Below are 72089 nucleotides of genomic sequence, written 5' to 3' on the forward strand. Positions count from 1 at the left end.
CAGTGCATTGTTTGAGCTTCATCTGTAATTTTAATAATCTTAAACTCTATGCCCTTGGGTTGAAAGTTGATGAATGTGAAAGAGTATCTGAAGAATTTCTCATTCACAAGTTACTAACATACTAGCATATCGCTTTCAGAAATTTACTTATCTTCCTATTGACCGTAGTTACATTTCTGAAAGTCTTATATAGCACTATGACTGTCTATTGCTCTGTGTGCTCAGAAGGACTTTCATATTTTACAAAGTAGTGCAGTATTGTTCACATGAAACAATATTAAGACAGTTTCTGATTTTAACTCTCTAAATTAATAGTTATATAGCATTGGACAAAATATTCTCATGTGTTTGTGCTTTGGTTTTCCTATTTATAAAACACTGTGCTTGACCTTATGAAATATACCCAAGAAAAGCTCTATTTATATTTTTATTGTTTATTTTGTTTTATGTAAATTATGTGGATAGCATTCTTTGTACTTTGGGAAGAGATTTAAACAATAAACTTGTCTAATTTAATTTATCTCATTCTATTAAGAAATAACATTAAGTTTAATTTGTAAGCTAATTTGTTTGTTGACTGCATAGCATGTTCTCTGATGAATGGTTGTGTTTATAGTATATATTGAAGTTTTTCAGTTTTAGTGTATTAAAAAAATCCAAATTTGAAAATTACTCCAGCCAATGCTGTACTTTTCTTGGTGTTGCCTTTGAAAATGTATATTGCTAATGTTGCTCTTTTTCTTCTTATATTTCCTCAGCAGGTAATTTTTAAATATAAATCATTTATTTCACAAATTTCATAAACAATCTATATTTCATGTATATGGACTCCTTTGATAAAGTCTATTCCTGGTACTATTCCTATCTTTCAGACAAGAAAACATAGAACGTGAAGCTTTTCTATTACCCCATGAATAAAATTACTTGGTGCCAAAGCCAATATTTAAATGTGGGGGGGTTCCTATTCCTAATGCACACCCTTAACCATCATGTTTAATCACCAAAGCATTTTGACAAAATTTGGGGAAATTTTATTTTTTAAACTTAAAAATTATATAAATTACTGATAGAATGACAGTTAGGTCTACTCATTTGCATTAGACACATCAAATTTATTAACTATTTGTTTTAATTCAGAGACATGTTAAGCAATTAAACATATTAAATTAAATTGTCTTAACAAAACATTAATGATTGCTTTTTTAAAAAAATGTGTGGGATAAGACTATTGATAATAATATTTTAATGACACAGTGCTTTTAAAATGTACCCCATGAGCCAGGCAGTGATGGTACATGCTTTTAATTTCAGCACTCAAAGGCAGATTTATGTGAGTTTGAGACCAGCCTAGTCTACAGAGTGAGTTCTAAGATAGAATGTTATATAAAGAAATTTGTCTCAGGAAAATAAGAAAAAATGTACCACAAGAAACACATAAGTTGTTACAAAGCATAGTTATTGGCCTGTGAATTAGGGGCCCACTTGTTCATTTCCTGGCTGCCCAGACTCTCAAAATAATCACACAGAAACTGAATTATTTAAACCACTCTTTGGCCTATTAGCTTCCAATTGGTTAACTCTTACTTCTTAATTTAACCCTTTTCCATTAATCTGTGTATTACCACAAGGCTATGACTTGCTGAGTAAAGTTCTGCCATCTGTTTCCAATGGGGCTACATGGTTTCTTTCTGAGTCTGTCTCCTTCCTCCCAGCATTCAGTTTAGTTTTTCCTAGCTACCTATATCCTGCTCTGTACCGGCTTAAGACAGTTTCTTTATTAACCAAAGGTATTCAGAGCATACAGTGGGGAATCCCACATCAGGTCTGAGATCAAACACCTGGTTACTTCTATCCTTTCATTTAATTCTGTAATGTAAAAGAACAAATTGTTCTTTAATTAAAATTTAAAGTCTTTCAACAGACAAATCTAATCCCATATGCTAAAATTTGATTCAGTAGAAAACTGTTGAGGACTGGACTAACAAAATCACTTCTTACTAGGGTAAGAGCATGGGAAAATACAAACACAAAGAACAAGACAGTGTCAGGAGGGAATTTCAGGGATTATTCAGGAATCTTGAAATCACCCACTTTTATTTTTTCACAGCTTTTATACCTAGTATAAACTGGGGAAGAAGGTAACAAAAGACTTGATTAACATTATACAAGAGGTGAACTCATTGTTGCCTAGGTAGGGAGATGACACAAGACACATATACTCATGAACTCTTAGTCACTAGGCAGAAAACAGCTCCTCCCCAGCTATCCTTATAGTTACAATGGAAGAAGCAGAAGTGCACTGGCATATCCTGACCACCTGTAAGGATAGCACAACCATTCTTCAAAAGGGGGCCAGGTAGCCATCACCTGAGATAAAATGTGTGATTAAGCTTTGTTATTTCCCAAATCTCTGACCCTCAGATAAGGTGGGAAATGGGCCTGCATTTCTTGGCCTCCACAGAAAACAGTATTAAACAGTATCCTGATTTTTCTCTTTCTGAACAATTTATCTGGGAAAATGGCAATCCACAACATTCTTCATCTCAATGGGGGAGACTTGGAATCTGTGAACTGTTTTGATATGTTGAATTCCCCAACTTAATTTCCGCTCTCTGACTCATAACTAACTAGTAGCTACAGTGTCAATCAGAAGGCTTGTGATACACATCCATAAAATGTAATTTGCTGATGACTGTGCTCTAGAAGGTGTACACACAGACACTGTTCAATAATAGTAAGCATAACATTGCTTTAAGACATCATATTGCACACTTGCAAATAGACAAAGGGATATTCATAGATAAAAGTGTTGATTCTGAAAGCATAGTGAGAATACATCTGATATTCAATATATTCAAATGCAGTCATGAGCAAAAACAAGTAAAAAGTTTCACACACATATTATTGTTCCAAACAAACAAAAATGTTACCACTCCTCAAAAGTATGACAATGTTTTCTGGAAAACAGTGATCAGGCAATGACTTGTGCAAGGAAGAAGTTCAACAAATATATGTTCAGTGAAAAAATAGAGAAAACAAATTGCTATGTACCTCACACACACTACTGCCAGATTAGTCATAAAGTCTAGAAATGACAGAGCTACCTTTATATTCACTCAGTGTGGGACAACCTATTAATGTTTCAGCACTACCTGTCTGTGTAGTTTCAATCATTGTCAGTAACAGCAACTTATTACTGGAAGTCCTTTATAAATAAAACCTGGTAGAAAAATTTAGAGTCATGGTTTTAGATATTTGTCCTTTGTGAAATATTTTGATAAAAACTCATACATCTGTCACATATAGTTTTTTCCCCACATTCAATAACATTGCCCTAATTGCTCATAGGACCAGAACTCTGTTTCTTTGAAACCAATCTCTGATTTAAAGGGAATTAGTTATTTTTATTTATTTAATTTCCTCCTTTCCCATGATACTATATTACTGGTAATAATATCCATGCTATTTCCTATTCCCATCTACTTTTGCTATAGCCTGTTTCTCTTTGTTATTCCTTTCTTTCTCACAATATTATTTTTCTTTTAACAAAAGTATTTGAAAATATTTATCATTAACACGACATTTGTAGAATGTTTATTTTGGCATGATTTGCTTCTGTCATTTCATCCTGCTTCAATATCTTTATGGTTGAGCTCATAAGCCTTTGTACCCTTCGGAAGCCTGGCTGAATTTTGAGACTCCTTGGTATCATATAGAAGTTGTTGTGCTTTTCTATGGTTGTTAACAAATCCAGTAACTGAATTTTTAGATACAGGGTTTCTCTGTAGCATTGGAGCCTGTCCTAGAACTAGTTCTTGTAGACCAGGCTGGCCTTGTACACACAGAGATCCACCTGCCTCTGCTTCTCAAGTCCTGGGATTACAGGTGTGCACCACCACCATCCAAAAAAATCTTGCATTGTATGTTTGTCCACCTGAACTAGTCATTGAAAGGCGTCACTTGGTTGTCCATCTCTTCAATTTAGGAGACAGAAACACTAACACCCACTTCCTGTAAACAGATTCAGTCAACCTAATGGTGTCCTGTATAATTTGTAAGCACAGTCTCTGGTTTATATTAGTGCTAGTACCACTACTATTTGTAAATATTAATATTTTTCTTGTACATAACTTAATCCTCTCTTAATTATTTCTCTTGCCTTTTCTCTATATCTTAAGTTAACATTTAACATTCCTCTAAAGCTCCTAGACTATGAGAATCATACTATATGAACAATACATATTACTTGAGCTTATGTTGCATACATATTTCAATCATGGATTTTCAGTGGGGTCAATAAGCTTTCTGGTGTACTTCAGGGTCACTCGGTTCTCTCTGTAAATTTTAAAAAAGAAGAGCACCAGGCTATATACTTACATATTTATCCTGTACCTACAGTATTAACCAACATTCGTTAGGTTACAAATGAATGGATAACATAGCTATCTTTATATTTCAAGCCCTACTGCCCTACTACTGTATTTGGTTAAAAAACAGACAAACAAAAAAAACAATGTTAATATAAATTACTTACTCCAAAGCTGAGTTTCTTCTTTCTTGATGCTGAAGTTAGGACCAGAAACAAGTGAATCCTTGAGGCAAATCTAGGAATCCAGACTATCGTAGAATCATAAGTAGAATGACATTTATTTGTTACTATTAAAAATAAATTAAAGACGAACAGTGGTTTTGTATGCCTTTAATACCAGCACTCCTGAGGCAGAGGCAGGCAGATCTCTGTGAATTTGAGGCCAGCCTAGTCTACAAGAGCTAGTTCCAGTTTCAAAAGCAACACAGAGAAACCCTGTCTCAAAATAATAATAATAGTAATTAAATAAATTAAAATAAGTAATATTTAACTTTTAATAAAATAACTCACATCTTCCCAATCACTAAAATTAAGGCATCTTGTTAGTATATTACATGTTAACATAATAGGGTACTAAGTATCGTTAATTTGGGACACATTATTATCACAGTACATAATAACTGACATATATTTTGTTCAAATATTGTTCCTATTTAGTTTTCACTTCATTCTTTTCTACCTCCAGAATTAATAAAACATCCTTTTAAACAGTTTCTAACTCTGGTCTTTTAATGTATAATAGTATACTCTCCTTTTAATTTCATTTCCATTTCTAGTCTTATGTATCTTCCTTTGAACTCAATTTTGAAAGTGCTTGAGGTAAGTAAAATTTATCACTTTAAAGCCCTTGTGATATGACATAGTCTCAGTGATAGTCTATTGTTCTTTTTTCTTTAAATGAATTTTGCAGGACAGTTGTAAAAATCTGTCTCCTCTATGATTAGTTGTGATATTACTGGCTTTACTGAAGACAGATTTATTCTCAGTCAGTATTGTAACACTACTATGGAAAGCATAAAAAAAAGTGAAATGTGGTTGAGGTCCTCATGCTTTTCTGGGAAGTCAAGTCCTCTTAATTCCAAATGTTCAGCTTCTAGAATCAAACAATAAAATCTAAATTATATTATCTTCAACATTTATGTCTCTTATTAATTTGTCAAATAACAACACAGAACACGTTTCTTTAATACCACTTGTTTTTCTCTTTCCTCTATTTACAAACTGATCCTCTGAGCTCCTTGGTCTCTTCCTTGTCTGATTATGTTGCTGTTTACTGTTTTTATTCGCTAGAATATTTATTACTTCTACCTCCCTCATTTAGTTTCTCAGGTTTTCTTGTTTATCAAAGTTCAGCTGCATTATTGGTTTCAAGCTTGTACATTGTTACAATTAATAGAGTTAGTTTTCTCTAAACTTCTTTAGTTCCGTGTTTTACAGCCTCAAGATTATTGTGGCATAAGCTATTGGTATCTTCATGCTTTGTTTCTTTTCTTGAAGAGACCTCATGATTTTTAAAGTCCTAGAGGATGTATGGGTTGTACTTACTATACTTCTCCTCACTTTGGGCTAAACAGGAGTTATATCAAGAAATGAAATCATGCACTTTAACACTCAGCATATATACAGAGGTCTGAAGCAGTGTCTTTACTGTCAAGGACTCTGACTTTGTTATTACTGTATGGGTGCTCCAGGCCCAGGCACAATGTGTTCCTACAAAAATGTCCCTGGGGGGCTGGAAAGATGCCTCAGAGGTTAAGAGCACTGGCTGCTCTTCCAAAGTTCCTGAGTTCAATTCCCAGAAACCATGTGGTGGTTCACAACCATCTGTAGTGAGATCTAGTGCCCTCTTCTGGCCTGCAGGTGTACATGCAGGCAGAACACTATATATAATAAATAAATCTTAAAAAAAAGAATGTCCTGAGAAACTCAAGTCTTGGGTGGAATACAAGGGCTGATTATTTCCCTAAAATTTCTAGAATAATTTGCATCAAAATCTTGTTCTTGTTACCACCAATGAATAAGACTGTGATCTACTAAACTTAACCAATTTCTTACACATAAAACCTCTTATTAAGCCCAAATTCACCTTATCAGCAAAAACTCTTCCCCACCTTCTTTGGATGCATTTCTAAAGTTTGCTTTAACAACAAACTAGAGGTAACCAGTAGTTTCAGATTGCTATGCCATTGATTATTTGAATTTTAATAAACTGATTAACACTTTTCTTGTATTAAAATGTTCATCAGGTAAGATTTCAACTTTTTCACACAGCACCATGGTAAAACCATAAAGGTGATGAAAATTTCTAGCATAAGGTAAACACATAATTTTTATGTTTTTAGGCAAGTCTTTGGTCTTATATACATCACCTCTATTTGTTACCCAGAACTTCAATAATGGCAAAGAACTGAAAGTAGAGACAAGAAATTATAATGTCCACTGTTTGTTGCCTGGCTTTGTTCTGAACACAAGTTATCTTATGTTGCTTGTTTCTTTAAAGCTTCAGCTTATTTAAAGCAATCTTGTAAATCACTTCATAGTCTATTCCAGTAGTACTTCCAATTGGGGTTAAATGGTTAATATGCATTTAAAATGTAATCAAGCCCAACACTGATTCATTATCTGGCTCAGTGGTTCTTCGGTTGCCTCAATCATTACCCAGCAGAAAGCATCATCTTATTTCCAGGCTTGTTTGTCATAGGAACAAACCACTAAACAAAGGGAAACCCACATGAACCACTTAGCTTTAAGCCAGGATTATTCAAGCACTCGTTATACACCTAGCTTTAGAAAGCAAGGAACAGAAATAATCATTGCTTACCGTGTGTATTTGCCTGTATTGCTTCATCCCTATATGTGTTAGACAGGATATATCTCTCAATTATGATTAGTATACGTAATACTAATTATTACATAGAATGCTGTTGCTTCTGAAGGAGATAGGAAAATCAATGGAAGTGATAGGCTTCAATCATTCTATGAATAAACATGAAAATATTTAATTTTCTCATGCAGTTTTATCTTGTATCTTCTTGCATATTTTATCTCGTTTCCTTTTTCCCCAACATGATATTTTTATTGTTTGAGATTTTCACATAGTGCACCCTGATCACATTCACTTCCTAGTCCTTCCATATATAAGCTCCCCACTTTTGCTCCCCACCCTTTTGGTCCACCCCACCAAATAAAAACAAGAAGAAAAGATAAAAATCACCAAGTCTAATTTGTTCCGCCCAAATATTCACTGGAGCATGAACAAACTCTCAGTGGACAATAAGAGAAAGAAAACTGAGTCCTTCTCCACCAGTATCCTCGAAAGAAGTCATTAATTATGAAGAGATACATTTCAACATCCCTATTATCATTTTTAAGAGTTCTCATCAATGTTTTTCTGTCTAGAGAGGTTTTGTTTTGGTGGGGGATGGGGTGGAGGTTGTCACATTTTTTTTCTATGTTTTTCTAATTAAGAGTCCACAGTCATCAATACCACTGTAGAGAAACTTCTTTGATCTTGATGGTCAGCAGGAACACGGATCATGGACTTCTCTTTCTACATGGTTTCTTGTGGTAGTTCTAACCACAGATATCCATATGGCCTCCAGTTGTATCTTCACTTCCAAATTTGAATCTGGAAGCACATACTTTATTTTTGTCCTGTATGATTTTTCCTAAAGACTAGAATTAATAGTGTGACCTAAATCTAGTGATTCAGTTCCACCTAGCTTTTGTGACCTGTTTAGGAACCCAGTTTAGCCATACAGTGTAGTAGAACATCATACTTATATATGTGATACGATTGAGACAGGAGATGTGGTCTTATGGTAGTACATTTTTTCTTAATTTTTATTCTTATCCTAATAAGTAGAACTCATTCAAGCCTTTTACACCTTTGTGTATAATATGATGTTTGTATTTATAAATAAAATACTTTAAATGACTGCCTAAGTTTTATCTCAAGTTCATTTGCCCCTGTCAAAATCTCTACCCAGTTACAAATGAAGAACCCAAAGAGCTTTGATGTTAGTAGATCTTCCAAAGATATGTATTATTCTAATGTGGTAACCCCAATCCCTGGTAGGAAATCAACTGTCACAAAATATTTATGTTCCTTTTTCCGCATCAAATGTAGATACTGTTTTTTTTTTTTTTTTTTGTTTGTTTGTTTGTTTTTTGAGACAAGGTTTCTCTTTAGCTTTGGAGCCTGTCCTGAAGCTTGCTCTTGTAGACCAGGCTGGCCTAAAACTCACAGAGATTCCCTTACATCTGCCTCCCTAGTCCTGAGATTAAAGGCGTGTGCCACCGACATGTAGGAGAAGGGCCCACTTGTTCATCCTGGCTGTCCGGCTATCTTAGACCCAAAATAACCACACAAATACTGTATTAATTAAATCACTGCTTGGCCCATTAGTTCTTGTATCTAATTAGCTAACTCTTACATCTTAATTTAACCCATTTCTATTAATCTGTATATCACCCCGAAGTTGTGGCCTACCAGCAAAGTTTCAGCACGTCCACCTCTGGCCGTGGATCCATGTCATCTCCCTGATTCTGCCTCCTTCCTCACAGCATGCCATTTAGTTTCCCCCACCTATGTCTGTTCCCCTATATCTCTGCTACAGGCCCAAACCAGTTCCTTTATTAACCACTTAAACCAACATATAGACAGAAGGACGTTATGTTTCTTTTTCTGCATCAAATGTAGATACTGATTTTTCATTTGCTTGATTGTTTTTTGTATTCAAAGACAGGGTTTCTCAGTAGCTTTGGAGCCTGTCCTGAAGCTTGCTCTTGTAGAGCAGGTTGGCCTCAAACTCAAAGAGATTCGCCTGCCTCTGACTCCCAAGTGCTGGGATTAAAGGCATGCGCCACCACCACCTGGTTGAGAATGAGTCTTATTGATTACTTTCCCCTACGATATTTACATTAAGAATATTTGCTATGTTCAGCAAGTCCGGTTTTATCCCAGGCTTTTCCAGACCCAGGCCAGCTGGTCTTGGTGAGTTCCCAGTAGAACATCCCCATTGTCTCAGTGTGTGGGTGCACCCCTCGCGGTCCTGAGTTCCTTGCTCGTGCTCTCTCTCCTTCTGCTCCTGATTTGGACCTTGAGATTTCTGTTCGGTGCTCCAATGTGGGTCTCTGTCTCTGTCTCCTTTCATTGCCTGATAAAGGTTAATATTCAAAACCGGACTTGCTGAACATAGCGGACGATGAGGACTACTGAGAACTCAAGAACAATGGCAATGGGTTTTTGATCCTACTGCACCTTCTGGCTTTGTGGGAGCCTAGGCAGTTTGGATGCTCACCTTATTAGACCTGGATGGAGGTGGGTGGCCCTTGGACTTCCCACAGGGCAGGGACCCTGATTGATATTTGGGTTGATGAGTGAGGGGACTTGATTGGGGGAGGGGGAGGTAAATTGGAGGCGGTGGAGGGGAAGAGACAGAAATCTTTAATAAATAAATAGATAGATAGATAAATAAATAAATAAATAAATAAATAAAAAGAATATTTGCATATACTCCATTGGCACACTTCTATGACCTAACTCTAGAGTTTGGGCAGAATTTTGCTACAGAGCCAAATATTAAACTCACTTAGAACTGAAAATATAATACAAAAAAATGTTAGCATAATGAACTGCATATTCGAATACTCTATAAAATTATCTGTAATTTGCATGTCAAAATACTGTATTTAAAATAGTCAAAATAATTTTTATTTTGCATTTATTTCTATTTATCAACCAAATTACTATATGTAGTTTACTCAGTCATATTTTGCAAATCAGGAATCAGAATTCCTAGATATTTTGTGACTTCTACAAGTTCAACCAGAAACCTTAACAGAAATTTAATTTGTGTTTATAGACCTCCAAGTATTACTGTAGCCTCGAAGGCATTGTTAAAATGTGGAATATTTGTGTTCAAGTTCAACATTGCATGCATGCCCAATTTTTTTTTTAGTGTTCTTAAAAATGTGATGCCCAAAGTTCTCAAATAAAACTACTTAATAAATTCATCTGAGATTGCTAAATATCCCACAAAACAAGATCAGAAAATCATTAATATGCTGAGTATATTCACTTTTGCCCTTAAGGAATTCAGTCTATATTTAAAGGCTGAATAATTTATTATAGCTTTGCTGTTTGGAATCAGAAAATTAAAAGAGAAATCATATCCATAGACTGCTTTTAGTTAGCTGTAACAACATTTGGGCATGGACCAAGCTTTTCACAATTAAGTATTCCCTGAGTCGCAGATCAGAGGACTTATCTAGTGTTGAGTAAACAAAATTTTCATTTAGGAAAACATCAAATATTGAGCAAACATTTTGGAAATGTATATGTGTTCTTTGAGTAGTTTTCTGTAAGTCAGATAAATGACAAGGCTTTCATCTGTAAGAACATATTATCCAATTTTCTCAATCAAATGATGTTTAGAAACCTGGGACCAAACAAAATCTCTATTGTTTTGCCTAAATCACCACCCCAAAGGAGCTCATTGGATATACATGCATAATCATGGTATAATTTAAGTGCTAACATTGAACTGGAAGGCAAACAAAGCATAGTAAAGCTTAAGAAATGCTTTTGCTTTCAATTAAAGAATGGCCTAGATTTCAGTCACATGGATGGAAACAAGGGTTTATATATTATTGACGCCAGATGAACAGTAGGCAGAGTTACTTCCTGGGGCTACTGTGTTCCTTATGGACTTGCACTATCTACCCTAGTGCTGGCTCTGTAGTCAGCTTGCCGTTCCCTGTATAAAGTGTTTTCTCATGTCATGCTAATAGAGAAATTTGAGGTTCTCTATAACTACATTTATAAATAGAGTAAAAAATAAACTTCTTAACTACCTCTTCTTAGAAGACAAAAATTATAATAGCATGAACATTAGGTCAAATAATATTCTCAAGTAAATCAAATAAGTATGCCACGTTCCATTTGATTAGTTTTTAAATAACTTTTAGATATTTTAGAGTCTGCTCATAGCATACTGTAATCCTTCCTACCAAAGGTGCTTGACTCTCTTGTCTATTAAAACAACATAGTTAATTTTTAGACATCTTTAGAGTAATGAACCAAGTCTTTCCTCAAGTAAGAGCAAGGATAAATCATCTACCAAATAAGCAAAATTATTAATAAAAATTAAAAAAAAAACCTGCAATCTGGAGCAAGGGAAATCCTCAAATTTATATCATACTTCTCCCCTGATAGTTACAACCATGATATATACATTTTTAAATTAATTTATCTATTTTTCCATTAAAAATTTACACTTCCTCCCCTCCTCCCATTTCCCTCCCACTCCCCTACTCACCCTCCTTCCTCCCTCTCCCTCCTTAAGAGAGGGCAGGGAACCCTGCCCTGTGGGAAATCCAAGACCCTACCTGCTACATCCAGGCCTAGGAAGTTTTGCATCCAAATAGACTAGGGTCCCAAAAAGCAAATACATGCAGTAGAAACAAGTTCCATTGCTTTTATCAATGGCTTCTCAGTCATGCCTCATTTTCAGCCACATTCAGAGAGTCCAGTTTGATCACATGCTCATTCAGTCCCGGTCCAGCTAGATTTTGTGAGCTCCCATTAGAATAGGCACACTATCTCAATGGGTGGACCAACAATTTAGCTGAAGCCACTTGAGATCATGACCAAAAATACACACTTTTATAAAGGATGATGCACTTCTTTTATTTTGTTTTCTGTGACAAAATACCATGACCAAAATCAAGACTAAAGAAAAGAAGGATAATCTGGTTTAGGAATCCACCAGCAAAGAATCCAGCATGATGAGAAAAAGAGAAAGACAAGGCAAAATACAGCGACAGCATGGTGGAAGAAGCAGGAAGGTGGAGAATCACATTTTCATTGCACAGAAAGCAAAAAGAAAGACAGAGAGACAGAGACAGATGTAGACACTGACACAGAGAATCATATAAAAACAGAGACAGGGAGAGAGTGAAGCAGGGAGAAAGATAGACAGAAACGAGAGAGAGAGAGACAGAGAGAGACAGAGAGAGACAGAGAGAGACAGAGAGAGAGAGACAACAGAAACTAGAACAAGGTTATAAAACTTCAAAGCCATGCTTCTTCCAACAAAAATTCCACCTCATAATACTTGGAATTGTTACTGTTCTGATGAAACACCATCCATGTCCAAAAGGAAATTAAGAAAGAAAGAATATATTTCACTTTTACTTTCATGTGATAGTCCATTGCTGATGTAAATGAGGGCAATAATTCAAACAGGAGAGGGACCTGGAGGCAGGAGCTAATGCAGAGGCTATGGAGGATTGTTACTTACTGGCTTGTTTCTCATGGATTGCTCAGCCTATTTTCAAAAACAAATCAAAACAAACAAACAAACAAAAAAATAACGCAGGAACACCAGTCTAGGCTTGGCACCACTCACATTACTCAATAATTAAGCTTCCATTCCAGTATTTGCAACTACAATTCCAAAAGTTTTAGATTGGTGTGTTCCTCTACGTTTGATACCTACAACAAACATCACTCTCCTGGTCTCGCCTAGTTCTAATCCCTATATCTTAACTTTGACAAAGGACCTGCAACTCTGTAATTCCCCAAACCTTGACTTCTCTGCTGCATCCCAGGCTTCACCTTCATAGCCTCACATAAAGTCCTCTTTGGTCTCCTAGCAGAGTCTGTCCCTGTGCCATTTCTCTTTGACTTCTTTCTTTTCTTGAAATTATCCAGGAAGTATTCAGTCTTGGCTCATCCATATTTCCAAAATGAGTACAATATGGATGATAGTGTCCCATCAGCTGCCTACATGGATAAACCCTGTATCTCCAATACCACAAGTGTAGCAGTAGCTGTGTCTGAAATTGGTGATAACCTTCCCTACGCAACTGCTTTTCTAGAACAGGAAACCTCTAGGATTTCTTGTTTCTCCAACTTGAGGTTTAAGTAGTGTTGCCTTTTTCTCAGGACATATTTCCTTTTTCTCCACTATTGACCCAGAGATTTCTTTTCATTGGCACTAATCTCTTTAACAATTACAGCCACATTTTCAATATATGACTGAAACCTTAAACTTCATAGTGTTCTCTTCCTCTCCAAACTTCCTATAAATTATTTACTTTAGATGCATTTTTTTTGTCTTTTTGTTTGTTTGTTTTGGCAGACTTATATAACAGTATGTTAAGTTAGGAGCATAGCTCCCAGCCCTGTTCTGGGAGTTGCATTGCTCTGAACTCCAAACCCCAGCTTGCCAGGGTCAGGACAACTCCCACAGGGTATTTAAGTGAGCTCCTAGAAGAAAAACATGTAGTTTTTGGGTTTGCGTAGGCTCTCTGCTGTCCTGTCTTCCCACCATTTGCTTGGCCACCCGAGAGTGTCTTACTTAATAAAACAATGGGCATTTAGATTTGGTTTGATTTGATAGAATTGGATTTCTTGCTCCAGCAGAGCTGATTTTTTTTTCTTATCATATGGAGTGTCCCACCAAGAGGCCTTAGTTTCTTGCTGTGGGGTCTGGGCCCCAGGGCCTGGGGTCTGAATCCATGCTGGAAAACGGGCCTTCCTGAACATGTGCTCCGCCAAGCAAGTTCGGCTTCACTTGGTGAGTTTTCCTTTTAAACTGCATTCAGGTAGGGTCTTGGGATGACCCGTTCGTTTTTTCAGGCTTTCCTTGAAGTCAGGGCCGTGCAGAAAGTCTGACCAACAGCGGCAGAGGCAGGGTCCTCTGCTGAGATGAGATATGGATGCTGGAGGACATTCCCTCCAAATTTCTCATATACCCCATATAGATTAACTGTATATTATGACTGACACGGTGCTGCCTCTCCAGTGGACACACTGCGATAGGCCCGTGTCACAGGCATGCTTTTAAAGTGGGTTTCTTACGTTTCCTAACAGATTTCAAATGCCTTTAAGTGGACACTAAAAACCTTTTTAAATTGTAACACTAACTTAAAGAAAATTACACTCCAAGCCTGCATTTTTCAAGTTTGTCCTTTCGTCCCTCTCCTTCCTCTTTTTTCCTCTCCTTTCATTGGTTTCACGCACTTTATTCTGCCTCCACAGTTCATTTGCCAACCTCCAGCTTTGTCCTGCACCTACTTCCTCCCCCCCCCCCCCGCATGTTTTCATTGGTGTTCCTACTCTTTGTCCCACCCCAACTTCTGTGCCACTATACAGCCATTTTAAAATTCTCACCCTCTTCCAAGTACTTTGCCGCTATGCACTCAAAAAGCGGCTGCCACTCCAAAGCCGTCCGCCTTTGCATGCTGCACACCACTCTGCTTCTGTCCTGGTTTGGGAGACAATGTTGGTGCGCTGGTTCCTAGAACACACTTGCTCAAATGTAATGGGCAGTTTGCAGAGCGACACTTGCCCCAACACAGGTTCCTATCTGCGCCTGGCACCTGCTGGGCACTCCACTTTTCCAGCTGTTCCCCTGGTCTCTGTGCTGTCCCTGCTCCAAATGCTGCTGCCCTTTGCGACATGTAATAGTAAGTTATAGATTTAGAAAAATTTTATATATTTCCAAAGGCTGATTTATAAAGTATTGGCATAGGGTAGGGAAATTGAGCATTCTCTGTGGAAGGATGGCATATTGGTATCTCCTAGTAGGTTGAGAATTAATGTAAGTAGCCACAAGTGATTGTAAATTTTTATTTGTCCTTTTCTTGTAAAGGTATAGTGAAAAAACAATTTTTAAATCTATAACTATAAGAGACTATCCTTTTGGTAATAGAGAAAGCAGACAAATTCCAGATTTAGATGGTCTATAGGCTGAAAATCTTTTTTTGGTAGCTCTTAGATCTGCCACCATTCTCCATTTACCAGATTTCATTTTAACAACAAATGGAGAAGAATTCCAAAGGCTGAATGATTCTTCAATATGGTGAGCATCTACTGGCTCCTGTACCGGCTGTTCTAAAGCCTACAGTTTGTCTTTTGTTAACGGCCACTGTGTAACCTTTATTGGTTTCTTGGTTAAAGATAGAGCTGTTGGTACCTCTAAAAGTTTGCTAGTTGCTTTGTGTTCTTGTACAGCCTTAATGGCTGGTGACCTTTGTATATAGTATCTTATAATATCCTTCCCAGAATTATGAGTTTTTGGGACTTCAGGAATGTTAATCTTGGTATTCCATTGTTGCAGCAGGTCACAAACCCATTCACTGTAATATTAGCCACATATAGCCTCAGCCTTTCTCTCTGTCCTTTTAGCCCTATACATTCAATCCATCTCATGCCTTGTTTCACTTGAGATAGGGTTCCAATTCCTAGGAATTGACCCTCTGGAAGAGGCCAATTTAGATGTTAAGATTCTGGAGTAATGATACTGACATCTGCACTTGTGTCTATCAAATTCACAATTACAATACCATGTATACGTACTCTTCAATTTGATCTTGGATCATTTATAGAAGTTTGCCAGTATACATTTCCTGTTTCCTATTGGAATTTTTGATTCATCCTTCATGTTTATTTTATCATCCAGAACAGTATGATTTTTTTAACAAAAGGCTCTGGATTTGTAAATTTTCCTGTAGGGACATGTCTTCCACAATGACTTGGAATCACTGGACCACTTTTGACTTGTGAGCCTGCAAGAGGCACCCCAAGGAGTTTCCCAATGGTTTTGGTTGCCTTGTCTGTCTTTTATTGATCTTTTTAATTGTTCCAATGTTGGTCTTTGCCATACCTTCTACATAATCCAGAAGATTGATACCTATTGTTTTTGCCATCCACAGAGAAGACATTAGTTTTAGGAATTCCTTGTCTACTATCCTTGTCTTAGATGTCCTATTCTACCACAATTAAAACATTTTACATTTTGATGTCTCCTCATACCTTCTTCTACCCAGGATTCAGCATTATAGTCAAATGTCTCAATGTTCATTGCATGCAGGATCCATTCATTCATTGGTGCTGATCTAAACTTTAAAGGCCCAAGTAACATTTTGCATCCTATGTTGGCATTTTCAAAAGCCAGAGATTCAATAAGTACTTGCTTAACATCTGGGTCTGTTACTCCTATTAGTTAATCTTTGTAAAAAGTCACTAAAGGTTTCTCTCTGGCCCTCTATAACCCTGGTATATGATTAAATTCATTTCTTGGTTCTGGAATCCTGTCCCAAGCATTTAAGGCTGCTTTGGGGCATAGGGACAAGATTTGTTCATTTAAAAGAGCTTAAGCCTGCGGGTCAGCATAAGTGCCCTCACAAAGAATTTGATCTTGGGAAGTCTCAAGCTCTTTTTCTTTTCCTTGTTCTAAATTTTTTGCTTCTTCTGTAAAATAACATTTCCACAGCAATTGTGGAGCATCATACAGAACTGCTGAAACTAACTGAAACCAGTCATGTGGCATGACCTTAATGCTAGAAGCCCATGTCTTTATCATCTCCATAACAAATGCAGAATGCAAGTCATAAGTTATGACAGCTTGCTTAATTTCTTTTAGATCATTTATTCTTGTAGGTATCCATTTACCTTCTTTGGATTCTTTTGGGCATTTATAACTTGATGCTTTGTCATAGTAGATTACAGGGTAGGAAGCTAAAACTCTGGTAAGTCATTTCTGACAGCTACTCTTGATGTTGAATCCTGTCCTTGTACCTTCTTTCCCTGCTCATCAGCTCCAATAATTTCCTCAATTGTTTCAAATCTTTTTACTACTATCTTTTATAAAGCATGAATATCTCTCTCTCTCTCTCTCTCTCTCTCTCTCTCTCTCTCTCTCTCTCTCTCTCTCAGTTTTTTGAGACAGGGTTTCTCTGTAGCTTTGGAGCTCATCCTGGAACTAGGTCTTGTAGACCAGGCTGGCCTCAAACTCACAGAGATTCACCTGCCTCTGCCTCCCGAGTGCTGGGATTAAAGACACGAGCCATCACTGCCCAGCAAAATCTCTTGCCCTGTATATATTTTTAGCAATTTCATTGAGGAACCTAACCTCTGGTCCTCATTTTTTACATGTGATTCCAAGGTCTGAAGTTTTTCCTTTAAAGATAACATCTCATTTTTGAAAGTTATTTGGGTGGCATGCAGATTGCCTTCCTGGAGATATACTCTACTAACCTATCAAAACTTTTTAACAGATTTTAATTGTCAATTCAACAGTGTGAATTATTTCAGATAATTTCTCAGTACCCTTTGACATGGATTGAATGTTTTCTGTTAAATTAATGTTATCCTTTTCAATAGTATAAATTCTTTCAGGTAACTTGATTTTTAATGGTATTAATCCTGTCAGCTAGCTGTTCATTATTATTTTGTAAAGACTGTGTCATTTCTAAAAGTGCCTCATTCTTGGCTCTGTTATCAAATCACTTTCTTAAGGATATAATATAAAGAAAAAGAACTGAGTCCCAATATACAATAAATGAATGTTTCATAATAACCATATAAACCTTGTAGAAAACAATTCATTTTATCAGCAGAAAGGTTACTAAAGTTTTGCATGTTAATGTTGTCTGCCATTATTTAACATCCAAGTTTATTGATATAGTAATTAATAAAGTATTTAACTTATTATGAGGTCCAGTAAATTGTTTTAGGTGTAATAATCTTTATCATCCTACAGATGTCATGGTTACAGAGTCATGACTGGGAGCAGCGCAATTGGTGGTGTCACAAACAGTTCCGCACAACTGGTTTTCTCCCTTGGTGCTGGTTAAATACTGACAAAAATGCTTTGCTTGAAAAATTAAAGGCAATTAAATCAATTTTGTACATAGAGCCAAGAGCCCAAAACTCCAGACCAGAGAACACAAACCAGAAGGTGTGCAAGTCACCACATGGCAGGGAACACAGCAGTAGTGGTGTGGAATATGTGCAAGTTTGAGAAATTTCCAAATTGCTGTGCACACGTAGCTCTGCTGTGATGGGGGTTTTACAAAATCCTGCTTAGTAAGTGAAAGTAAGCCAAGCTGGTAGGGGTAGGAGACCTTCTGGGCTATGGACCATTTGGGCCCTTTAGACCAATCTACCTGATAGGTATAGAATTCAGATCTACATGGGGCACCAGATAAAGGTGGATGCTAAAAAGAATTCCCACACTGACTCAGAATTGAGCATAATAAAGGGCTATACTTACAGCTCACAGTCCTCTGCATGAAAGGGGAATATGAACTGAATCCAGCAGCTGGAAGAGAGAGGGAACAATGCTTTATATTAGCATTTGTAATGTAACAGGCCATGCCAAGTGGATGGGTAACATAAAGGCTACTGGATGCAAAAAGAGTTTATTTTGGTCTAGATTACAGGAGGAGTAAAATCCATCAAAATCAGAAAGGCATGACCACAGAGCTGTTAAACCGAATGATCATATTTGCAAACACACACACACACATACACACACACACACACAGAGGGGAGAGAAAGAAGGAGAGAGAGAGAAAGAGAGAGAGAGAGAAACGGGGGGGTAAATAAATCTATAAATCCTCAAAATTTTCCACCTGTGACACACTTCCTTTACTTAGATTCCACCTTCGGAAAGTTATATAATACCTCAAAAGAAGGATAGCTACTGTAACCACTTACTTGTACAATATTTTGTTACATAATATAGAGCTCTGTGTGATTTTTTTGGGAGACTGAATGACTGCAGGATCGGGCAGGAGAGAAACCTTGGTCAACAATTGGTATCCAGTGTGGTAGACTAAATTTCTGTAAAACCTGAGAGGGCTTGAAAAGGAACTTTAGACACTAAAAAACAAAGTTCAGCCACATTTTTTCCCTGAATGGGCTTTGCTCGCTGACAGCACGCTGTGACTCTTTTAAGAGAGGTTTTCCTGATTCAGTGGTATCAGGGAAAAGGCCATGCTATTTTGAAATGCAAGCTTTCTGGGCTGTGCTGCCAGCACAGACTGGCTTTTTCATAAGACCGAATATTTGGATGGATTTGTGAGTAGCATTCTGCAACTTGATTGGTAGCAATGTGGACTGGCTGTGTGCCTGGAAGTGGGGCAGTGTGAGTAGCTCAGAGGCACAAGCAGCTCCACCATGCTGAGTTGGGCAGGGCTAGAAAGAAGTACCATATATACCATAGTGATGGCACAGCTTAAGTTTTAAGAAGCACTTAGCATTTTAAAAAGTGCTTCTGGACAGTAAAAAATTACAAATATGCAATAAAAACAAATCTAGATGGAAAAGACCTCTAAATGGGTCACAGTATTGGATAAATGTATGTAGGCTTGGGAAAGAGAAGAAAAAAAATACAGAGAGTTATAAAAAGAAGTAAAAGGTTTTTAAACTTTAAAACAAAGTCTTTAAAGAAACAGAGTATAGACAGTCATAGATTAAGGGAGTAAAGATAATAAAATAAATATTAAACTTGTAGAAAAGTAATACAGTAAAAACAAGCCATGCAAAGATGGAAAATTTATAGAGAGTCTGGATTATGCATATCATTGTGTTATCTCTAAATGTTTTAATTGTGAATGAGCTAAGTACAGATAGACATTTCATTATATGGGCAACTAAGCTAAGCCAGTATGTATATTATAAAGGTATCATGACTTTGAAATTGGGGTCTAAGGATAAGTTGCTTTGGAAAAGACATTCTTCTCTTGTTTCCACAGGGGACAAGAACCTGTGGATTGCTTCCAGACTGATGTGGTTTGATGGAACAAGATACGTATTCTTCAAATATTTCAGAGACCTTCAAAAAGGCATTTAAAAAGTTTTAAGGGCTTAAGACTTTCCATGACAATGAGACATATCTGTTCCTGGCAGCACAAGCTGCTTCAAGAGAAAGATGGGCATCGAAGAGGTTCATTACGGAGTTGTTACCCGTTTGGTCAAGAAACTGCTCTTGCCTGGATTGTTTGATAAACTGGACATGCAGGACCTGCCGAGAAATGACTGCTTAACTTTCCAAACATGGGACGGTCCTTTGGGTACCTGCTATACAAAAGAGTCTGCTAGATGTTCTGTAGGACACAGAAAATGTAAAAGGCAAGCCAATATAGGTGGAACTGTCTTTGAAATTTCCTGCATAAGAGAAAATTCTGCTGTACACTATTGGCCTGTGGGCTGAAGATTGGATGCCCCAATGGTACAGAAGAACTTTGGGTGACTGTCCAGGCAGCAAGATGTCTCTGTCAATTCTACAGATTTAGAAGTTGCTTATAATGTACTTCCTATTCACTTAGATAATATTATATTCTTCTGGATTCTTTGATGGAGTTGATGAATTTAGAGTTATAGTTATAGTTTTTCTTAGTTATGATAAAATATAAAGTAGTTATCAATATTGTAAGTGTAATTCTTACTTGATACCTGTTTTGTTATATGTAGTTTTACTATGTTCACAGTAAAGCCTTTCATTTTATTTAAGCAAAAAATGGGAAGTGATGTGGGATTTCCCTCTGTATGCTGTGATTATCATTAATGAATACAGAATTTGTTTTGTGCCTATAGCAGATTTATAGGGGAACAGAGCTAGGTGGGGAAAACTTAGATGAATGCTGGGAGAAAGAAGGATGGAGTAAGAGAGAAGCCATAGAACTGCCACCACAGACATGCCAAAACTTTGCTGGTACCACTGCCACATGGCAATATACAGATTTATGGAGTCAGTTAAATTATTATGTAAGGGTTAGCCATTAAGAAGCTAGAGCTAATGGTCCAAGCAGTGATTTAATTAACACAGTTTCTGTGTGATTATTCCAAGGCTGAGCAGCCGGTAACCAACCAGCATCTCACTACCTACAACAAATATCTTTCCTTTTTCCTAATTGTTTCTCTGTGTGAATGTAGTTTGTCATTTTTTCTCAGAAATTGACATGGAATCCACTGATTCTTTTATTTATTCTTCTTTCTGATGTGGTATATTGATTTAATGTTTCTACTCCCCAAACTTACACACATTTACTTCTGTATTTTTTTGACTGGGATACTTGTAACACATCAGATAGAATTTCAGAATTCAAGGCTTAAAAAATGCTAAAAGAATGCCACCCAAGTATTGAGCAGAATCAAAATTATTAAATTCTTTAGTTAGAGGGAAACCCAGGAAAATCCTCCCCCAACTCTTCTATAACTAGGGGATAGTCTGCAACTTGTTAGAAAGATGGGTATCCAATTACAAAATGTGAGCTTCATATAGTATCTCACAAGTTTGAAATGCATTAAACATTTTTTGAAATACTAATATCCAGCCTATGTTCATCTACAGCATAAATTTTTTTAAAGATGGCAATTTTCTTCCTGCTTTCTGACCTTAAGAATCCTAAAACAGTTTACTAATAATTAGATTCTACTTGGATTTTGCTTTCTCCATTATTTTCTTTCATATTTCATGACAATTTTAATGATACTTTTAATTAAAGCATTATATTCCATTTTCTAAAGAAAACAATATAAAATAGCTGAATGATTTTAAAGGATATTTAAAAGCTGGTTCCAGCAAATCATAGATTTTATTTCTGAATGATAAATATAAATATTTGGTTGTCATAAGTTTACAGATTTATTTGAAGCTTCTGATCATTATTTTTGGTCTAGATGAGTTCATGAGTGAAACATAAAAGTAATGACATTCACTTTTGGATTATTCTAACTTCCTAAATGCTGATAACCAGAAAAACTTTATTGTATTTTTCCTTTAACCACTTTTGTTTGTTCTTACATTTGATGCTTTCATATATTCTAGTAGCTCATTCGTGGTAGTGAAAGGCCCCCTAAAAGGTTTTCAGAAACCACGAATTTCACAAAAATCAAAATTGAAATGTCATAATTACAAGCTCCACCTCAGAGCTCTAACTGTGCTCATGGTTTTGCATAAGCTCTTTTATTAATCAGCTTCAGTTGTCCAGTTGACACAAGCTACTATTATTAGAGAATCCTCTTGAGGAAATGCATAGTTCAGGTTGACTAATACATGTATTGCTAGAGGAGTGTCTTGATTATTAATTGACACAAGAACACCCAGTCTACTGAGAGGGATGTTATTACAAGAGCAGGTGGGTTTTGGCTATATATGAAGGCAAGATAATCATCAATGAACATGACAATAAGTGAACTAGAGAGTCATTGTGTAAGATGTGATTTTCCATGTATCATGTATCTGATTTCTTTCTTTCAGTTTTTCCCTTGACTGCAATCAATAATTTTGGTGGGTAGGCCAAATAAAGTCTTTCTCTTCCAAGTTATTTTGTTCAGACTGCTTTTATCATATCAACAGATAAAACAATATCATAGAGTTTCCCTTTCAAAATAAAAAAAGGAGACAAAAGAGAATTTAGATAACCAGTTTATGTCAACAAGTTCAAAATTGCAGGAAGGAAATTTAAATTCTGTTGGATTTTAGGTTCCCTTAGAAGGTTATTTTTACTTATTAAAGTAATTTATAGGTAAATAAGCTTGCTGAAATCATTAAGACAAATGGTAGCTTTACAGATGATAGAAACATTCACTTATATTAGGTTTCTTTTCTTTCCCAAAGACTGGGGTGTTAATCTCTTTGATGATTACAAAAGAATAGATTCAGGTCTCACATAAAACATCCCTAGGTGGTACAACTTGCAAAATTCTTTTTAAATAGACTTGTATCGCAAAGAATAGAAAATGACCAAGGTTTATCACAATGAAAGTTTAGTAAAATAGGAGGATTAGGAAATCTCTATCTAAAGCTATTAAGATTTATCTAGATGAGGGAACATTCAGTAGTCAGAGGGTTACAAGTAAACTAGTTCATGGGTCATTGTTATAGAAAAAGCTTAAAGAAAAACTCTTAATTAGAATGGACATGGTACAAAGAAAAAAACTGAATGCCAGCACTGGAATTCTAAAGAAATGCTTTTTCATGTGTCTATACTGTCCATTTAGCAGAAATAATCATTTGGGCCATGAGGGGAACAACTGAAGTAATAACCTAGGTTGTTATTAAGGATCATTTTCCTTTGGCAGTTCTTAACAGAGCAAAACAACCATTTTTATCTGGTATGTCCATCCATAAGAAATAGAGGTCCAAAATTACCACCAAGTGGGAACCATGAAATAAAGATACAAAGTCAAACCAAGATAATCCCCATTTGTACTTCAACTCTCAAAATCATGGCTTTATTTTAAACACTCAGAATGTATGTGTCTAAACCTCAGGAAGAACATAGTTAAAATAAATCCCCTCTCTTTTATGTAGCTAATGTTGGAATAGGAAGGGTAGTCTCTATTAAGGGTGTAACCCAAAATTCCTACAAGCTATCTTTCTATTATATCAGGTTTAGAGACTTGGATATCTTAATGAGCAGTAAAGGAGTCCATCAACCTGGTGGAAAAAGCAGGTCTTTTTATATTCTGAACTTTTAAGGCAAATGTCATAGCATCTTTGCTTGTATAAACTGATTCATTCAAGGAAAATCTCATCAAAAATCAGGGAAAAGAAGTAAATCTCAATATAAGTGAGTATCTAAGAAATTGCAAACATGCTTAAACTTGATATTGTACTGAAAAGAAATAGATGCATATTGGATCACAAAACTTGTTTCAAAAGGTCAGAGACTGTGAAGAGAACACCGTAGATATTATTATTCATGCTCTTTTGATGACTGCACTGAAAACCATTTGTGATGGCTGCTCTGTGTTGCCATACCTCATACCACTCTTTCTTGTATGTTAAGAGTACAAGTTACTCTTTATAAGAGTTTTGTGGTATGACTGAGCATCCTTTGGGTATATGCCCAAGAATGGTAGTGTTTGGTCTTGAGGTACATTTATTCCCGTTTTTATGAGAAATTGCCATAATGGTTTCAAAAGTTGCCATACAAGTTTGCACTCCCATCAGCCATAGAGGAGTGTTCCTTTTACTCCACATCCTCTCCAATATAGGCTATCAACAGTGTTTGTGATCTTAGCCATTCAAACAGATGTAAGATGATATCTCAGAGTCATTTTGATTTTCATTTTCTTGATGACTAAGAACATTGAAGAATTCCTTAAATGTCTTTCAGCCATTTGAGATTCTTCATTGAGAATTTTCTATCATTTTTTAAATGAATTATTTGATTTTCTGATGTTTAGTTTGTTGGCAGCCACCATTTTGGGATAGCTCCTGCTGCAACTCCAGCTGCCACAGGTTCATATGTTCCAGGGTAGGGGCATGGGTTTTAGAAACATTAGGGAGGAGAATTAGCTATAAGAAAGGAAGGCAGAGACACAGGAAAGTAATGGGAGGACAACACAACAAATACTGAATTGCTGAATTTCTGATTTCTGAGTTTGCCTGTGTTTAATTTTCATATGTTTTATTCCACATTACAAAAGGGAGGAAGAAGACAAAAGACAGCTTTAACATGAGACAAAGGACAACCAGAACAGTAACTTGTTTCAGTACTTGAAACATTAAGCAACTATAAGCATTCTGTTGTTTAGGCAGTGAACATACAACTAGACCATGCAGGCATTCACTCTTTAAGTCAAATTTCCTATTTAAAGAAGGAGCAGAAGTTTGCTTGAATATTTTACCCTCAGTCAGGATGGACTGGATCTACCTCTATGGGTCATCTTAATGTCCAAAGTACCAAATAACTACACCAGAAGTCAAGATATCTTATTTTGTAGCCATGCCCATTGTCAACAACTTTGAAAGAGCAAAAATAAACTCAATCTCTCTGACCATTAGACAAGGTGAAATAGGCTCACATTTTTGGGTCTCCACACTAGTTTCTTGACTTCATTATATATTTTGAAGATTAGCCCTCTTTAAGATGTAGGGTTGGTAAAGTTCTTTTTGCATTTTGTTTTGAACAACCTTGTTCATAGCAGCATTATTCATAATATTCAGAACCTGGAAACAACCTAGAATCGCCTCAACAAAGAATGGATAAAGAAAAGGTGATACATTTACATAAAGGAATATTATTCAACTATAAAAAGCAATTGTATTATGAACATTTAAGACAAATTAATGGGATTATAAAAAAGTCATTCTGAGCAAGTAATACAGACCCAGAAAGATAAACATGGTGTGTACTCACAAATTAATGGTTAGTAGATGTAAAGCAAAGAATAACCAGACCAAAGTCCATACTTCTAGAGAAGCTATTTAAAGAGGACTCTAAGAGGGACATATCTATTGCCCTGGGAAGGGAAAATAGCAGAGATCTTATCAGTAAACAGGGATAGGAGCAGTAAAGGGGAGGGAATAGGGATGACAACATGGGGGAACACAATGATCAAGTAAGGGGAGGGATGGAATGGAAGAGATATCCTGATACAGGGAGTTATTACAGAGCTAGGAAGAAACCTGTTGCTAGGGAAATTCCCCAGAATCCACAAGGATGACTCAGTTAAGACTTCTAGCAATAGTGGAGAGGATGCCTGAACTGGCCTTCACCTGAAATCAGATTGGTGACTATCATAAAAGTCATCATAGAACCTTCATCCAGTCATTGATGGAAGCAGATGCAGAGATCCACGTCCAAGCACCAGACTAAACTACAAAAATCCAGTTGAATAGAGGGAGAAGGGTTTATATGAGCAATGGAGAGATATCAAAATTATGATGGTGAAACTCACAGAGACTCAAACTTGTAGAAGCTCTAGTCCTCTGAATGTAAGAAACAGTTCTATATCCTTGTCTGTCTGTGGGACCCCTGGAAGTGGAACCAGGATCTGTCCCTGCTGCCTGAGCTGCCTTTTTGAAGTCCATTTAATATGGTAGGATGCCTGGTTCAGTCTTGATATGGTGGTGGTTTAAGTCTGGTCCTGCCTCAACTGCATGAACCTGGCCATATGTTTTCTAAGGAATAGATGGGGATGTGTTGGGGGAAGAGCAGGAGGAGGGGAGGGAAGGAAGAACTGTGGTTGGTATGCAAAATGAATAAAAATAAAATAAAAGAATTTTAGACAAAAATATTTAATATTGCCCTTGGGCAATATGTTCAAACTTCCCTGAGATTTTATCTTCTCATCTTTAAAAAAGGGCAAAATAAAATCTCTCTAAATGTGTTGAATTGTCAAAAATAGTTTAAGCATATAAGATATATCATTGTACTATATGCATAATACACCTAAAATCAAAGCGAATTTCCTTGCTGAATGCATTCAGGTTTGTCTTCTTAGTGGCAGTCCACCAAATGAACATAGACTTGAAAATATTATAAGATAATGATTTTCAGAGGACAGACATGGTACATCTTTCCTTGAGGAAAGAATAAGGAATATTTTTAAAGGTTTCCATTTCCTGTGGTGAATTAAAATCTCCTGCAAAAGCTGTAAAAAATACATATTCATAAACTACAATCTAGATTTACTACTTTTGCTTCTTTTAATGAGATATCCACAATTCTGTATTTTTAATTAATTCATCAGTTGATTCTCTTAGAGCCAGGCTGGCTGGCATCAGTCAGAGGGTCAGGATCAAATATTTTATATTATGGTGTAAAAACTCATCTGGACTCCAGTTATATATGAATTTTTTAAAATCCAGGAATTGTCATTGCAAGCAACACTAATTGGATAACAAAGAGTTAGATGGCCTTCAGCAACAAACAAATTATGAATGATGGCTGTCATCATCATTAGATTTTGGTTTCAGTTAACAAGAGTAAAAATATAAAGTGATTTTTGTTTATATATGATCAACATCTTGTCAAATAGCCTCTGCAAATTCAATGTTAAAATATGAATATAGAGGAACTTAAAATTATTAAGCTGTATTTTGACAGTTGGGTTGTCTAAAAGATGTTCATAAAAATCATTCAGTGATGAACTTAATGGATATTGTTGACAGTATAGTTACCATTATTTGATTCTTTTCCCAGAGTTCCAAAGGTCCAGCCTGTTAAGTCTTGGAAAATAATTTCACTTCTCGAAAGTACTTAAATTACAGAATATAGATTCAAATTGGAAACTCTATTTTTTTTACTTCAAATTCTGACAAATTGTGCTCCTTTTCTATCAAATTAACAAAAGATGAGGGAGAGAGAGCAAAAAACAAAAACAAAACCAAAAACCAATAGATCTTTAAAAAGCATCACAAAACACTTTATAGCTTTGGTTATAAAGTGAAAAGACCTTTAGCCATTTCTACTTTCTTATCTAGAATATAGACAGATTCTCAGAAGTGTGTCTGTGTTGAAGTTATAAGAGTATTATTTCAGAAGAAGATTGGTAAGATAACACAATGGAACATTTCCAACAACTATAGACACCGGAAGTTCCTGCCCATTTAACATAAATCTTTTACATTTCACTTTTGAGCAGTAAAAAGTTTTTTTTTTGAGATGTTAGGGAAGATGATTTTTGTTTTTAATTTCAGAATCTTATAATAGCTTGTCTCTTAAAAATAAGGTTTAAAAATGTTTGTGCTACATCCCACACCAACCATTCAGTCTCTTAGGAAACTTTTAGCGCTGGATTCATGAAATCCAGTTATTTGAAACACTGTTGAAACTGAGTTGTGCCTTCAAATATAAAGCTGCAGAAATTTACTATTAGAAACAGTGTGCAAACTGTAGCCTGATAAAATTGAAATGTATATCAGTAATATTTAGAAGGCATTTGTTCACAAAATAATTCAGAGCATGTGCTATGACCCAAGCATTTATGCCACTCCCAGTACAAATGTGATTAAACACAACCCCCCAAATAATAGTCCTAAAAGATAGAGCCCATCAAAGGATTTAGATGACAAAGATGGAATCCACATAGCTGGGGTTGCTGCTTTCTGAAAGACATTTCGATAGGTGGAACATCCTTGCAAGCATATTAGGAAACAATGATAGGCTGTAATATCCTTGGTATCTGCTAGCATTCTGACCGTGGTAACCCTGCATCTAGAACAGCAGATAGATATAGATACAGATAGATAGATATAGATAGATACAGAGATGTTAGGGAGAGAGAGAAAGAGGGACATTGTTCTAAATATTTAATTAATTAAAGTTTTTATAGTCATCATAATGGACTAAAATAACTATTTTGCATTATCAAGATAAATTAATAAATTTAGTCTGAAGGTTTTGATAAGGTAGTCATTTAAATTAGTATTTCTGTCCATAAGATTAACAATGAAAGAAAGAACATATGTTTTAAGCAATGATTTGTACTCATTAAAGTAAGACATTTCTACAGTAAATTTTAAGACAATAAATTCTGCCTTCTGAAATGGAGAAAGGGAATAATGGAAGAGAGCTGGTAAAATAGAGTAGAAGAGAGAAGGACAGAGAAGATAAGAAAGTGTAAGGAGGGTAAATAACTCCAAAAACCTTTGAAAAGCTGTGTGGGAACCCACTACTGTAAAATCTTCTTAAATATATTAAATTTCATTTATAAAAGTAGTTTAAATGTTGTTACTATATATAAAATGGGTGTGGTGGAGGGTGTCAAAGAAGAGCCTAAATGAAATTTATACATTTTAGGGTAGGAACATGATAATTAGAATTATTAAGCAAAAGGAAAAGAGATATGAGAGAAATAAGAAGAAGAAGCACAGAAGAGCATTGGGAGGGAAACTCAGTGAATACTAAATCCTGAATCTCTCTACATTGATTTTTCACATGCTTATGTACTTCACTCCAAAAAGGGAGGGGAGATGCAACAGACTTCATAAACATGATATAAGAAATAGACTTGAATTCTCTGACATTTGTTAAAGGTGGAGAGAATCTATCTCTATACCAAAATATTAATTTTACACCCTAGGTCAGCTTCTCATGTTTGTAGGCACACCTACAACTTTGAAAGAGCCAAAACAAACTCAAACATACTGATCTTCAGTAAAGTTGGAACAGGATCATATCTGTGAGCCCTCACAATTCTTCCCTTTTTATTTTATTTAAAGAGCCTGTGCTTCTGCTACAGGACAGATCACCATGACTGCCTTAAGGTTCTTATTCCATTTTCTACACTTACCCATTATTGGAACATACATTCTAGCACCTACGTTCTGTCTTAGATTGCTTGGAGGGGGAAAAAGATCTTACCCATCTCTGACTACTAGCCATGTGAATAAAGTGTTCAGGGAGAGTGAATCTCTGGGCTCTGTGTACCTTTGAGCCAATATTTTGTCAATAGAATTAATTATATGTAAGCAGATAATGCTTTGTGAAACATATACTCCTATGGTTATGATATATTATAATAAAAAAGTGAAGTATGGCCAGAGGTTAGATTGCCTTTTTAAATTGGTATAGTATATTTTTTAACAGTTTTCAGCTACAATAGAAATCCAAATTTGTCTTATTAAACATATCAAATCTAAGGACTTATCATGTTAAAATTTTCTCAGACAAGCTCTGATCTTTTTCTAATCAGTAACATCTTCGTAATGAAGTAAGACAGTTACAAACATAATAGGCCAATACCATAATTCCAGCATGGAAATTAACAATGAACACACAATTTGTCAAATCACAATTCTCTTAAATCTATTATAATCCAAAGACAAGAATAGGGTTTTTTGATGAGTGAGTTATGAGTCCCTTTCCTCTCCTATTGTCCATCTGCATTGTTGCTTCTACATTGCAAAGACAGAATATCATACTGACAAAAATGAGTTCTGTGTCCCAAAACATAGTATGGATAAACTGCAAAACATGCAGTCAGCATTCTTGGACTGGCTCCAAAGTAAATCATACTCAATAAAGTCTGGAAGTTTATCCAATAGGCCTACCAATAAGCTAGGACTTAACAGGATCCTTTCTAAGACTGAAACATGATGTCATTAAGAAATTAGGAACGCAGATTCAGGAACCTCACTCATGATCTCTGTGGGGGCATCAGTAGCTACAATGTCATCAGGATGGCCCTCCTCTGTTTTACACATAGTCATCTGATCATGCTTTATTTTCTTCATGTTAATAAAGCACAGATATGCCCTTGATCCCATATTAAAACAGGATCGGATCCTTTTCAACATAGTGCTAACTCCTCCTTATTTACTTGTTTTCTAAAGTTGTGTTGTATGGGCATGTTAATTACATCCATTTTTAGAGTTACAATTTTGTTTAGCAGCTTCTGTGAGCTGCCTGGGGGAATTAGAATCATTATTCCCCTTAATAATCTCACCTAGGCACTGAAGATCGCCTTTAAACCACAATTAATAAGAGCATAGCCAGTGGATATTTTATTTAAGGACTGTAAGATATCTTTCTAATCTAAACTGCAAGTCTCCCTAGCTGACAAGTCTTCACAAACACCTGGCTTGATGTACATTTCATTTCAATGGACACTTGACTGCTTGCTGCTATTACTCTCTCAGGCAGTTTGGCTCTCAGGTCAGGAACAGGAAGTTTGCAGCCTTCTGCTGGGCCATGAGGACTGTAGCTGTTCACTCCATGGATCAGAATCTCAGCAGCTCCGGCATAGACTGTAGACTGTCTGCAGCTACAGCAACAACTCCTGGAGGCTTCGGCAGTTTTGTGGTAGAACAGCGGTGGCAGCATTGACTTGCAAACTTAGAAGAAGCCAGATACAGCTTCTGTGAACAATTGGCCATAATCTAGGTGGCAATGTGGCATTGGCCTACAGCTGTTGCCAGAACATCTTTCCTATGCTCCCTTCATTCTTCCATCCACTCAGCAACAGCCATTGTGGCTCTTTGACCACAGCATCACAGGTACCAAAATGCAGACAGGACACATCTTGGCCTCTCTGAGTCTTGGAGTAGTCCAGAGGCAGTGGCACCAACACAGAGGAGCAAACAGCATATTTACAGACTCTAAAAATACCTGTAGTTGTCTCTTCTCCACCCCATTCCTCTAGCTATCAAAATATACAGACAGTTGAATACTATATTCTAGTCCCATATCTATAATTATATACAATTTTACTCTCAATATTTCACCCCACCTTTCTTTATTATCTGTTATTGTCTATTTCTGAGATCTTAATTCTCACCACTAAACCTGTGGTGTAATATTCATTTCATGGCCCTTCACTTTTTCCCTGTACCGCTAACCACACGTCCATGCATCTATCTGTCATGCATCCTAAACCACACCTTGTGGCACCATCTGTCGAAAGGGCCTCATTGGACTGCCATCTGTTGAAGAGCAGCCTCAATAAAATTCAAACATTCTAGTGTAGAAGCGTGGGGTTTAGAATTATTAAGTATTAAGCAAAAGGAACAGAGATATGAGAGAAGTAAGAGGCAGAAACAGAGTACAGCATCGGGAGGGAAATTCTGTGAATATTGAAACCTTAATCTGTCTACATTTATTTCCCACATGTTTATATATTTAACTCCAAAAGAGAAAAGGCTCCAAAAATCCAGTCAAGCATAATTGATAAAACCTGGTCCCACTGTCTGTGGCCCCACAGGCTGCTCCAGTCACACAATTATCACCCATATTCGGAGGGGCTAGTTTTGGTTTATGCATGTCCACCATTATTAGTCCAGAGCCAGTGAGCTCCCACTAGCTCAGGTCATGTAATTCAGTGGGTAGCCCCATCAAGTTCTTGACCTCTTTGCTCATATTATAGCTCTTTTTGCTCATTGACTGGACCATGAAAGCTCAGCCCAGTGCTTGCAGTGGGTTTATTTCTTCATCTGTTTCCATTTGTTGCTGGATGCAGTTTCTATGATGACAATTAAAGTAGTTATCAATCTGATTACAGGTGAAGGCCAGTTCAATTACCTTCTCCATTATTGATTAGAGTCTTAATTGAGGTCATCCTTGTAGATTCTGGGGGAATTTCCTAGGGGCCAGACTTCATGTTAGCTCCAAAATGGCTCCCACAATCAATATGTCTCTTTCCTTGCTCTCCCTCTCTGTCCTTTCCCCACCTTGGCCATTCGATTCCTTCATGCTCTCCTCCCCCACTTCCCTTTCATTCTCCCTTTTCCCTCTGAGGAGTCTTGTCTATTTGTCCTTCCCAAGGTGGTCCATGTATGTTTCTCTTAGGCTTCTAGTTACTTAGCTTCTCTGAGGTCATGGACTATAGGCTGGTTATCCTATGCTTTAGGTCGAATATTAAGATATTATGTCTAATATCCATGGTTACATACCATGTTTGTCTTTCAGGGTCTGTCTGGTTTATCTCACTTGGAATGTTTCCTTCTAGCTCCATCCTTTTGTTTGCAAATTTCAAGATGTTATTACTTTTTACCACTGAATCATGCTCTATTTGTAAATGTAAACCCATGAGGTACTGTTTCTATTTCCTAATGCCTCTCGGGTGTGGGTCCTTCTCTAGATTGTGGTTGACCTATCGAGTAGTATATTATTTAAAAAAAATAGACTTTACATCTCCCAGTAGCAATCCACTGCCAATAGCTCCTTAATTGGTAGTAGGAATTCATACTCACCTGACTCCGTTATGAAAAGGATCAGAAAAATTCCTAAGAGTAAAAGGTGGTGGATAACTTAAAAGGAACTTTCTACTTTCAAATGTTTCTGAATAACAACTTCAATTATTAAAACACTAATCATCTTAAAAATGAAAAATTATTAATATTAGAAATGCTTCCATCTGAAATTTAAAGATGCAAAATGTTTTCATCCTTCATACTATTATTCCAATATATTGGAATAAAATCCTTAAATCATTTTTTTAAAAAATATACTTATCAGGTGGGTGGTAGTGGCACATACCTTTAATCCCAGCACTTGGGAAGCAGAGGCTGGCAGATCTCTGAGAGTTTAAGGCCAGTTTGGACTACAAGAGCTAGTTCTAGGACAGCTAGTACTGTTAAACAGAGAAACACTGTCTTAAACAATAAAACAACAGCATGCTTATCTTTATTGTATGCATAAGAGGATTTTGTCTCTTGAATCTAAGCGTGTGCTCTTTGCCTTCAGAGGTCAGAAGAAAGCATCAGATCCCTGGAAACTAGAGCTGTCGGTGGCCGTGTGCCACTGTGTGGGTACTGAAAACTGAACCCAGACCCTCTGGGAAAGGAACAAGTACTCATAAACACTGAAACTGCTCTTCAATCTCCCTTAAGTTATTTTCTATATTCTTACAGAATATAGAATACTGTGCTTTATTGGATGGTTGTTTCAATGTATTTATTACAATAATAATAGCTTAACCAAACTAAATGTATCTGTGTTTATACTGTTTTCTGTGCTGGATAACAACCTGTTATTTAAAATATTATAAATATAATTCTAAAGGTTGTGTTAACTTTTATTTGCAAAAAGTATTTTACAGTATTGCAAAAAATAGTTCTTGATGCTTTCAAATAGTGAGGGACTGTATGAATTCTTTATTAAAAATTTAATATGTAGTACTCAATGAAGATTCAGTACTTTTATTACTATGAAAGATAAATTTCAAATAAAATAAATTGTATTCTCTTTTCTTAATCTATATGAAAAGTGCATGTTTATTATTGATCACTTTCTTAATTTATTTTTTTTTCTGATTCTAAAATTAGTTATCAAATTAGTTGATATTTGACAAGTATTTCACATTTTATTTTGAACCTGATCAAATGTTATTGCCTATATTCTGTTTTATATGTTGGCTTACTTTATGTTTCATTTATAGTATTATTCAAGACTAAATATTTTATTACACTAAAAATTAGCATAAAGTTGTATGAGTATGCACTCATGTGTTTTAAAGCAAGAAAAACTACTACATTGTATAGTACTGATTTATTATCAGAATATGTTTTGCATAACAGACTGAAGCCTACTCATTCTTTTTATAAAATAACAGCCTTCTATACAAAAATCATATTCCAGCACACACGCTAATATTCCCTAAGACCCATTAAAAAGAAAAAATACATTACGATTTGAATCGGGTTCTTTCAAATGGATGCAATTTGCAAATACAGAGAAAACCAGAATATATTCTTAATAGAATGGAAAGAATTCCCTAATGGGTTTCAAGATAGCACTGAGCACATTATGTTGGGTCACAGTTATCTGGGGTTTAAGGGAGAGTGAAGAGGAGACCCCTTGCCAATCATGGAATTTCAGAGGAATGTTAAGTTCGAATGCTGAAGGGATGAGATAGAGTCAGGTTACTGGGAGTTTAAAAAGCTTTCTTACTGAATTTTTTCATTTTTATTTATGATGTTGGTAGTTCTTAAAGATGAGGTAACTCTTAAGATGACAGTTCTTAAAATATTAAGGGTACAGACTTGATAAGCAGAAACTAATCACCTCAAAATATTGCTCTGGGGGAAGAAAAACATTTAAGGTACCAGTATGGTTTTTAAGAATAAAAATGAAGCCAGAAGGAAAAAAAAATATACAAAGTGTTGAAAAATATTTTCTCAGAGTTGTTTTTTAAAAATTTATCCTATTTTTTTTTTATGACATTTAGATATCCCTCAAGCTTGAGGATATTGTGTGTGTGCTCACACATGCATGGAGAAAGAATAACAAAAAAAAATAAATGAAATTTCCACAATACTGGCAATGTATCCTATGCACTGATTTCATCAAGCCTGACAGATACACTTTTCGCTAAATCTTTGTGATCAACAAAGACTCCCTGAAATGGTTGCCTCCTAGGTCCAGATCACAGTTCATACTTCGACATGACAGTTCAACACCTTTCTGAAAAGAATTCCATTAAGGCTTTGGATCAGGAGAGAAAGATGAGCTATCAACTGTGCACAGGCAGCTTTTGACAGCTTTTCCATTTATATATGCATTTCAATCAATTTTAAATCAAAGAAACAATAAAGTAAAATCTCTTTCAGTTTTCAATTTGCCTCTCAGTGATGGCTGCCCTGTCTGATGTTTACAGTTCACACTCTCATAATAATGGATGATTTTAACATCTTGTTTTTCTCCATATATTTTTTCTAATGCTTTCAGCAATTTCATTAAAGTTTTTCTTATGATAACAATTAGAGTAAAATGAAAAGCCCAAGAAGCAGCTTTATGGCTAAGAAAAAAAGAAAATGTACTCTATTTGTCAGGAAACCTAATTTTTTTTATTTTGCTTCTCTATCTAGTCTTCCTTTATTTTTAGGTTTTCTGTAACTAAACCGTGGGAATAACATGGCCCAGCATATATTTTCCTGTGTGATTCCCCCTTATCTGTATATATTCATGAACACAGCACCACTTTGACAAATAATACCACCATAATGGCTTTCTCTATTCAAATTTCTCCTGCTTTTATTTATTTCAAGAATCTTATATCATTGCAATTCTATAACATTAACTAATAGAGTCTCTGAATTCTATCCTCATGCTTAGGTGATTTGTTTACCTTCACTCACATTGGCATAGACAGACATCTAAACATGATAATTATCATAAAATATTTTATCGAATACATTTTTTCAAAATATAAAGCATACAGCTTTGATGTATGATGCACGTAAAAAATATTTATTAATTCAAAAAGAGTACAACAAGGACTGGAGAAATGACTCAACTATTAAATGTACTTACTAATTCTCCACATGACCTAAGTTCGCATCTCAGAGCCCACATCAGATAACACCTCCCACCCATACCTCTAGATCTAGGAACTATGACACCCTCTTCTCATCTCCCAGTGGACCTACACATATGTGGCATACACATAGATATCTGCTCAGACACATGTATAAAACTAATAAATCCTTTTTAAGCATATAAAAGGATTGAGAGAAGATGCCGCTTTTGTTCTTATGAGTTGTGGGTAACCTATGAAGTACATTTTCTAGTTCCATACATTTACATGTCAGTTTTCTTATTTCCTGTTCTCTGCAACTGACTAGAATTATATTGCATATATAAACCACATTTTAGAGGAATCAAGCTTGAACTGACTAGGAAGCTTCTTCCCTTGATACTAATTGTCATAGTCCAAAAAGTCTATGCAAGCTACCAAGAAAAATTAATTAATAGTCCCACTAAGCTGTAAAGTCATGAAACTACCACAATATCCATCGTGACAAGATATTCAAGTGGCAGTTATGCCTGTTCTCTCTCTCTCCCTCCCCCCCCCCTCTCTCTCTCTGTGTGTGTGTTAATATACACAAGGTGGGAGAGGACAGAAGAAAACCTTGCATTTCATCCATAGGAAGATGATTAACTTTATTTAATACAGGTTTGATCAATATTTTTATGTTTGTCAATGGAGTAGACTAGTTGGTCAGTGATCTCCAGAGAACTTTCTGTATCCCCTCTGCCTTCAAAATGGGATAATAAGGTCATATGCCCATGTTCCAAAATTTTACTTATGTTCTTTGGATCAAACTTACACTTGCAATAAAATCACTCTTTGACTTCCCAGAAAGTTTGTCCTTTGAATTGTTTTGTTTTTATATGCAAATTACAAACACCTTTGCCATATTTTCATTAAAATATATGTAACATTAATAAAATCTTAAACTTAAGCATAAACTGCCTCAACTTCGGCACCTTTATAAGTTGTTGAGAAATAGTTTCATTGTTGAACTAAATATAAATAATAGAGATTGTGGTTAAAAAAGGGAATACTCCTCACGGTGGCCTCTGTGTCAGGCTCTGTGCTTACAAAGATTAAGTCGGTTAGTTCTCACAGGAAGTCAATGAGTTAAGTTTGTTCATCTCAATAGATACAATAGGAGTTTTAAAAATAGGGAGTTTTAAAAAAAGGGAGGGAGGGAGGAAGGAAGGAAGGAAGGAAGGAAAGAAAGAAGGAAGGAAGGAAGAAAAAAGAACAGAATGAGAAGAGATTTTTTTTTTCCCTATGGAGAGCCTGACATACAGAATTTAGAGTTTGGATTTACTGCCTCCTAGACTTGAAGAAAATACATTGCTGTTACTGTAATACTCCTATGCTAGTGTGTTATCATACACTCAAATAATTATTAAAGTGAGTATAGTTTTTAACTTAATTGATTAAAGAAGATGCTAGAAATGAAGAGACACAGAAAGCAGACTCAGATTCTGGGGCACTTATATTCAATATTAAAATAGTTGTTCAGTTGATATCTCTTTGTTTGATGTTTGATCAAAGGAGATTTGATAATAGCCCCTACATGTTCTAAAATACAATTCTACTCACTTCATCAGTACTATTATTTTTTATTTATTTATTAAAGATTTCTGCCTCCCTCCCGCCACCGCCTCCCATTTCCCTCCCCCTCCCCAAACAAGTCCCCCTCCCTCATCAGCCCAAAGAGCAGTGAGGGTTCCCTGCCCTGTGGGAAGTCCAAGGACCTCCCACCTCCTTCCAGGTCTAGTAAGGTGAGCATCCAAACTGCCTAGGCTCCCACAAAGCCAGTACGTGTCTTTATCAGCAGATGGGGCATAGATATGACTCAGTGAGTAGAGGCCTTTAAGGGACACAATGAGAACCTAAGTTTGGTCAAGGATCCCACTTAGTAGAAAGAGAAAGCCTGGATTTTCAAACTCTGCTCTGATTTTCATACATGTGTCATGGCGTGCATTTGCCTGCACACATACATAGACAATAAATAAACATGTGCAACTATACAAGAAAATTGATTTTGATCATAGTCTAATAGAAAATCAGTCCAAATTATAGTTAAGGATTGCTTAAAATTGAACTATGCATATATACAGCACTAAACATATTTTTATGAGAAGGAAAAAATTAATTTAATTTGATGAGCCAACACTTGACCCATAATATTTGCAATTATGTCAAGTGGGTAAGATATTTACCAAAATTTGCTATATCAAATTGTTTCTTATATGGCTATTTTACATTAAAGTAACTATATAAGGAAAAGGGATGTTTATCCTATGTGGAATTTCTGTCTGATTCGTATATGAAAATAGTTCACTGTACTGAGAATTGCTAGCACCATGCACACAAACTAAACACTATCACTCTATTCTTTCTGCTTCTTATTCTTTAGGTAATGATATGAATCGCTACAAAGTGAGAGAATTCTCTTTCTCTCTCTCTTCCCTTCCATTTTTTTCCTCTCTCAGTTAAATATTTATGAAAGAAAACTGAGAATTCATCTTTAGACTCTGGTTCAACTGACCTCTTTTTTCATAAGTGTGTGTTTAAATATTTTCATTTAGATAATGATATAGGTACATCATTTATTTCTCCCCCTGTTCCCTTATGTGCTCCTCATTTTTTAAAAATTCATAATCTACTTTTTTAAAAGAAAAAAAATTGAGACAGGGTTTCTCTCTATCTTTGGAGTCTGTGCTGGAACTGGCTCTTGTAAACCAAGCTGGCCTTAAACTCACAGAGATTCGCTTGCCTCTGCCTCCCAAGTGCTGAGATAAAAGCATGCACCACCACCGCTGGACTTTTTAAATACTTTTTCTTTTTTCTTTAATTTTTCATATGTATATTGACTTAATATTTATTAATAGAGATAGACGAACGTAGTGATGTGTATGCATATGTGTGAGCATATTCCTAAGTATATAAATACAACATTCTCAGTTTGTGTAATGTTACTTATATGTAACATTATGTATGGTTTCAGGACTGATGATTTGATATTTGGTAGCAATTGGTATGCTTTTTTTCAGGGTAAAGACTAGTTCTTCTGTTCTCAACTTGTTTTAAGGGTAGAGTTGAGGTCTCTTGGGTGTTTCTCTCATGCTATGAGATGTCTGTTGTTTGTTGTTGTTCAGATCATGTTTAAGCAGTTAGAGGGGGTTACCTCTGGAATAGTGGAATGAAAGATTATAAAGGCCAGAGAAACAGGTAATCTGCATTGAGACTGTCTCTCTTAGGAATGTCAGAAGCTACTTCCATAATGTCTCAAGGTATGTCTTCTTAAAAATTTCTAAATCCTATTGTACTGTTTTGAAGAGCTCACATTTTCTCGTGATTTGTTCACCATGATGGAACAGGAAGATGCTTATTAGTTGCATTGAATTGCAAACATTAGGAGAAATTCTATCTCCCTGCTGGATAGGTATGTATTACAAGGTCCTATCTCATATGGATGCTTCTCTTCCACATAGCGAGCACTGAAACTACCTCTAATTGTGGAACAGTAAAAACAACAACATCGACCCTTTAAACCGCCCCCACACAGCAGACATTTAAATTCTATTCGACATTAGAAGTGAGTTACAAATAATACAAATTTTGCACCTCTATATTAGCTTTAAAAGCAGTCTTTCTTTCTTATTTCACCCCATTCTTGGTTTAATATTTGTTTTGACATAAACAGAGGTATACAAGTGTAGTTGATTTGTATTGGATAAGTAATATCTTTCTAAATAAAAAATAGAGAAAATGAGAACTGAAAGTCCTCATTATAATTTTAAGTTTTTATTTAGCCTGTTATCATCTAGCTTAGAATAATCATGCAAGGTTCTGTTTCTTGAAGGCTGTCTTCTTGAAGATTTTGAACATCACAATCATTTGTTAATTTTATATTCCCATAGTCAGAATTACTTTTGAATTTTTTTTTAACAATGACAATACTTTCCTTTTCAAAGACAAACCTGCTTGGTGAGGCACAAACTAAATTTACAAATGGCCAGAAGTAACCTTATTTTCTTATAAAATATTTAACATTGCCAAATATATTTAGGACTTCAGATAACGTAATATAAGTAGTTTTTACATTGTGTGGAGGACACAGTTGTATCAATATCCACTCAAATTTACTATTGTTCTTTAAATTTTTAACTATATTAATGATAAAGTAGACAAATCTGTTCTTGAGAATGTATATTATTAGAGATCGTGAGTCTCAGTACTTCTAAAGAGAGGCCACAGATGTTCACAATGTTTCCAAGATTTTCTAGACTTCACAGGGTAATGAAATGCAGTAGTCATCTGCTTGACTTTGAGGATATCTTAATTCTGCCTCTCACTCCATTTCATTTTAATTTTAATCTCTCTTTGCATAAGGGGTTGTCTAGCTCATCACTTCACTATCTTTGAATCTTCTTTTGTGTTGTCTTTGATTTATTTATTCTGTTTTGACACATAGGCAGTGATAGCTGAATTCAGTATGTCAGTATGACCATTTTTCAATGTCCTGTGCTTCTGAAAAGTACAGTTTTTGGAAGCAAATGCTGCTATTCATCCCAGAGGCAGCTAAAATTCTGTGATGGCTAACATGATCCATCTCTATGCAACTTGTAATCAATTTGCAGTTTTGGTTAAGTACAATGAGACATGTGCATGAAAGTTCTAAATAGGACACAATTTAGCCTGGGGGCTGGGATTCACAGGCAGTCCATGCCAACTTTTGGCAGCAAGAACTATTCAAAAGGGCATTATTGCAGAAACTAAACTGCAAGGAATCTCACTGACAGTTTTACCTTTAAACAACAGCACTCAAAATATCAGTCATGATTAATCATTATCTTTATGATTGCCGTTTCCAATCTATGATTGTGTTTTCACTGCTCTGAGTAGTTTTACTGAGATGATATACATAGATTTAATTCTGGGAAAATGTTTAATATACATTATATATGCAAATTAAATGACAAATGCTTAACTTTTCTTACATACTTAAAAGTTCTAACTTTATATATAGTCTCTGATGTCTCTAGCCTCACTTTCCCATTTGTAAAAAAGAGATAGTAAAAAGATGAAAGGCAACTACCAACAAATTGTCATAGCATAGGTTAGAAAAATATAAATGTGAAAACTAATTCAAATGATACTGGTAAGGCTATGAATTTGAATTTTGTGGTGTACGTACTACAAGCAAATATTATAAATAAAATATTTGATTCATGATTTTCTAAAACAGTGATTTTAGTAGCTTGAGGTATTTAGGTGACAATTGTAATAGAAAAAATTCTCTTATGTCAGTATTAAAAATCTTTATATCATGGCAGTGGTGGCTCACACCTTTAATGCCAGCACTTGGGAGGCAGAGGCAGGCAGATCTGTGTGAGTTCGAGGCCAGCCTCTACATAAGCTAGTTCCAGGACAGGCCCCAAAGCTACAGAGAAACCTTGTCTCAAAAAACATAAAACAAAAAACTTCTTTATCCTCTTAAAGTATATTTACTTAAATCTGACTTATATGTGCCAGACACAGTGAGAAAAAAATTCTTAAGATATATTATTTGAATACTTGGGTCTGATAAACTTTGATAAAATTTAAGACCATTAGCTAATGTGTGTGTGTGTGTGTGTGTGTGTGTGTGTGTGTGTGTGTGTGCATAGATTTAAAATATGAGGGTAAAGTGTATCATTAACTTATTCTAACTTCTGGATAGCTGATCATTTTTTAAGATTGCTATCTTTTTCAATCACTGTTGAAAATTTCTGCATTAGTTTACAACATTTATTAGCAATTTTCTATACATTAGTTGTTATTTTAAGAAATTATACTCTGATCTCCAACAGATTTTTTTCACTGAAAAAAATTTCATTATTTTTATACCAGTGTCATTACTACTATTCACTTATGATTTGCTTAAGAAGCAAAATCAGAGGAAGCATTTATTTAACCACTGCATTATAGAAGCTGATGAATGTTTTATAATAATTGAGAGACTCCAGCATGACACTAGTTAAACTATATGCAAAATGAAAGAAGAATCACTCTAAAAAATAAACGAGAATATCTGGACATATATGCTAATATAAATGCATTAAAAGTAGCAAAATCTAATTAAGATATTTTTCTTACTTTAAAGGAAAAACCCACATAGTTCAACATGCCAGCCCTTACACAAAAATTCAGTAAGCAGGCCATTCTCTTCCTTTACCTTATTGTTGTCTGTACCCTGTGATGTTTCCTGTTTCATCATACAACTCAAGCTCATTCAGAGGAGATACAAGATAGCATTGCAATATTAGTCAGTACAGAGTTCTGTGACTCTGAAATGGCTGTCCAAAAAAACACTTAAAATAACCAAGAAGACACAGGTTGAACTTTATGTTGCTTGAATTAACCAATCAAATAGTTTCTTTTTAAAACATTAGAGTCGTTTTTATAATATTGAAGCTGAGGATTCAACATTTGGTCTGTGAGTGTGAAGTGATTCTGTTCAAGAGTATCACGTGATCCCCATCTGAATTTGCAGTGTTTTGATTCTCTCTGCTGAAGTCTGAGAGAATTAAGATTTCTTTCCCCTCTTCACCAAACACATTAAAGTCCATAAAATTGCTTTATTTTAATTATTAGCATTTGAATGCTTGCATTAATTTTTATTTCTCTTGATAATGACCATTAGACAGCTCTAAGAGAATAGAATCCTGTCCTTCTTTGCATCATATGCCTTCATTGTCTGCAGTAGTATTTGTTGCTATTGCTGTATGTGACTCTGGGTGTATAAATAAAGTATGCACAATAATCATCTAGATTAAAGTGGGGTCAATGGATGAGGACAATGTTACATTTGGCACACAATGAAATGCTTGATTAGAAACACATTGGAGGGAAAAATACTGACTGTGTAATTATGGAAATATTAATTAAATGACCACTAATATATGGTCAAAAACGGAACATTGTTGACAATGTAGTGCATGTTGTCTGGATCAGGTGCTGAGATAATGGACATAAGCCACAGCAGTTTTAGATAAATGATAAGTTATAAGAGTCCTGGGTATTAAAGTCATAGTTTTGCTAAGAAGGGAAAAGTATCACTACATTTCTTATGGGTTACAAAGCTGTGTCAGACATAGACCCACACTGGACCACTGGACTGAGCTCCCAAGGTCCCAATGAGGAGCAGAAGGAGGGAGAACATGAGCAAAGAAGTCGGGACCACGAGGGGTGCACCCACCCACTGAGACAGTTGAGCTGATCTATTGGGAGCTCACCAAGGCCAGCTGGACTGTGACTGAAAAAGCATGGGATAAAACTGGACTCTCTGAACATGCCGAACAATGAGAGCTGATGAGACGTCAAGGACAGTGGCAAGGGGTTTTGATCCTACGTAATGTGCTGGCTTTGTGGAAGCCTAGCCAGTTTGGATGTTCACCTTCCTAGATATGGACGGAGGGGGGATGACCTAGGACTTACCACAGGGCAGGGAACCCTGACTGCTCTTTGGACTGGAGAGGGAGGGGTAGAGGAGTGGGGAGAGGGGGAGAAGGGTGGGAGGAGGGGGAGAAGGGTGGGAGAAGGGGGAGGGAAATGGGAGGCTGGGAGGAGGTGGAAACTTGTTTTTTTTTCTCATTTTCTCAATAAAAAAAAGAAAAGAAAATTTATTAAATCTCAATAAAATTGAAAGGACTTAGCTGTAAACCTTCATCACTGATAAATAGGAATCATGAACTAAAGACTAAAGACATTTAGGTTTTTCAGAAAATCTTATCCATGAGGTAAGAAATGAGAGGATTAATTGCTGACATTCCTACGCTTCCATTTTCCAGATGGAGAGAGCACTTGGATTTTTCTCAGAAACCTTAACATCTGGAACTTAAACTTGTGAAGTATTAGCAACATAAAATGCATCACCCTAAACTGAACATTCTAAAAATTATATATAAACATATTTGTTTCCTTTCACAATAAACATCAGAACTCTTTTCTTATTTATGACTCTACTGACAATTTGTCTATTGAAGAGTGCCACAGTTTAATTTACTAAGTGTATTGTGTTTGAAACAGAACAATTCATAGGTCTGTGCTCAAAGATATTACTGAAATCTAAATGTTTAAGAAAAGGAACAGGGTACACAAGAGATGCTTAAGCCTTATTAAAATGACCATCAAACCTAACGGTGTGAAAGCATAGTGTGGTCAGTAAGAACCATGACTGAAGTGATCACAGTAGAGTGAATCACAGTTCAGTCTGGGATGTACCCTTTTAGTCTTATATTTCAGACTAAATAGTCTCTGTCTCCAATGATAGGGTTGTTAGTCTTACTGATTGCCATGTCATTCTTGGTTTATCTCTGTTCTCCTGGTGTGTTTTCAAGCATGTTACTCTTAGAAGAGTGCTGCCAAAGCCTGAGAAAATTGGCCTCAACAATAAATATAATCAGATGGAAAAAATAATCAACATCTATCAAAGAGTTCTGTTCTATGCTGATATTCCTCGTATACTAGTCTCTTTTATTGAGGCCAGAGAAAGTCTCCACTATTAGACTAGAAATGACAATGTGCAGGAAATAGTTCCCTCAATACCTCATGTCTCACCTTATTAACTGTAGGACAACAACAAAGGCAGTTTCTTCGATAGCCATTCAGAAATATCCTTTCTCAGAAATAAACGAATATGATGAGAAAAATACAGATGTTTCACAAATACAGATTATTTTGTCAAATGTAGACAAATTAAAAATTAAGGTTCTGGATGTACATATAAGAATGCATGTGGAACATTCTCTTATAAGTTAGATAAAATGAAAGATAGGAATTTGTCAGTTTTGATTCTAGACTGAGAATGCTTGGGGATTTCTGACTTTATGCTAATATACTTATTTGTTTTTATATATTATATATAATTATTACTTATATACAAACAAATTGATATATAATAATTTTGATATGTATTTACTACAGCTATGTAGGAAATAGTTTTAATCATTTTAATACATATAAATTTTAATGTATAATATATAATATAAATTTCAAGAGATTGGCAAGATTCTGCCTCTGAAGATATTAGACTACGATTGTTATAAGCATTTCTGCAGATAATTTATTTCTTCTCACCTAGTTTCTTCTCTAGCCTTGACTTTTATTTTATACCCTTATGATATTCTCATTACAAATAGACAATGCCAGCCAACCAATTGATATAATCCTGCCAACTGGTTTACATCCAAGTGAAAATGAATTAATTGCCATTCCAGTTTAAACCAGTCCTTGGAGAGATTAGTTAATGTGAATAATATGCCAGAACTGAATCTAACTCAAAATAAAACAAAATCCCACAAATTCCCAATACCAAATTCTCAATCATTTGAGATAGTGAGTTAAACGCTATGGACTCTTATGTCATTTTAGACCTGAGTTTATTTAGGGCTGTGTCATTTTGACCACAACAAGGGGACCGAGAAATGAAAAAAACAATTAAGTCAGTAGACTCTATACAAACAAAGGGTTGTCAAAGTAGATTTGCCAGTGGCTTGAAAAGAGTAGATTACCTACCTTGTTGTGGCAAAGCTTTTCTAGTGTCCTGGTGGTTCAGATTGAACAGTAGCTATCAGCAATTGAGGCAAGGGCAGTTTATTTGTCCACTTGGTTAACTTTTGCCATAAAGAAAATAAACTCCAAATTAAGAAAATACCCAAGGTATGAGGAAGCAACTGCCAAGAGAGCAGGTCCAAGCCAGAGAGCTTCCTGGAACCTGACCTAAGCCAGGGACCTCTGCAGGTGAGGTCTGAGGCAGAGTCATCCACAGGAAGGGATGAGCCTACAACCTCCACCAGAGCAGGTGTGAGCCAGAAGCCTTCATGTTACCAGGCCCGGGTCAGGGACCCCTGTGGGAACAGGCCCAAGCCAGCAAATCTGCTGGAGCAAGGGCCTTCCAAGTGACCTACACAGGAGCAGGTATGAGGGAGCAACCACCAAGGGAGAAGGCCAATGGCAGGAACCACTGTGGGAACAGGCCCCAACAAGAACAACCATGGGAATAGGTTCAAGCCAGTGACTCCAACAGAGAAGGACTGAACCAGCAACCTCAACCAGAGCAGGTCTGAGGCAGTGAACTCCACAGGAGCAGATATAGGGAGAGTGACCACTGCGGGAAAAGGCGCAAGTCAGAGACTCCTGCAAGTCATGACCTGAGCCAGGGGTCTATGTGAAAACTTCCTTGAGTTAATGACCTCCATGGCAGGCCCAAATGAAATCCAGGACTGCAGAGCGATTGCCAGGACCATCAAACAACCTCCATGAACACCAAGTGACCTCTGCAGTGACTGGAACTGTGGCCCTGACTGCACCATGAGGAATAACCATGTAAACCTTGGATACACTTGCACCTGAAAGATCAATCATCAGAGACACAGTCACAACTACACAAATCAGAGGAAAAGATGGGTAGACAAGGTAAAAACATACAAAACACTACAAAACAAGACACTAACAAAAACTAGTGGCTCTATAACAGCAACACTTGAACACCCCAATAGAGATGAAGCAGAAGAAAATGACCTTAAGAAGTAATTCTAGGAGAATATTTGAAGCCCTTAAAGAGAAAATGAAAAATTTCCTCAAAGAAATAGAGGAAAAGACAAACAAAAAAATAGGAAGACATCAACAAATCTTCTAAAGAAAACCAAGAAAAAAAAGCAATCCAATGCATGAAAGAAACTATTTAAGACTTGATAACCAAAATAGAGACAATAAAGAAAATATAAATTGAGGGAACTCTGGAGACAGAAATTATGAGAAAATGATCAGAAACCACAACAAGAATAAACAGCAGAATACAAGAGATGGAAGAAAGAATCTCAAGCATTGAAGATATAATAGAGGAAATAACCTTATAAATCAAAGAAAGCCAGAAGTTCAGGGTCAAACATTATGCAGACATTAAAATACCATGGATGCCAGCCCAGAATCCTATAACCATTAAAACTTTCAATTACCATAGATGGACAAAACAAGATATTCTATGACAGAAACAGATTTAACCAATACCTAGCCACAAACCCAGTCTTATACAGAGTACTAGAAGGAAAACTCCAATGGTAGGAAGTTATCTACATCCACAAAAACACAGACAATAAATAAGCACATAGCAACAAATCCCAAAGAAAATAAACACACACAATAATATAACCAATAGCAAAAGCTAAAATAACAGAACTAGCATCACTGGTCTTTAATATCCCTTAATATAAGTGGACTCACTCACCTATAAAATGACACCAGCTAACCAATTAGATAAAAAAAAAATAGAATCCAAGAGCTAGTTCCAGGACAGGAACCAAAAGAAACTACGGAGAAACCCTGTTTCGAAAAATGAAAAAAACAAACAAACAAACAAAAAAAACAAAACAAAAAAACAGAATCCATACCTCTACTGCATACAAAAAGCAACCTCAACCTCAAAGACAGACATCGCCTCAAATAATTGGTTGAGAAAAAAATTTTTCAATCACAAGAATCTAAGAAACAAGTTGGTGTAGATACCTTAATATCTAACAAAGTAAACTTCAAAATAAAATCAATCAAAAAAGATGAAAAAGGATATATCATATTAGTAATAGGAAAAATACATCAAGGGAAAAAAATCACAATATTGAATGTCTATGCCCCAAATACAAAGGCATCCTCAAATTTAAAAGGAGCATTACTAAATCTTAAACCACACACAAAACCCCACACAGTAATAGTGGGAGACTTCAACACTCCACTCTCACCAATGGACAGGTCTGCCAGACAGAAAATTAACAGATAAATAAGGGAACTAACAAATGTTATGACTCAAATGAACTTAACAGACATCCATAAAACATTCCATCCAAACAAAAAAGAATATACATTTTTTTAGCACCTATGGAACCCTCTCAAAAATTGTCCACATAAACTAGGTAATAACACAAACCTCAACAAATTCAAAAAATTGGCATAAACTCATATATCTTACTATAGCACCATAGTATAAAATTCAAATTCAATAGAAACAATAATTTCAGGAAACAAACACTTGTGGAAATTAAACAATGCTCAACTGAATCACCAATGTGTCAAGTAAGAAATAAAGGGAAAAAAACTAGACTTCCTAAATATTAATGGAAATGAAGACACAACATACCCAAATTAATGGGATATAATGAAAGCAGTGTTAAGAGGAAAACTAATAGCACTAAATGCCTACCTAAAGAAGCTGCAAAAATCCCACACTAGCGAGTTAACAGAACACATTAAAACTCTAGAAGAGGTCTAAGCACTGGGACCAAATCCTGAGGGCAACCAGGCTGGCAGGGGTTCCTTTGTCTCAATAGCCTGCCTGCAGCAAGCAAGGTAAGCACTTTGTTTACGAGCTACCCAACCAGCATGGAGATCTGATCTTGGCACCAGGAGAGCCATCACTGGAGCACCAGGAGAGCCATCACTGGGGAGTGCCATCACTGGGGAGTGCCATCACTGGAAAGGTATATCACTGGGCAAGGAGACCTGATCCTGTAAGAGAAGATCCATAGGGAGCATTCGGAGGAAGAGATGGGCAGGCGCCAATGAAAGAATTCACCCAACAATCTGAAAAACATTAAACCACCAGAACCCAACGACATCATAACAGGAGGACATGCACACCTTAATCAAGAAGTAGAAAAAAATGACTTTATGAAAGTGATTGATGCCCTTAAACAGCATGTAAAAATGCCCTTATAGAAATGGATGAAAAGTATAAGAGAAAGTTTGAAGAATAAATCAGTGAATGATACCCTAGGAAACCAAGGAAAAACAATCAAACAGATAATGGAAACAGTTCAAGGCTTGAAAACTGAAATGGAGGCAAAGAAGAAAACACAAACAGAGGTCTGGCTGGACATGGAAAATCTAGGTAAAAAAATAGAGACTACAGAAACAAGCATAACCAAGAGAATACAAGAGATAGAAGAAAGAATCTCAGATTCTGAAGATACATTAGAGAAAATAAACGCATGGATCAAAGAAAACAGCAAGTCCAACAAACTCTCATCACAAAACATTCAGGAAATCTGGGACACAATAAAAAGACCAAGTCTAAGAATAATAGGAGTAGAAGAAGGAGAAGAAGTGCAGCTCAACAGTCCAGAAAATATATTTAATAAATTATAGAAGAAAACTTTCCAACCTAAAGAAAGATATACATATGAAGGTTCAAGAAGCATACAGAACACTGAATAGGCTGTATCAAAAAAAAACATCTCCTCGCCATATAATAATCAAAACACAAAACATACAAAATAAAGAAAGAATATTAAGAGCTGCAAAGGAAAAAGACCAAGTTACTAATAAAGGTAATCTTATCAGACTTACACCTGAATTCTCTATGGAAACCATGAAAGCCAGAAGGTTCTGGATAGATGTACTGCAAAAACTAAGAGACCATGGATGCAAGACCAGACTACTATACCCAGCCAAGCTTTCATTCACTATAAATCGAGAAAACAAAATTTTCCAGGATAAAAACAAATTTAAACAATATGTAGCCACAAATCCTGCCTTACAGAAAGTAATAGAAGGAAAATCACTAACCAAAGAGACCAACAATGAATACAATAACTCAGACATCTAGAGACCCTTCGCTAGCACAACTCAAAGAAGGGAAAAACACAAACTCTACTATGAAAAAAAGTGACGGGAGTTAACAACCACTGGTCATTAATATCACTTAATGTGAATGGACTCAACTCACCTATAAAAAGGCACAGGCTAAGTGATTGGATACCAAAACAGGATCCAATATTCTGCTATTTACAAGAAACACACCTCAACCACAAAGACAGGCACCTACTCAGAGTAAAGGGCTGGGAAGAGGCTTATCAAGCAAATGGACCTAAGAAACAAGCAGGTGTGGCCATAGTAATTTCTAACAAAGCACAGACATTAAGGGTATCATTGAATAAACTGAACCTGCTGAATCTGAGAAGCTTCAGTAAAGTAAAGGACACTGTCACTAAGACAAAAAGGCAACCTACTGACTGGGAGCAGATCTTCACCAATTCTCCAATAGACAAAGGTCTGATCTCCAAAATTTATAAAGAACTCAAGAAACTAGACTGTTAATGCTAATTAACCCAATTAAAAAATGGAGTACTGAACTGAACAGAGAATTCTCAACAAAAGAACTTCAAATGGCCAAAAGACACTTAAGGTCATGCTCAACCTCCTTAGCCATAAGGGAAATACAAATTAAAACAACTTTGAGATATCATCTTACACATGTCAGAATGGCTAAAATCAAAAACACCAATGATTGCCTTTGCTGGAGAGGTTGTGGATGAAAGGGTACACTCATCCATTTCTGGTGGGAATGCAAAGTTGTGCAACCACTTTGGAATTTGGCAATTTCTCAGGAAATTCGGGATCACCCTACCCCAAGACCCAGGAATACCACTCTTGGGAATATACCCAAGAAATGCCCTATCATATGACAAAAGCATTTGTTCAACTATGTTCAAAGCAGCATTATTTGTAATAGCCAGAACCTGGAAACAACCTAGATGCCCTTAAGTGGAGGAATGGATGAAGAAAGTGTAGAATATATACATATTAGAGTACTACTCTGTGGTAAAAAAACAATGACTTCTCGAATTTTGCATGCAAATGGATGGAAATAAAAAACACTATCATGAGTGAGGTAAGCCAGACCCATGGGATGTAGTCACTCATAATTGGTTTCTAGCCATAAATAAAGGTCACTGAGTGTATAATTTGTGAACCTAAAGAAGCTAAATAAGAAGGTGAACCCAAAGAAAAACATATAATTATCCTCCTGGCTATGGGAAGTAGACAAGATTGCCGGACAAAAAATTGGGATCTTGGGAGTGGGGTGGGATGGGGGTAAGGGGAGATGGGGAGAGAAAAGTGAGAAGGGGAGGAAGGGGGGAAGTTGGGAAAACAGGATGATTGGGATAAAGGAAGGTTGGATAGGGGAGCAGGGAAGCACATATCAGGATAGGGGAGCAGGGAAGCACATATCATAATTAAGGGAGCCACCTTAGGGTTGGCAAGAGACTTGAACCTAGTGTGGCTCCCAGGTGCCCAGGGCGATGTCCCCAGTTAGTTTCTTGGACAGCTGAGCATAGGGAACCTGAAATGACCCTATCCTATAGCCATACTGATGAATATCTTGCATATCACCATAGAACCTTCATCTGGTGATAGATGGAGATAGAGACAGAGACCCACACTGGAGCACTGGACTGAGCTCCCAAGGTCCCAATGAGGAGCAGAAGGAGGGAGAACATGAACAAGGAAGTCAGAACCACGAGGGGTGCACCCACCCACTATGAAAGTGGAACTGATCTATTGGGAGCTCATCAAGGCCAGCGGGTTGGGACTGAAAAAGCATGGGATAAAACCGGACTCTCTAAACATGGCGGACAATTAGGCCTGATAAGAAGCCAAAGACAATGGCATGGGGTTTTTATCCTACTTCATGTTCTGGCTTTGTGGGAGCCTAGCCAGTTTGGATGTTCACCTTCCTAGACCTGGATGGAGGGGGGAGGACCTTGGACTTTCCACAGAGCAGGGAACTCTGACTGCTCTTAGGACTGGAGAGGGAGGGGAAGAGGAGTGGGGAGAAGGAAAGGTGTGGGATGAGGGGGAGGGAAAAGGTAGACTGGGAGGAGGTGGAATTTAAAAAAAAAAAAAAGAATAAGTGCTCTTAACCACCGAAAAATGTCTTCATACCCCATATATATATTTCAAATCATCTCTAAATTACCTATACTGAAAAACTATATAAATGGTTGTTTTACTTAATTCTTTAGTTAATAATTAGAGAAATCTGTCACAAATATTCAGTTCTGCTATGGCAGGATGAGAGTTGCCATCAACAATATCTAACAAATGACTGGGCGTTGGTGGGAAACACCTTTAATCTCCACACTGAGAAGTTTCTGTAAAGGAAAGGACAAGGGCAAGAAGACAAAACTGCAACCTACAGAATGGGAAAAAAAAGGGATGTTGAATTCCCATTTTGAATACCATTAGTTAATAAAGAAACTGCATTGCCCTAGTAGCTAGAACAGAGCCAGACTGTGAAAACTAAACTGAATTCTGGCAGATTCAGGGAGAAGCCATGGAGCCCCCTCCTGCTTCCCCACTCCCCCTCCCTCCTTAAGAGAGGGCAAGGAACTCTGCCCTGTGGGAAGTCCAAGCCCTCCCCCCTATATCCAGGCCTAGGAAGCTTTGCATCCAAATAGACTAGGGTCCCAAGAAGCCAGTACATGCAGTAGAAACAAGTCCCGATGCCTTTATCAATGGCTTCTCAGTCAGCTCCCATTGTCAGCCACATTCAGAGAGTTCGGTTTGATTGCATGCTCATTCAGTCACGGTCCAGCTGGATTTGGTGAGCTCCCATTAAAACAGTCACACTGTCTCAGTGGGTGGACCAACCCCTCACAGTCCAGACTTTCTTGCTCATCTTCTCCCTCCTTCTGCTCTTCAACTGGACCTTGGGAGCTTAGTCCGTTGCTCTGATGAGGGTCTCTGTTTCTATCTTCATCCATCGCTGGGGACGAAGATTCTATGGTGATATTTGAGATAATCATCAATGTGATAGTGGGCAAGGCCAGTTCAGGCACCCTCTGCTCTGCTGCCCAAGGACCTAGCTGGAGACATCCCAGAGCCAAGTCTCCTGCCAACCCTAAAATGGCTCCCTTAATGCAGATATTGTCTTTCCTGCTTCTATATCCTCCCTTCCTCCATCTCCTCCCTCCCACTCCCCCAAGATCACTCCAGTCTTTCCTTTCTCCCTTCTCTCTCTCCCTCTCTCCTTACCCCATCATTACCCCCACCCCCATGCTCCCCACTTTTGCCAAGCGATCTTGTTTGCTTCCAATTTCCAGGAGGATCTATATATGTTTTTCTTTGGGTCGACCTTGTTATTTGACTTCTCTAGGCTTGTGAACTGTAGGCTTAATGTCCTTTGTTTATGGCTAGAGTCCACCAATGAGTGAGTACATACCATATTCATCTTTTGGGTCTGGGCTATCTCACTCAGGATAGTGTTTTCTATTTCCATCCATTTGCATGCAAAATTCAAAATGTCATTATATTTTACTGCTGAGTAGTACTCTAATGTTTATATATTCCAAACTTTCTTTATCCATTCTTCCATTGAGGGGCATCTAGGTTTTTTCCAGGTTCTGGCTATTACAAATAATACTGCTATGAACATAGCTGAACAAATGCATTTGTAGTATGATTGGGCATCTCTTGGATATATTCCCAAGAGTGGTTGCTGGATCTTGGGGTAGATTGATTCCCAATTTCCTGAGAAAACGCCACACTGATTTCCAAAGTGGTTGCACAAAGTTGCTTTCCCACCAGCAATGGATGAGTGTACCCATTACTCCAGATCCACTCCAGTGTAGGCTGTCATTGGTGTTTTTGATTTTAGTCATTCTGACAGGTGTAAGATGGTATCTCAAAGTTGTTTTAGTTTGCATTTCCCTGATGGCTAAGGAGGTTGAGCATGACCGTAAGTGTCTTTTGGCCATTCGAACTTCGTCTGATGATAATTCTCTTTTCAGTTTAGTATCCCATTTTTAATTGGGTTAATTAGAATTTTCATGTCCAGTTTCTTGAGTTCTTTATATATTTTGGAGATCGAACCTTTGTCTGAAGCAGTGGGCCATTCTTTTCCATCAGAGATTTTACAGGTGCTCTTCTTTGATCAAATCATATTAAACTGGAAAGAATCCACATTCTCTCATTTCCTGTGGAAAAAGAAGCAAAACCTCCTATAAAGCTTTTTTGATTTTATTTCTATATGTTAAAAAAATCTGATATGATGTAGAATACTTAATAGCTTGACATTTATTAGCTAGTATGTTCTTGTTTTACTATAGCTATCAGTAACTGGACACGAAGTAACAGAGATTATTAATTTTCTTCTCAAAGCTATTTCTTCAATACACCTGTCCTGGTAAACATTTTCAAAAGTCTTATATAAATATTTAGGAAAATACATATTTATGAATTATATTAATAACAATAATATATCTGAGAGCATCTCTTTCTGAGGCAGAGTGTAAATATTATTGAGTTCTGGGACTAAGGCCAATTTGGTTATTATTAGCAAAAAAGCCATGGGCAGGAAGCCTCTGTGTCCTTATTCCAAGATAGATGTGGAGAAATTAATTATATAACTATATTTTATACTCTTGGGAGGATCTATACTGTCTCAGACAATGATACAGTTGTGAGTCAAGAATCAGATGCTCTTACTGATTCACTGGCTTCACCAGCCTAATTTGTCTTCTGGGAACGTACTGTACACACTGTACCTCCTTTCAGTTACTATTGACCCTCCATAATTTGGACCATGGGGCAACATTTTATAGTTATCCAATGATCTTAAATGCCATGTTCTTTAAATTGAATTTTCATCATAAGCTAAGATTTCTGACAAATTATCTTGATGTTTTATTAAACATTAAATATATGTACTCTGTGATTACTATTTAGTATTATTTCAAATTTCACCCCTAGTTATAAATGGATTGAAAGAGCAGTGTTCCTTCTGAAAAACAAGTAAAACATTAAAGTATACAATTTTCAAGAAACAGGTAAATTTAGAGATGTTTGATGCACTTGGAAATTATCAGTAGCTCTAATTGTAACAATAGGGTATATAGCAATTGAGAATGCTTACTTAACTAAATAGAGCTCAAAATAATCAGCCACTCTACTTAAATTCAGGTTTGGAGTTTGAAGACCTTAGAAAAGAGTGCCATAAGCCAAAATCAAACAATGTACAAAGGGATGACATTGTTGAGGAAGGGAACAAGTAGAGAATAATTAGACAGGAGTGAATTCTGAGAAAAGTAAGGCTGTAAGAGGAATTTATATTATAACTAATCAATAGAAAAGGGAAATTTTTTTAAAAAAAAATGATTCAATTCACATTTCAATATATTTTTCCCTGGCAGACTCTGGAGCTGATAAGTCTCAAGTGATACAGTAGCAATAATTAATCTTACATTTGCTGCAGTGACACAGCCTTTGTATAATTTCAGTGACATCATATAATCAAAGATTTGCTCACCCAGCAATCAAGCTACACCCTTTATCCCTCTATCTCTCTCTCCTCACTTCTTTCTTTGTTTGACTTTCATTTTCTACTCCTATCTCTTTCCTTTTCATTTCCATTTCTGCTTCTATCTCGCTTTCTTTTTGTATTTTTCCTGTATTTAGTGATTTCCTTTTGTGGGCCAATTTATATAGTGAGTACCAGGAAATGTTCATTTCTTGAAATGTGTTTGAGGAGGGAATGTTGCTACACATCTTTAATCATAGTACTTAAGAAACAGAGGCAAGCAAATCACTGTAAATTTGAGGGCAGTCTGATCTACATAGCTGGTATAGGAGGTCCTTTTGCTTTTGTGTTGTTTTCATTTGTTAATGAATAAAAAAACTGCCTTGCCCTTTTGATAGGACAGATCTTAGGTAGGTGGGGAAAACAGAACTGAAAGCTTGGAGGAAGAAAGCAGAGTCAGAGATAGACCATGGATCCTCCACCTGAGATGGATCCTAGTTAAAATCTCCCATAGCTACTGCCATGTCGAAATACACAGATTAATGGAGATGGGTGAAAATAATATTTAAGAGTCAGCCAATAAGAAGTTAGAGCTAATGGCCAAGCAGTGTTTCAATTAATAATTTCTGTGTTGTTATTTTGGGTGTAAGATAGCTGGGTAGTCGGGACAAACAGCTAAATAAGAGAGAACAATTTCTAAAACAAACAAAAATATGTATTCTCATGATTGAGTGGTCATAAGTATGTGTGTGGAACTAGGCATAATAGTCACAAGAAAGCATAAATTCTTTTCCTGTGCTTGGATACCACTGGAAGGGAATGAAAGTCCAAGAAAACAAAACAAAATAATTGAGTACATGAAGACATAGGACTTAAAGGGCTAGAGGATAGCGCAACAGTGAAGAACACAGTTGTTGCAGAGGATCCAAGTTCAGGAAGCTTGCATCTGCGTATAAGAGAACAATTATCTATAACTTTACTTTAAATGGATCCAATAGAGACTTCTGAATTTTATAACCCTAACCCCTTATCATAACCCTAAATCCTAAACCTAACATTAATCCTAACCCTAACCCAAACCCTGAACCACAAAACATGTTTTTAAATTGCTACATCTGTTTTTTTTTTGTTTACTAGCATCCATCTACATTCATTAATCTGAGACCTTAGAAAGCAAAGAGGGGGTTCTGTGGCAAATGGGCCTGCTAGACTAGACCAACCTGAGGGGTCAGCAAGGGGACTTTTCAAGGTAAACAAAGTCGAGTATGATGGAAGAAAACAACTGACATCAACCTCTGGCCACCACATGCACGTATACACTAATGCATGTGCACTGGTACAGGTATGAAGTCACTCACATGGAAACATTCCTGTCACAATCATAGCTACCAAAAAAATGCTTACATGAAAATGTCATGAAATTTCACTAAACTTTGGAAATTTATCATTTCAACCCAGACCCTAGTATTTCCTACATCAGTTAGCCTTTTAAAATTCAATATATATACCCATATAAGAGTTAATCTTGGTATGTTATATGCAATAGATATATTTATTATTCATAACATGTTTCTTAAACTGAAATATTATGTACTAAAATTCTAATGAATTAGACTCTGAAATTTCCTTATATTGTAATAAATATCTTCATTTATATTAAACTATTTATACTAGCACAATCCATAGTTAATTCTGTGTATAAATGCTATGTTGTTTTGTGTGTATGAGTATGTTTTTGTTTCTTTCAAACTTGGTCAATTTTTATCATGCTTCTGTGAAGGGTTTCATTATTTTATAAATCAATCGTGTCCTTATTCTTTAAAAAAATCTTATGGTCCAAATAGTTCCTATTAATGTCAATTTAAAAATACTTTCAATTTTATGAAATTACCTCTGTGAGTTAAAAATATCTTTGGTTTAAAATTCACAGAAAATTTGAATGTATTGAAGTTCAAAACAACATTTTGAAAGAAATGGTCTCTTATATTATTTAAACTTTCTGTTATCAGGAGTATAATGCTCCCAATTTATTTATAGTTTTTAGGAATGTTTAACATAATTCTTCACTAATACCTCATTGTTGACTAGTTAACTTGTTTCTACTTATAGCCTGAAATTTATTTATTGAAAAGAAATCTAGAAAGCATTAAAATATTTATCATTGAATTTTTAGCTAGACACGTTTATTAAATTATCACATTATAAGAATCTGAGAATAATTTACCGGTAATTTTTAAATTATTAAATTAAAATTTCCTTCTAGTGTTTATATTTCATTTTCCTACTTGGAGTTTATTTGTGTATTTCCTAGTCCATACTAAATTATAAAGGTGTTACCCACATGCTTGACTTATTGTTTTGAATGTGATATAGTCTATTCAGAAATGGCAAAGGCATTATAGACAGCCTGAAATACATTGAGTGTTTATTAGGAACTAGTTTTTGGGGTAAGTGCTAATTTACTGATATTAAATTTCTCTGGCATTTCAGGAACAATGTTAATTTCATTCTATTTTAATATCTGGCTGAGTCACACACTTATTTTATTTAGGATTATTTTCATGAATATTGTAAGTGAATTAGAGATTTTTTACTTTCTCAAAAGCTATTCAAAATTTAGAAAATATTTTATATTCTATTCATCTTAATTATCTTTCATACACAATTTCTATAGCCTTAATATTCTGTGATTCATGCTAATTCTTTCTTTTTGTAGCACATTAGTTTGTTTTCAGATTTGACTTTATATATATATATATATATATATATATATATATATATATATATATATATATTAATACAGGATTTCTTTATGCAACAGCTCTAGCTATCCTGGAACTAGCTTTGTAAACAAGGCAGTTCTGGAAATAACAGATATCCATTTTCTTCTGCCTCCAGAGTGCTGGTATCAGAGGTGTGGACTGCCCAGCTGACAAATAATATGTAACTGAGGTAATATGTTACACAGTAGAATCTCATATGACAGCCGTACCTTGTAGGTGCTAACATGAAAATCACGTGGCTATAAGAGAAGAATCACTATGGAAGTTGAGGCATATTATTAGCTCAAGAGAGAGTATCCCTGAAAACTAGTACTACTTCAGTGAGCAATTAACTATTTCTTTGTCCATAACACAAAAGATCCTCCCAAGAGCAGGGGTGGCTGAAGGCTAAACAAAGGGGACAAAAGTGCTGACCATTGTCAGCACTGAGGATCGATATGACAATGGTTGTCCATCAAATGCAGCAGGGCAACATTAACCACACTGCTTCTCTGACATTTCTCAAGATGGAGCCAAGTCTTTGGACATTGATGTCACCTCCATCATACTTGCTGCTCGCAAAATTAAGGTTATAGACATGGACGGAGTGGGGCAAACCTTGGACTTTCCACAGGGCAGGGACACCTGATTGCTCTATGGACTGGAAAGGGAGGTGGAGAGGAGTTTAGGGGAGGGGGAGAGGGGTGGGAGGAGGGGGAGGGAAAGGGGAGGCTGGGAGGAAGTGGATACTTTTTTTCCTTTTTTCAATAAAAAAAAATTATGTTGTAAAAAAAAATTAAGGTCATCTTCAGCATTAGCTGCAATATTACTTCCTGTACATGTGATTCCTGTACATCTGGTTGTACAATGCCAACCAGATCCAACATTATTTTGGTCAATTGTTGTGTTTGTCTCCTCCTCCATCAGCCTCTTTCTTTCAAGAGCTATTATTCTTGTCATAGTCTATTTTTAATAGGTTTTCCCTTCTACAAAAAGATAATTTGAATAAATGTAGTAGTAAATAGTATAATGAGTTTGTCTAGAGGTATAGCACAGTCTCTGTGCATTTGATTCCATAAAATGTTAGAAAATTTCTCAGTATCCTTAAATGGCGGCAATGCTCTTCTGTCTCTACAATCTGTACCATGAAAAAAGATGGTTGAAATAATCTTCTGGATCCTTCCTTGAATTTGAATTTCTACCTTATCAACAAATGGGTTGATAAGTAATGAAAACAAAAAAGTACTGAAGTTTATCTGGGATATTATAATCTGAGTATCTTAAATTCCCTTTAATACAAGATACTGTAGATGCAGATTAGTGGTAGACTACATATTTAGCATTCACAAGACTCTGACTGACTTGAAATTCTAATAATAAATAAAAAATAAATACTGTGTGCAGGTAAATGAATACATACATATTCACACAGAGAAATAAAGTTTAAAATACTCATGCTGCCTAGAATTAAAAGAAATGATTATTCAAAACAACCTGGTAGAGCTTTCTTCTGTTTCTGTGACATTTAGAAGTCAAAATGCTTAGTGAGAAAAATTTAAAGAAGATTAAATGTAATGAACACACATCTATCTCCCTTGGGCATTGTTATATAATGACAACTATAGTTAAGGGTCATAAATAACACAAGAAAATTTAGGGATTTTTTTTTCCTTTTGAATTTAAAGAAATCTAAAACTAAGTAAGTTGAATATGTGCTTAAGTATCTTTTGACCATTTGAAATTCTTCTATTGAGAAATCTCTGTTTAGTTAAGTACATCATTTTTAATTGTTATTTAGAATTTTAATGTCTAATTTCTTGAGTTCTTTATGTATTTTGGAGATCAGTTTTTATCTGATATGGGATTGATGAAGATCTTCTCCCATTCAGTAGCCTGCCTTTTTGTCTTGTATAGCTCAGGATTTGTGTGAGAATTTTAATAAGATTGGAAAAGGATCCTCCTTGGCCCTGTTCTTCTCAAAGGAAATAATTTACTGAGAGAAGTAGCTTAGTAAGCTTATGCAGAAAACAAAGAAAGTAATAGTTGTACTCCATGAAGATATTACAAGGGTCCAGAGTTAGGGGTGTAGTCAAAAGCAGCACAGATTCTGTGTTGTAGACTGTTAAAGAGATTCTATGAATATTTTCTGGTGACTGTTATATTTACACAGATAAAGATTTTAATTCCTCTGAAATAATGTTGTGCTAGTTCTCCTTTTAAATTTATTTCTTCATATGAGACTGTATAAAATCTCACACCAAAGAAAGTGGACGGGTATCACAAAACCACAGCACAAATGATGCTATAAGATAGTCATAGGCTAAAGTTCACCTTCCCTTGGCCAAGTGAACTGGTTAATACTGGTGCATGTTTTAAGAGTCTTCTGTTAGTTTTGGATAATGTCCTTATGCATAGAGAAGTGATCTTAAAGTACTCTAAGCCAGTTTCTTGGTGTGTGGTTATTAAACGCTTCCTGTCCTCTGACAACCCTCTCTTATCTACCACTCAGCTATACCTGTTGCCTACTCTGCCACAACAAAGTAAATAGTCAATGAATTATGCTGCATATCTCCTCAGTCTTTCATTATTACTTCCAGTTAATAGAGTTAAAGGCTCAAATAAAGTTCCTAGGGTGGTGCTCACATTTCTATTTAACTGTTAGTGTAATCTTTTAATGCATAAAGTGTTATTGTGTAGTATTGTATAAGACTCTCTGTCTCTCAGTGTCTGTGTTCTCTATCACTCTCTCTTTCTCCACTTATCTATCTATCTATCTATCTATCTATCTATCTATCTATCTATCAATCTATCTATGTATCTATCATCTGTCTATCTCTTCTGTGTGTGTGTGTTTGTGTTTGTGTGTGTGTTTGTTTCAAATAACAAGGAAGGGAACAAAGAGAGATAAACTTTTGCAAGACTATTTTAAAATGCTGAACAAATATTGCTTCCTTACTTGATTCATACCAGCTAAAGCGAACATAACAGTAGCTTTATTTTCATTTAGCAATTATAAGTTCACTTATAAATTAAAGCTGGGTCATAAAATTATCCTTTAAGTGGGTTTTGTTGGGTTTTTTTTTCTTATTTCTGTGTTGCTTTTGTTTACAAAGAAACTGAGCTGATTTGCCATGTTATTTTTGAATTGGGATGGAACTGAATTAGGAATTTTCTTCAATCAAAACATTTACCTTTATATTTTTCTTTTATTTTTATTTATTTATTTTTTTATTGAAAAAATTTCAGCCTCCTCCCCGCCTCCCATTTCTTTCCCTCTCCCCACACTCCTTTCCCCCTCACCCTCTCCATTCCCACTCCCTCTCCAGTCTGAAGAGCAGTCCCTATTCCCTGCCCTGTGGGAAATAAAAGGTCCTCCCACCTCTATCCAGGTCCAGGAAGGTGAGCATCCAAACAGAATAGGCTCCCACAAAGCCAGTTCATGCAGTAGGATGAAAACCCAGTACCATTGTCCTTGGCTTCTCATCAGCCCTCATTGTCCCTCATGCTTAAGGAGTCCAGTTTTATCCCATGCTTATTCAGTCCCAGTCCAACTGGCCTTGGTGCACTCCCAACAGAATAGTCCCACTGTCACAATGGGTGGGTGTACCCCTCGTGGTCCTGACTTGCTTGCTCATGTTCTCCCTCCTTCTGCTCCTCCTTTGGACCTTGGAAGTTCAGTCCGGTGCTCCAATGTGGGTCTCTGTCTCTATCTCCATCAATCGCCAGATGAAGGTTCTAAAGTTATATGCAAGATATTCATAAGTATGGCTATAGGAAAGGGTCATTTCAGATTCCCTCTCCTGTTTACCAAGGAACTAGCTGGAGACATCTCCCTGGACACCTTCATGTCCCTCTAGAGTCAAGTCTCTTGCCAACCCTAAGATGACTCCCTTAATTAGGATATATACTTCCCTGCTCCCATATCCACCCTTCCTTTATCCCAACCATCCCATTCTCCCAAGTTCCCCACATCCTTCACTTCTCACTGGTCTAACCCCATTTCCCCTTACCCCCATCCCACCTCACCACCAAGTTCCTGGTTTTTGCCCAGCAATCTTGTCTACTTCCCATATCCAGGAGGATAACTATATGTTTTTCTTTGGGTTCACCTTCTTATTTAGCTATGTTAGGATCACAAATTATAGGCTCAATGGCCTTTATTTATGGCTAGAAACCAATTATGAGTGAGTACATTCCATGTTCATCTTTTTGGGTCTGGGTTACCTCACTCAGGATAGTGTTTTCTATTCCCATCCATTTGCATGCAAAATTCAAGATGTCATTGTTTTTTACCGCTGAGTAGTAATCTAATATGTATATATTCCACACTTTCTCCATCCATTCTTCCATTGAAGGGCATCTAGGTTGTTTCCAGGTTCTGGCTATTACAAATAATACTGCTATGAACATAGTTGAACAAATGCTTTTGTCATATGATAGGGCATCTCTTGGGTATATTTCCAAGAGTGGTATTGCTGGGTCTTGGGGTGGGTTGATCCTGAATTTCCAGAGAAATCACCACACTGATTTACAAAGTGGTTGCACAAGTTTGCATTCCCACCAGCAGTGGATGAGTGTACCCCTTACTCCACAACCTCTCCAGCAAAGGCAATCATTGGTGTTTTTGATTTTAGCCATTCTGACAGGTATAAGATGGTATCTCAAAGTTGTTTTAATTTGTATTTCCCTGATGGCTAAGGAGGTTGAGCATGACCTTAAGTGTCTTTTGGCCATTTGAATTTCTTCTGTTGAGAATTCTCTGTTCAGTTCAATGCCCCATTTTTTAATTGGGTTAATTAGCATTTTAAAGTCTAGTTTCTTGAGTTCTTTATATATTTTGGAGATCAGACCTTTGTCTTTTGCAGGGTTGGTGAAGATCTTCTCCCAGTCAGTGGGTTGCCTTTTTGTCTTAGTGACCATGTCCTTTGCTTTACAGAAGCTTCTCAGTTTCAGGAGGTCCCATTTATTCAATGTTGCCCTTAATGTCTGTGCTGCTGGGGTTATACGTAGGAAGTGATTTGAACTTTAAATCTTTGAAGAAAGAAATAGAGGAGGATACAAGAAAATGGAAGGACCTCCCTTCCTCTTGGATTGGGAGGATCAACATAGTAAAAATAACAATTCTACCAAAGGCAATTTATAGATTCAATGCAATCCCCATCAAGGTGCCATCAAGATTCTTCACAGATCTTGAGAGGAAAATAATCAATTTTATATGGAAAAACAAAACATCCAGGATATCCAAAACAATCTTATACAATAAAGGAACTTCTGGAGGCATTACCATCCCTGACTTCAAACTCTATTACAGAGCTACAGTATTGAAAACAGCTTAATATTGGCATAAAAACAGAAAAGTTGACTAATGGAATCAAATAGAAGACCCGGATTTTAACCCACAATCCTATGAACACCTGATTTTCAATAAAGGTGCTAAAAGTTTAAAATGGAAGAAAGAAAGCATCTTCAACAAATGTTGCTGGCATAACTGAATGTCAACCTGTAAAAAAATGAAAGTAGACCCATATCTATCACCATGCACAAAACTCAAGTCCAAATGGATCAAAGACTTCAATATCAATCTGAACACACTGAACCTGATAGAAGAGAAAGTGGGAAGTATTCTACAACATATGGGCCTTTATATTTTTAATTGAAAATATTTTTTCACAAAACATTTTCTGATTATTGTTTCCTCCTCCTCTAACCCTTTCAGATCTCCCCCACATCCCTACTAACCAAAATCCACATACTTTCTGCTCTCCCATTAGAAAATAAGCAGATTTTTTTTAAAAAAAAGAGAGAAAAATAATAAAATAAGAAAAAAATAAATGGGACTACGACAAAATGAACAAATGGTAAAATGATAGTCAAAGTAACAGCACTGTTCCTATACACAACAAGACATATTAGCAATCACGGAAAATTTATAAAAACAAAATATCAGAAAACGTAAGAAGCAAAATACATGTGGAGTAAGAAAAAGGAAAGATGCCTTGAAAAACATTATAGGACAATATAAAACAAAACCCTCTATAATTGTGATTGAATTTGTATTGTTTTGATCATCTAGTACTGGGAATGGGATCTGGATTTAATAGTTGTTTGTATACAGAATGAAACTCAAAGGGAGAAAACTAATGTTTCATTTAAAACTAATTATTCACCTGGAGATAGTAAAGGGATTTGGTATGTGTGCTTGTGTCTTAACTCTTAGCACTGGGACACCATCATGTCCAACCCTGTGCTAGTCCAGTTGGTGCTGCCACAGTGTCTGTAAGTTCATGTGTCCATTGGTCTGCAATGTTTAGAAGGCCTTGTTTTCTTTGTGTTTTCCATCTTCTCTGGCTCTTACAGTCTTTCTCTCTCCCCTTATGCAGAGTTTTCTGAGCTCTGAAGAGAGGAACTTGGTATAGAATTTAGAACAGAATGTTCCAATGCCTCTCTCTCTGTGCTTGTCCTGTTTTGGGTCTTTGTATATTCTGGTCTATTGCAGGAGGAAGCTTCTTTGAAGCTGGCTGAATAACACACTGATCTATGAGTACAACAGAATATGATTAGGAGTAATTTTGCTGTTCCTTTAGCGGAACAGTAGTATTGGACTTTTTTTTCTAGGTCACTCTCAAGTCTCAAGTTCATGACTACTTGAACATTGTCAATGAAGGATTCTAATATTGTACTGGTACGTGCTGCATGCAGGTCACTATTGTGGATTGAAAGATTTGTAGCTGGATTGATGTGTACCTTTGCCTTTGGTAGCATGCAGAGTAATTCCTAGTACTAAGAAAACTAGTCACTAGGAATGAAGGTTCTAGTTAGGCATCAATTCAACTTTCCCATGTTCAGTGAATTGTATAAAGATAGTCTTCTACAATAGGGCCTTATCTTCAGTTTGTGAAGAACATGCAATAGTCATGGCAATAGCCTTGGTTGTTTGGAGAAACATCATGGGGTCACTTTGGCCAACTTAATGAAATGCAGGAAATTCCCAGAACTATAGTCTTTACTTGGTGACATGTTATTCGGTTATTTCATTTAGAACATTTTCATTTATGTATATATTTTGAGAAGCTTCTACTCTTCTAGGTCTCCAAAAAAAGTCTCAAAGGGTCCTTAGTTTTAGATGCCCTACACTGTCCCTCACTCCCTTTTCCCTTTCCTCTCTGAGTCTCCCGTTACAGTCCTTCCTCTTATCCATTCATAATTATCTATTCTCTTTCAGCTTTCTAGGGTAATTCAATTCTCTTCCCCACTCCCCTCAGACCCTTAATCTAGACCAACCTTCTGTGGTGTATAGATTGTAGACTGCTTATTGAAGACATAAAAGCTAATATACACCTATAAGCAAATAAGTATCATATTTGTTTTTCTGAGTCTGGGATATCTACTCAGGATAGTTATTTTTTGTTTCATCAATTTACCTATGAATTTCATGATTTATGCTTTTTTAACAGCCCTGTAATATTTCACTATGTAAATGTATGAAAATTCCTTTATCTGTCCATCTGCTACAGATTTACGAAGTTTCAAATTTCTGCTTATTATAAATAATAGTAAGCGGTAAACATGGATGAGCAAATGTCTCTTTTGCAGGATGTATAGTACTTTGAGTATCTGCCCAGGAGTGGTAAAGCTGATCATTTGCTGATCAATTTTCAAATTCCTGAGGAACCACCACAGTAATGCCATAATAGCTGTACAAGTTTACAATAACACCAGCAATAGATGAGTAGTTATCTGTTACATCACTGTCAGGATGAGTTGTCCCTGTTTTATTGCATTTGACCATATGGATTGGTATAAGATGGAATTTCAAAGTAGATTTGACTTTTGTTTCCTTGATGACCAAAGATGTTGAACATTTCTTTAAATACCTCTTAGCCATGTGGGTTTTCTCTCCTAATACTAATCTGTACAGATCTGCACACCATTTTAATGTGGTTGTTTGTTTTTATTGATGTCTAATTGCATTTTAGGAATTTGTGTGTTTTGGATATTAGCCTTCTTTTGGGATTTGTAGTTGGTAAAAATTTTCTTCAGTTCAGTGGGCTATCACTTTGTCCAAATTATGGTATCCTCTCTATACCTAAGGTCTCATTCATTAATTTTTCTTTGTAGTGCCTCTGCTATAAATGTTCTCTTCAGAATGCCTTTTAATATGCCAGGGAATTCAAGACTATTCTTCACTTTTTCTTCTTTCATATTCAATATATATGTTCTTATATTAAGGTCTTGGATTCTTTTGGAGCTGAGTTTTGTTCAGGTTAATAAGTATAGATCTTATTACTCCTTCTATGTGAAACCATCTAGTTTGATCAAAACAATTTCTTGAAGATGCTGGATTTCTTCTGGTGTCCATATTTGGATTCTCTATGAACATTTAAGTGTCATAGGTGCTTGAAATTATTCTTGTTTCCTTAATTTGGTTCATTGTGCAATGAGTCTGTGTTTATGCAGAGACCATGCTCCATGCTCTTTCTATTACTCTAGTACTGTAGTACACTTCATGAATAGTGATGTGCTACCTCCAGCAGTATTTTTGTTTGTTTATTTTTTCAGGTGGTTTTAGCTATCTTGGCTTTGTTTACTTGTTTGTTTTGTTTTGTGTGTGTATGTGTGTGTTTCCAATATGAAGCTAAAAATTGTTCTTTAATGTTCTGTGAAATTGTGTTGAAATTTTGATGGGGTCACACCAAATCTAAAGAATCCTTAACAGAAGAAACTTAAATGACCAAAACATACTTAAGGAAATGTTCAACATCCTTATCCATCAGGGAACTGCAAGTCAAAACAACTCTGAGGTACCATTTTGCACCAGTCAGAAAGGCTAAGCTAAACTGGAGTGGATATGTAGTAAGGGGAACACTACTCCATTTGTAGTAGGAATGCAAACTCATAGAGCCACTTTGGAAATCAGAATGATGGTGTCTCAGAAATTTGGGAATCAACCTGCCTTAAGACCCCGCAAGACCATACTTGGGCATATACCTAAAGGAAGCTCAATCATACTTCAAGAACATTTGCTCAACTATGTTCATAACAGCAGTATTTGTAATAGCCAAAACCTGTAAACAACCTAGATGACCCTTAACCAAAGAATGGACAAGCAAAATTTGGTACATTAGCACAGTGTAGTACTACTTAGCAGTAAAAAACAATGACATCTCTAATTTCCATGCAAATGGATAGAACTAGGGAAAGAAAAAGAAAACATCCTGAATGAAGTAACCCAGACCCAGAAAGATGAACACTGTTTATACTTACTAATCATACTCATAGGTGGATATTAGATGTAAAGCAAAGGATAACCAACCTATAGTGCATGGCCCCAGAGAAGCTAGGTAAGAAGAACACTAAAAAAAAATATATATGGATCCCCCTGAGAATGGGAAATAGACAAGATATCATGAGAAACTTGGGAGCTTGGAGGTTGGAGGGAAGGGAGAGCAGAAGGAACAAAAGAGGGGAGAATAGGAGCGGGGAGAGTACATGAGGGAAAGGGTTGTTCAAGATGGGAGGACAGAGAGGAAGAACAAGGAAAGAGATTTCTTGATTGAGGGATCCATTAGGAGACTTGCAAGAAACCTGCACTAGGGAAATTCCAAGAAATCCACAAGGATGATCCCTGCTAAGACCCTAAGCAATAGTGAAGAGGGTGTCTGAACTGGGCTTCCCCTGTAATCATATTGATGACTACCTTAACTGTCATCATAAAACCTTCTTCTAGTAACTAATGGAAGCAGATGCAGAACAGCAGACTGAAATACTGGACTGAGCTCCCAATGCCCAGTCATAGAGAAGGAGAGATAATATGCAAGGATGTGAAGACCATGATGGGGATACTCACAGAAACAACTTACCTGAGCTAATGAGAGCTCAATGACTCTGAAATGACAGCAAGGAAACTAGAATTTGACCAAATTGTGTGGCTGGGGAATTCTGTGGGGTCACTGGTAGTGAGACCAGGATTTATCCATACTTCTTGAACTGGCTTTTTGGAACCCGTTCATTGTGTAGGTATACTTTTCTAAGCCTTGATATAGTAGAGAGGGCCTTGGTGCTGCCACAAAATAATAAAATTGATTTGTATGAAACATAAGATGGGATTTTTTTTTATCATCTAACAGACTTTGTTGATTGCCCATTGGAAGCCTTACCGTCTCTGAGGTATGGATGTAGCTGGGTCATCAGGGAAAGTGGTGAAAGTAGGAAGAAGAAAGGAAATGGGAACTGGGATTTATATAAAAAATGAGAAAAGACTGTTTTTTTAAAAATTAATTAATTAAAAATTATGACTTTGGTAGAATTGCCAACTTTAGTATATTAATTTCACAGATCCATGAGAATTGAAGATCTACTTTATATATTTCAATTTCTTTCTTCAGTTTTATAGCATTTTATTACACAGTCTTTAACTTGCAATTTTAGTGTTACCACCAAAAATATTATGGCTTTTTAAAAAAAAATTGAGATTAATGTTAAAAGCTTTGTTTCCCTAACTCCTTTTTCAGTCCCGAACATCTATCTTACAATGTTCTCTTTATGACTTATTTTAATATTCCCTATTCTATAATGTCGAGGTACTAAGAATTGAAAAATGTGCTAAATGTTGATATACATAAGTAAATTAATAAGAAAGAACAGCATTGTATACAAGTTTCAGGAGTAGATTTTCAAAAGAAGTCTTCATTGCAGCAAAGGGAATGACTAAAATTTCATGGTCAAACAATAAAGGGTGTCATTTTCTAAATAGTTTGCAAATTTCTCTTGGGATTTCTGAAAAATGATAATATTAAACATAAGCTGGGATTTTTGAATATTCAATTAACTTTAAATATATTCTTCTCATTAATAATGAAGATTACTAGCTTAGCTTCAAATACATCCAACTTATATGACAGAATTAAAGAATTTTCATTTTCATTGTCAAAGATGATACTTAACTGACAGTGTTGTTTTCTACATGTGAATTTGACTCTTAATGCAGTATCCCCTCAAACTTTTCTACTGACTCAAAGACTATTCCAGGCTTTGTCTTCATTAAAGTTGTGCATAATGGAACAATATGAAAAATCCAAAGACATAAATTCTTTTTCCCATGGCCTGTCTTGTGCTCTAGTATCAAATAAACCATTTGTTTCAATTTAATTCAACTAAGCTGGAGTCTGTTTAATTCCATCAAACTTGATTTGTTCAAGAACTATTTCTAGGGACTACAGAAATGGCTCATTTAATAAAGTTCTGTCTGTTCAATATCTGGGATCTCAGTTTGATCCACAAGTTCTGGGTAAAACAGCCTAACACCTTCCTGTGTTCTTATAGTTTAGTAATCTCTGTAATAAGGAAATAGCGGTAGGAGTCCCAGAGCTTTTGATCAAGACAGTTTAATATAGATTGTACAAGCTACATCAGTGAAAAAAAAACTCAAAAGAATGAGACTGACAGGACCAGAAAATGGCATCAGTATAGACCTTTGACCTGTGCATGTGTACATATATACTTGCACTTTTACCATGTATCCCTGTGTTCTAAGAAGAAACACACACGTGCACACACAAGCACACAAATACATATACACAGTCACAGAAATATTTCTATGGAACTGTAAAAAAACAGAAAGTCTCTTAGCTTTAAGCTTTCTATTTAAATATCAATAGAATTGGGAGAATATATTGTATTCCAAATGCACAGAACTCTAGATGTCTTACAGTGGATGGAACTTAAAGGTTTCAAGAATTAATAGGTATTAAGGTGCAAAAAAAAGGTTAATATAAAGCCTTAATTCTTCCAGAGTTGGGGTGTGCAGACATGAAATTCTAAAGACTGATCATAGAGGATATGAAATGTCTAAAAGAAGAAAATTCTTGAGGCTAAACTTTTGGTAGCAGACTTAGATGTAGATGTCTTCAAGTGAGGAACAAACAAATTCAATGTTTGTGACTGATGAAAATTATGCTAGAGACAAAAGTATATTCCAGAATTGAGGGTCTTCAAGCAGAAAATACATTATTAAATGCATACACAGACTAGCACTTTAAAGTTTACTTTAATTTGCATCCTAAGACTCAGAGTTGTATTTGGTTTTAATTATACATTTATATTCTGACTCTGTTCTAAATCTATCACCGTGTTCCTACTCCCTTCTCTCCACTCCTATAGTTCTATTTTGATGCATACTTACATACCAGGCACTCTAAAAGTCTTTATGATTATATCATTTAAATTGATCCTTCCTCAAATATAGCAGTATGACAGCTGGTACTGTTTCCTGTAAACTAATACTATTATATGAAGCTCTATTTGTATTTCAAAATGTTGTGTGAATTTCAGGTTCTACTATGGGATAAATTAAACTTACCACAACTTTTTATGCTGCATTTGTGTTAAATAATATAATACTCCTTATAGAAAGAATTTTTGAGAGGAAAGTAAGTTTAAATAGAGGTTCTGAGGGTGTTACAGATATAATGAGTATTCTTAAATGTGATACTCTTAATAGCCCCCTTTCTCCAATAGGGGGCTATTCAAAGAGGCAGTTTTCTGGAAATCAGAGGCCTTCATCAAGATCCAAAGACATCAGAGCCCTGTGTTTAGATTTCACAGGCCATCTGATACTTTGGAAAATAAATGTTTTATTAAACTGTATAGTGTATAGCATTTTAAAATCTATTTTTGATAAAAAGCAACAGTGTTTATTCTTGTGTTTATTGTCCTTTGTTCAAAACCACACCACTTCTAAGGAGCATATTGCTTCAGCCATGTAGCTTATATTTTTTCTAGAAATAAAATTTGTTGAAATGCTTTCATTTTACACTCATTTAATGGACCACCAACATAGTGTTTAATAAAAATAATGAACACTTTCCCTTGAAGCATCCATAGTCATTCAATCACAGATACTTGTTTTTCTATGGATATCTAGGAATGAAATTTTGCATACAATTTCAGGAAATTTGTAGACAATGTGAACAGCCATTATTTACCTTGTTAAGAACAAACATCAGTGGTTTGTTCCTTTACCATTTTGGAGCTTGTCTATGTTAGAGAATCTTTTGATTGATCTAGTGCACAGGCTTCTCATATCTTTCAAATAGATTCAGGATTGCAATTGCATGGTGTACAATGCATTTATTTTTATTTTATGTCTATTTTATGTACTATTTAGAACTCATATCCATTAATGTGGAACAGGCACTTTCAATATTAAACCTGCTTTACAAAAGAGTGAACTAAGCCTCACTTGATTTTTGCATAGGCTATAGAATTCTGTCCTTCCATATAGAATTAAAATAAGAATACCACTTACCCAAACTTATAGAGAAAAATAAAATAGTTTTTAAATATCTAAGACTGAGATAGTAATAGAGTGTTTGTTTGGCTAGTACATGTAAGGCCCTTATTCTTTATTTAAATTTTCAATAAAAAATAAACAAAAAGCAATTAATTAAATAGATATCAGTATTTTATGACTTTGAGAAAGTTAAAACTATTGACAGAAGACTCATTACATGTTCTGATACAGATCCATGAAAGACTCACCATCTTTTAAACAGGTTCGTGTTCAGAAATAGTTTTTGTGTCAGGTGTGGTGGCTCATTCCATTAAACCCAGCACTCTGAAGGCAAAAGAAGGTAGCTTTCTGTGAGTCCAAGCTCTACCTGTTCAACATAGTGTGGCTCAGGCTAGCCAATGATACAAAAGAAAACCCTCTCTCAAAAAGTAAGATAAAGAAAAAAAATTTTTGTATTGTTGATTTTCTTTTACATTGGACCACCACAGTAAAGGATTACATATAGAAATAAATATATGCACAGAACTATATTCTGAACGTATATATATATATATATTCATTATTAGTTAAAATATATATTTAAACTTTATTATATATATATAAATTTATAAAGCAAATTATGAAAATATTGGTAAGACACAAAAGTGTTTGAATACTAAACTGGCATTTTGTTCATAGTATTTTGACTGGAACTCAAAGTAAATAGCATAAAAAATTAACTTATACTGAACATAATATTTTCAATGGGTGTGGGGTTATTATAAACAGTATTTTTTCTATTGTAACAGAGCAAATTACCATGAATCTTAGGGACTTAAAATGAGAGCCATGCCATGGCCAAGCTCGGAATCTTTACCTGATGGTCTCTTATTGAGTTAAACATTCATGGAAATTGCATACCTATCTATCTATCTATCTATCTATCTATCTATCTATCTATCTATCTATCTTCTATCTGTCTGTCTATCATCTATCTATCTATCTATCTATCTATCTATCTATCTATCTATCTATCTATCTATCTATCTATCATCTATCTACCTATCTATCATCTATCGCTATCTATCTATCTATCTATCTATCTATCTATCTATCTATCTATCTTCTATCTATCTATCTATCTATCTATCTATCTATCTGTCTGTCTATCTATATATCTTTTGTGTGTGTGAAAAAGCAAAAGAAACAGAAAGAGAAAGAGAGAGATAAAGAAAGAAAAATAAAGAATACAGAGGGGGTGTAGTGTGTGTGCGCGCGTGTGTGTGTACAAG

This window comes from Microtus pennsylvanicus, chromosome 2 (genome assembly GCF_037038515.1).
Source record: "Microtus pennsylvanicus isolate mMicPen1 chromosome 2, mMicPen1.hap1, whole genome shotgun sequence".
NCBI lineage: Eukaryota > Metazoa > Chordata > Mammalia > Rodentia > Cricetidae > Microtus > Microtus pennsylvanicus.